Below are 60,948 nucleotides of genomic sequence, written 5' to 3'. Positions count from 1 at the left end.
TCATTCACCTAATTTCAGCGCTAAGAACAAAATAAAAAGGCACTTAATTTACAGCACATATGACCTATGCAGCTTCTGCTGATAAGCAGACCTCTAAGGAAGCATCCAGTTGTCAACATTTTTTCTATTCTATAGCATAATTCGGAATATCCTTTCTAAAAGTATCACAGGGAAGGTCTTCTCACCAAAAAAAAAAAAAAAAAGTATGTTGATCTGTCATTTCCCAATCGCTGCACAAGCATTTTCTTACAACTTCATAGTTGGTACAGCTCTCCTGAGTGAACAAGTATGTCAGAGCATGTGATTCTTTGAAGAACTGATAAAAACACCTCCTGATATTGAGGGTGACAGGGCACTGGCACAGCTGCACAGAGAGGTGGTGGAGTCTCCTTCTCTGGAGACGTTCCAGACCCGCCTGGATGCCTACCTGTGCAACCTGGGCTAGGGAGCTGCTCTGGCAGGGGGTTGGACTCAATCTCTGGAGGTCCTTCCAACCCCTACAATTGATTCTGTGATTTTTCAGTTATTCGAACACATTAACCAGGAGATCACTGGAAAACCTGCTGAATATTTCCATCTCAGAACCACCAGTTCCATGACTAATTGACAAAACCATACCAGCAAGGGAAATTTCAGCAGGAACGGGCAATACGAAGACTGTAATGAGCCACATCAAAATTCTTCTTAGAATAAGCATTTAACAGAATTTTGTCTGGCTTTGTAATCCTGCACAGACTTCTGCAGCCTCTAAAGAACTGGGGAAAAAAAAAATCCTTCATTTGAGGGTTTAGACCTGAAACTGAAATTCTAGTAACAAAAGAGGACACGCTACAAACATTCAGAAGATAACGAAAGCACAGGAAATTAGAACATGAAAATGCAATATCTAGAACAAACCATTCAGACACAGGGACAAAAGACTCTCATTTTAGCATTCATTTCAGCACTGTCCTTAAATTTCTGTGGAACACAAATTCTGTTTCAGAGGAAGGTCCTTTGAACCACAACCTATAAATTCAAAGCTGGTCAGACAGGCATGGGGAAAATTAATATACCGTAACTGAGTAAGCTTAAGAAATGCAGTTCTTAATTTTGGTGAAAGGTCCACTGAAACCAAAGCTATCAGTACGTACACATATAATTTCTTAATAACACATTTTTTATTTCTTAGCACAACCTTACAGATTTAAAAGGATGTACTACATGGAAAAGACTATCTGGCTACATATTTGAAGTAGTAAGAAATATTTTAACTCAGAATTTAACTTTTGTTGCAACGCTGTTCTTTAAATATAGAACTTTCTGGTCTATACGTTCAGATTAGACATGAAATTCTGCATACCAGTCTGACAAACGAGATCATTGCTCAGTTTTTAAAAAACTCTCATCAATTCAAAGTACAGAAGTCAGATTTTTACCTATAAATCAGATTTGAAAATAATTTAGCAAAATACAGGCAGAAGGACATTGAAAAATATACTTGTGCTTACTAAGCCTTTGGGATTCAGCATTCAGCTTCAGATGCCTGACCACGATGAGAAACTAAAATCAGTAGAGATGATGTGGTTTGAAGACTAATTCATGTGAATTTCTCTGCATTTTCAGTACATCCTGCTAATTGGATGAGGATGGTCAGCTCTTTTTCAGGTTAACCATCAACACAGTAAAGGAGAATTAAAGCAAATAATGTTTTAAGAGCAATTGTACTGTTTCTATAAAATAAAACTTATAAAAAGGCATCCTCAGTAAGTACACTGACAAATCTAAAGCTTTCAAAAATCTTAAAACTAATTTTTTTCCCTGCTTGTCCTCATACATACTTTATATTATTCTATTTCCATTTATTTTAAAATAAGTCTCTTTATTCTAACATCCAGCACATGATGCAGGGAACAGCCCATGAAAGTGCACAAACAGCATTTCCATTAGACAGCGGTCAGCTCTGCTCAACAGGCACTCTAAGAAACTTACCACGTGTTGTACTATCCTGAAAGCACCTAATATTTTCAGCCCTTGAAATCAATATAAAGCAATTATTATTAAGCAACACACACTGAGATCAAATCCTCCCTTATTTAGCTCTCTCCTTGTTTAAGAAGGGGTCTCCTCCTTTTTGTCTTCTTCCACTCTAAATTCCCCACGGGTTCCTTAAGATGTTAACAAAATCATCATCATCCGTGATTCCAATACTCAGTCCTTCATAGTAATCCTCAAACTCAGAATAGGACACCTCTTCAGGATTGCTGCAGGATTCTCCTAATGTTTCTAGAAATGATGATTTAATTTCTTCTTCTGTAGCTTTGCCTGTGAAAAGTGTATTTTTTCCATCAGATGCATTTCTAAGACCAGTGAATATATAGCTTTCAGTTTATTTTAGGAAACCAAACTCAGAATTTAGCTTGCAAATATTTTTCTTGAACAAATTAAATATTCTGACTTCGCAGGGGGCAATGAAGTAATTTGTTCACTTGGTATCAGCTGCAGTATTTCCCTTACTTCAATAGAAAATGATGGCATTAGATATCAGTGGAAACATGTGGCCAAAGTTTCAGTGGATTATGAGATCAGGAAGGTTTTTCCTCAGACAACTGGGAAAACAATGCATTCTGTAATTAAAATTTTGGTAATTCAGAGGTAAACTTGTAACAAAACATGCATTTAATGTAAAACAAGCTCAAAGCTCTAAGAACACAGTAAGATATAAGTATCACTTAAAAATGTTCTGGAATTGACAAGTGCTTTCTAGTGACTTAAAAAGGATTATACTCAGATAATTTTTACTGCATTGAGGAAAAACTTGGAGAAAATACAGCATTCTACTGGAGAAAAAAACCTGCACGTCCATCATTCTTAAACTACAATGTGTCCTCGTGTGTTATTGTCAATGTTGCTGGCAAAACAAAAAACATCCTCTTTACTATATGTAAAATAGAAGGGGTCAAGACACCAAGGAGACTTTCACAGTAATGAGTGTGATACATTGGAGATGTTATTTTAGAAACTGACCTACAAAGATTTAAACCCATTTTTTTTTAGCAGCAAGAGTCTTAACACATTGCCACCTTCATTATTTTTTCAGAATTCTCAAACATTTCCTTGGTAAAAAATAAGAACCATGAAGAGAAATGAATTATTTATTCAGAAGGAACTTCAAGTGATGAGAAAATCAAGTGTCATTTGGAAACCTTACGTGCATTAGAGAGTGTCCTTCTAATATAGAATTGCTAATATCAGTATCAGTGAAAACTTGCACGTAAAAGCCAAGATACGAGTTAAATGTAGACCTACACAGGTAAGGAAAGGAACCTAGTTTTCATGTCTGAAGTATTTGCAGAGTGATAAAAGAATTAGAGTTATGTAGATGAACTGCTATTTGTAGTTATGTTTCACTTTACAGGTAATCAGAGGAAAATAAGTTACTGTCAACAGCTGAAGTCTAGGCCAACACAAAAAGTCAACATTTACAGCAGTTTCTGCATCTGTTATCTCTGCTAACATGATGAACTAATTAATTACAGATATGTTCTTTTTGTTCATATTAATTACCTGCCAACACTAGAGGATGTTTCTTTGCACAGTAACATTTCCTGATGTCTACTATCGGAACGCTTCCAGTTTTGTTGAAATCTAGTTTCATATAAGCCTAAACAAGGTAAATTAAAAAAAATAAAAAGGAAAAAATTAAAGATCAAATATACTCACATACTTAGTACATACTTCTAGATCTGTTACAATTAATTATTCTGACGTAACCATTTTACATAAGTAAACTGAGTCTTCCATCACTGACACTTGGATGCCAGTAAAGGATTCTACGTTATGGAATTTCCCAACCATTTTATTTCAATAACTTCCACATTAAATGCTGTCCACTCACAAATTCAAAAAAAAATTGTCTTCTCTCCAAAATTTCTAGCACATCCTTGGCATCCAAGGTCAAGCTGCTTCCTTTCTGCCTCCTCCAATTAGTAAGATTCCAGTGTCATTCCAATAGAGGCCTCTTCAGCTCTGCTTACAGCAGTGCCATTCTCATTCCAAGTTTACTCTTAGTATACACACTCAATACGTAAGGCCAGGAGAGTCAGATCCGTCGTAATTAAAAGGATAAAAGCATGTGTTATTGTTCTTGATCTTTATGATTTTCCAGCTCTACAATACTGGCTGATTTGCAATCAGTGTTTCATACTAGAAATGATCCACTGGGACAATATTTTGTCTTTCCACTTTCTAGATACACGTTTGACACATGACATTTCAAATACAAAAAAACTCTCACTAACATCATGCCTCTAATTATATGTCTCAAAGAAGGCAAATATTATTGCCTCTTCCAGACACTGGGGTAAGAAATAAGCACAGAGTATATACAGAATGCAGACAGAGTGATCTGCCAAAATATAGAAAAAGACTTCTGGAAGAGATCACTTCACAGTGCCATATGCTATACACACTGGAGTGAACTGTAAGAAGAGTATGCATACACAACCTCAAAATTATAAAATATTTAATTCTGGGTGGCAGAGTTCAAAATTAAATTTCATTCAACAGTGGAACAGCATGTAATCTTCTAAGTTACATTAAATTTAATTCAATGATTTGGCAGTTTAAAAAGTCAATTACCAGAAGCAAAATGTAAGGAAGACTATTCAAATAAATAACCAAACCCATAGTTAGATTGCAAAATACCTACAATTAAAGTGCAGTGAAACATACTTTTCTTACAAATGCTTTCCGATATTCATTCATTTCTCCAGCTATAGCGTGAATAAATTCTCCATAGTCAACTTTATCACTCTTGCTATCATCAAGAATAACCCATAAGGATTCAAAGTCCTGTAATGGAAAAATATTGTGCCAAAGCTTTTCATGATATCCTAGAATAAAACAATTCCTGCAGTAAAATCTTCACAAAGAAAAATGTCCCAATCCAAACTGACTTGAATACTCATCAAAATAATTCAAGTCATCATCAGTCAGTCACTGGTGGCCATAATTCACATTATTTTCAGTTTTGAGAGCTGTGTATTGTTTTTGTAAAATAATATTTAAAATAGTATTAATATTAAATATATAAATAAAATATGAAAATATTATTTAAAAAAAATATTTAAAATGAAGACTCGTCATATATAATATCTTCAAAAGGTCCCCAAAGAAAAATAACTGCAATCCCACCCACTTCTCTTCACAATACTGTAAAACAGCTTTTTGGGGGGTTTGGTTTTTTTATTTCAGAGTTTTGCAGAAATGCCAATGTAGCACCAGAAAAGAAAAAAAAAGACTTGCAAAAAATAGCTATTAAACTACAGATTTAAGCAAAGAAAATAATCATTTCAGTAAAATAAAGTGAGATACTACCCATTATTATGATTTTGGTTAGGCTTACCTGTTCAGGCACTTCCAAATGGAATAGTTTTAGAGCTTCTTTGAAGTCTTCCTGAGAAAGAAAACCACTTCCACTCTTGTCTATGTGTCGGAAATACTTTCCTAAGCCTGTTACAACTCTGACTCCTCTTTTACTTAATGTCTCTCTGAGCATACCTGAGGATTCAGAGAAAAAGAAGTGTAATACTCACCCAAAGTTGACCACATTCTACATGCTGTCATAAAAGTAAACAAAACCAGAAAAGCCTGTGATGTTGCTGGTTAAAATGGCCCATCCATACATCCAGGCTCTCTTTAATGATCAAATATGAGTTCAAAATGTAACTCTAAAGTGGCAGAAACGTGTAACAAAATATTAAGAAGACTGCAGAAGGAAAGAAAGGGTGTCTATCACCTTACATGTGCTCATATGATAAAGCTGCTAACTTCCCCTGGGAATTGATTACATGCATAACATAATTCAACAAACAAAACAATTTATAAATGCTGTAATTTTGTAAAAGCAAACATTCCATTACGGAATACAGTGTCTCTGCTGTACGAACATGCCAATACTGGTACTTGTTGATGGTTCCACATGTAACTCTGCAAAATCATCCCAAAATTTATATGCTAACAATGACAGCATTATAAAAATCAGTTCTACTTCAGGGATGCCTGAATTTCTCAGCATACTCTATTAGCAGAAGTCATCCGTTATCTCACTACATTTTCACATTACTGCCACCAACTATTAAAAAGCAAAACAGAGGAGAGGGGAATGCATTTTTTCCAGCAAAGATCAAACTCAGATCTACATTAAAATACGTCTTGTAAACTTGAGATACATTCAGATAACTGAGAAAACAATTTGCCTATATTATGCTAGGGAAATAATAACAACAATAAAGGAAGAGTTAGAAGGGTTAAAACCCTCTCTAATCTATTATTCCTACCTTTATTCTAAAAGTAAATGTCCAAGAAGATTTGTAGTGACTGAGGAGCACCTACTGAAAGCAGGTTTAGCTCGTGAAAGTAACACTCAAGATTCTATGAACTTGGAGCTGTTCAATTCAACTGTTTTTGTTGACTATCACTTACACAGAAAGAGAACGGTAAGATGTTCATCTTGTCATAACTTTAAACACAAAGCTATGTGCTTGTCCAAAACATGATAGGTAGAAACCTGGTAAAATTCAATTGCATATTCTAGATACTAAATTGTATTCACATATTTAGTACGTGTACTGTTGAAGAGTATGAAAAAACAACTTACTTTAAAGAAATAACAGTCCAAGAACTACCTAGCACAGAATTAACTGATGAAATGAGAATATGTTTTTAAATTTCATCAGTGCTTTGTTAATTTAATGCCAGTTTAACAAAGGATTAGTGTTATACTGCAGCATATTTTAAAGATTTTGTCATCACAGAGAGTAATACCATATTGATTACACACACAATTATTCCATACTCTTTCAAAAATCTTTAAGCAGACCATTTATTTAAAGAAGGAAAAGGAGAGTAAAAAGCATTCTTATGATAGGTTTATTCCAATATCAGATTTCAGTAACATTCTGATAGTTATGTAACTATTGATTAATTTCATTTATTCAAATATAATCTTTGAACTGTCATCACTGTTTCTTGTGTTAAACTGTAAAGTTAGAAATACAGAAATTAAAACAAAGGAGGTTCTGGTAGACACAAACCTTGAATCTTCTTGAAAACTCTGCTGTCATCAATCATTTGCTCAGAATATTCTGGCTTGAACTCCAAAACAGAATCTCTATGATAATAAAAATTTAATGTCGACTGGTTAAAATCACATGTAATATTACTGAATGGAAAATAACTGTAGTAGAAAAAAGATTAACTTTACATTTGATTCTTAAACCACCCTTATCAGCATGATGACAAGCTGATAAAGTTTTACACAGAACTGTTGCAGATATACAGAAACTCCTGTCTGACAATGTTCCATTAGTTATCAACAGGAAAATAACATGAACTGGCTACAAATATCTCTTCAGAAGAGAAATTCTGAAACTATAGAACTTGTATCTTGAATCTTTCCTTTCCTGGCAACATGTCTAAGTGAGAAGAGTAGAAGTTAAAGGAAGACTAGTAACAATTTTTTGTACCTATTCTATGTCTTTACCTCCTCATTCACTATCAATGGGATAAAAGGATAAAAAAGCCAGCAGTGTTGTTAACTTGTCAGAAAAAGGGCAGATTATCTTTTATGATGAAGATTGAGAACATGATCACTTCACAGGGGCACTATGACCAACATACTCCATGAAAGAACGCCCTCAGCAGAAGAGCAGAATTATTTTAAAATGTCCATGTCATTATTCAGATATTTCACACACTATCAACAAGAGCGAGCTCCATGTGACTATACTTATTCCACTGACTGAGGTCTGACCTGAACCAAGGAGGACCCAGTCCATCAGACACCTCAGAGAAGCACGAGAGAATTCCAAACCTTGTAACTGCAGTGACTGTGCACTCTCTAGGCAACTTATAAGCAGCTCCAAAAAACAATGGTCAGGAATCCACTGAACAAGGAGATATGAAAACATTACAAGCTGAAGGAGAGATATTGTTTAGATGTTCAGAAAAGAAATGGCCATTGGATTGGCATAAGACTGAAGGACCTAAGGATTTTTCTGTCACAGAATCACAGAATCATAGGGGTTGGAAGGGACCTCAAAAGATCATTAAGTCCAAGACCTCAAGGAAAGCAAACATGCCTGTATGCTAATTACTGGTTAAAAATCTCCTTTCTTTCCTTGATCATCACAACACTACACAATGTAATATTTTTTTTAAAGGTTCTAATAAATGAGCAATGGATTTCTAAAAACATGCTAAAGAACAAAAGAGCTAATGAACACGACACTGTGAAAGATGGGGGTCACATCCAAAGAGTCTCATGAGATAGCTCAGAGAAATCTCAAGAGGTGAAAATTCCTGTATGTGCTTATAAAATATCCCACGTAATTTGTATTTTCCACATATGTTCTTAAGGAGCATGTTTTTTCCCCTCATAGTCTTTTTATTTAATGACTAGAAAAAACTAGTGGCAAGGTGATCTTCCAAGAAAAGAATTAACTACAAGGGTTCTACCCTCATGTGGCTTTATTGTTAGCAGTCCTGGGAGACACTGGGGACAGAAAGATCTGAATAGACCTATTATTTTAATAACCTTAATGTTACAAATAGACTGTCCAGATTCCAATTACTTTTAACATCTGATGACACTCAGAAAGATGAGGCACTGAGCATTAAAAGCATGAATAACAGGCTAACAAAATGTCATATACTTTCCTGCTTGTTCCAGTGTTAATCAGCCATCTTAAAGGAACTTCAGTGAATCTCCCAGGAAAAAATGTATACTTTAAAGCACTAGTAAAGAACAGAAATTTTCTCTTACACTGGAGATCAAATGGAGGGACTTCAGGTTTGTTTAGACCCTGACTGGGAAATGCATGAGCCTTCTCATTTCAAATAGAAGCCAACCACTAATAAACAGAAGAAAGACAAGCAATCTTCCATGAAAAAGAAAGCATCATTCCATGACATGTCAGTTTGCATCTTTTTTCTGTAGAAAGCAAAATTAGCTTTATATATATCTGACCTTGAATCTGATGCAACGAAGACTGAATTTCTGACCCCATTTGTTTATATTTCCATTCACACATGCTAACTGTATTTCTGACGAAACAAATGAATGCAAACTCAGTGTTTTGAGGAATTTCATTTTCTGAGTTCATCTGGTAAGGGTACAAACAATAGCAAGGGAATAGATCAAAAGCTGGATTTGTACATCGTAGGCATGAACTAGGAATTGTAGTGAAATTGTGTATTTTTTTTTCCTGGCAAGTGACTATGTTCTCAAAAGGGCCTCCCAGAATCTCCATCAGAAATCGTTACAAAGGATGATAGAAAAAATACGGTTGAATGATCTATACAAGAAAACAAATAAAACAAAAGAAAACCCGCTCCTACTCCTGTAGCTACTTTAATCAGAATAAGAAGGCAGATGCAGATTGGCACTACAACCAGTTTGGAACTGCTTGCTCACCAGTGCCTTGCCATGAAGGAGCACTTCTTCCTTCAGAGGATGACTTACTTCTCTCCTGTCTACTAAGAATTTACATCTCTCCAGTTTGTGTACCTTTCATAATGAAGTCCCTTGAACTTGTTCATATGAAACCACCTAAAATGTACGTTATCATCAACAGCCACCTACAGAGGATAACGTACTCTAAAATAAATATAAAACACGGAAGATTTATAACTCACGACAGCAGGGCAGAGCTGCTCTTGTAAATCTTCAATAGACCTCCAAGACCCTAAGTATAGCAATGAGAGTAAAAGAGTTCTCTGCCGGAGAAGAACAAGTTACACTTCAATACCATCCCCTTCAAACACAGTCTTCAGAAAAAAAAAAATAGTCTGATTTCACAATTAGAAATTCAGTCAACTATCTGAAAAAAAAAAGACAAAAAAAACCCAACCTACAACATTTCAGTTAGGCAGAACATAGAAGAAAGAAACAATTTGTTCCATCACAAGTAGCAGAAAATATGAAATTATAACCTGAAGAGTGAGCCCTCAGAAATAATGCTGGATCAGCTCCAAGTTTCACAGGTAGAAAATTAGCAACAAATATAAGAAGATATTAACCAAGATGATACGCTTCTGAGATGTAAAATATCCTACATAAGCTATCCCAAATTAAACTGTATTGTTTCATGAAAATCCACAGAGAGGGAGCAATTAGCAGTAAGTATCATACAGATACACCCTTCTTCAACCAATTAAATTTGAATTTACTGTTTTATGGACTGTTGGCTCGCTATGGCCCCTTTGCAAAGCTTTCTACACTGAAAAGAGATATTTAAGTGAATATTACTGTAACTGAGAACAAGTTTCACATAGCTAAACAGTTCCAGAAAGAAAAATAATTGTCAGTTAAATTGTTCTGATGAAAGTAGTCTTTACATACTGAATGTATTTGAGGCTTTGTTATTGTTGATCCAAGCCAAGAGGCTGAGAGATCTGACACTGTTTAGACTTGAGAAAGCAAGGCTCAGGAGTATCTTACCCATGTGTACAAATACCTGATGGGAGAGAGTAAAGAAGACAGAGCCAGGATCTGCTCAATGCAGCCCAGTGACACGACAAGAGGTAACAGGTATGAACTCCTCACCAAAATCTGAATAATCAAACTGATGGCATTTCAAACTCAATTAAGTAACTTCCATATTCAGGTAACTCAATAGGACAATAGATTTTCATACCACTATGTTTTTTGGGGGGTAGGAAACAGTGTATTCACAATAGAAACCAGAAACATCAGAGAAAGATGAATGCCTAACCAGTTTACTTCTGCATCCAGTATCAAACAATATCAAATTATTATGTGCTGATACTAGCTTGTGCTATCTGTTCTAAAATTGATGGACTGTATGATATATAGTAGCAGAGAGAATGCAATCAGGATTCATGTTCCTTAGCAGTAATTCAGAAGTGCTACTAAGAGGCAAGCACCACCTTCTGGTGCAGAACAGAACATTCCTCTCTACACCAAAAGGCTAAAGCAGATTCACAATATACACAATTGAAGAGTCTGAGGGAAAGAGCATGTGATAAAAGATTCTGTCAGAACATGAGGTTCATTACAGAAAATAAATGAGTTGCCTCAGTGCCTGCAAGCTACAATACTTGTAGCAATACCTGGAAGAAAGAAGAGATAGGAAAATGAAAAAGAAAAAAAGAGAAACCTTCTATACTTCCGTTGACTGCGTTCTAACACTTGTATCATTATGACTAATATAATCTTTTAATATAGGCTCCACAGAAGATTCTACTATAACATTAATCACAAAAAAGTATTTTTTTCTCCTGAACACAGTATATTATTAGTTTATTACCTTGAAAAATGTTCACAATGTTTTGTATTGAAAAAAAAAAAAAGTTAAAAGCAAATAACATAGCTTCATTTCTAATTTTATTTTTCACATTACTCCTTATCTTTCTATAAATGAATTACATAATATCCTCTCATGTTTATTACCAATTTCTCCTAAGTACAGATGTTTTTTTTTAAACAGTATAAATAAGACAGAAGTTGTTGTAAATAAAGATTTCTTCCTGAAGTAGGGAATACTACTTTGAAGAACAGTTAGCAGCACTTACTTTAGAAAATCCATAGCTGCTTCATCAATACTTATTACACGAAGGGTGAGAATAGGATTCTGCTGGACACTTTTTGGAAGATTATGATCGACACTTCGGAACGTTAGGTTAGCTCCCTGTTGAAAAAGTGTGTAATTACTTACAAGCAGGTCATGTAATTTGAGAAATGTGTTTTACAAGACTTTCAAGAAGTACGACTATCTACAATTAGGTATGTCGTGTCAAAAAAAAAAAAAAAACTGTAGCTGAGGCCAGTTAACCTTCTAAGTGTTTTTTCTGGTAGTAAATACAGCTACAGGCTTCAAGATGAAACATTATCTTCTGTGTAGAGGTATGTCTAGTAAGAGGGTCCACTGTGGCCTAATTCACAGTTTAAAAATGTGAGACTACAGATTGCTGTTCCCTCTGCCTGACTCTACTTTCCTGTTTTTTCTTCTTCTTTCATTCTTATGGAATCCAAAACTCAATGGACCATAGAAAAGGTCACAGAAACCACACAAAAAACCTCCATAGTTACACTTAATAAATTACAATCATAATTCAGATAAACAAACAATGAAAAGGTAGCCATCTCAAAGTTCAACTAAATCCTGCAAGGCTTAACTACAGTTTTTCTTTAGAATTACTAGATTTCCCTAATAAATATTGAATTAAAACACTAACATTAATAAAAACTTCTACTCAATACTTCTGAGTACGTTCTGAGTACTACCCATCTCTCTTCTCTCCATGCTGGGGACAGAGAACAAGCCTCATGTATTTTCCTAAGTTAAAGAATCTATTTGGACTGAGAGAAAAGGGAAGGGGATGGAAAGGGAAGTAGTAAAACAGAAGCAGGGAAAACTAAGAAAGCAGTAGCTCTAACTGCAATATTCATGCATTCTCCCAAACACATAAAATAGGACATAGAGATATTGTATTGTGCAAGTGTCAATCACTTGGACTTTGTGAGAGATTTGTGTATCTGAACACCAGCTCAGAAAATGAATTTAGAGATTGGAGATTCACACATCTGAAATTGTATCAAAGAGCTATCAAACGCAGAGGCAGTACATTTTGTGGATGGCTTTACGGCAGATCTTTTCTTAGAAGACATTTCCATCACTACATCTGAGGGTTGCAAAGATACAAATACCAATTAAAAGAAAAAAAAAAAAAAGCTTCATCCTTCATACCACAGTGAATCATAGAATCATAGAATGGTTAGGGTTGGAAGGGACCTTGAAGATGATCTAGTTCCATTCCCCTTACTATAGGCAGGGACACCTCTCCCCTCAACCTTTGGTTGCTCAAAGCCTCATCCAGCCTGGCCTTGAATGCTTCCAGGCAAAAATCCTCACTGAGCAACCTGTTCCAGTGTCTCACCATCCTCAAAGTGAAGAATTCCTTCTTGATATCTAGTCTAAATCTACCCTCTTCCAATTTAAAATCCTTTCCCCTCGTCACTACGTGCCCTTCTAAAGAGACCCTACCCAACTTTCCTGTAGGCCCCTTCAGGTACTGGAAGGCTGCTATAATGTCTCCTTGGAGTCTTCTGTTCCCCAGGCTGAAGAGCCCCAGCTTCCTTCGTCTGTCCTCATAGGAGAGGTGCTCCAGTCCTCTGGTGATCTTTGTGTCACTCCTCTGGACCTGCTCCAGCAACTCCATGTCCTTCTTGTGTTGGGAACTCCAGAACTGGACACAGTACTCTAGCTGAGGTCTCACGAGAGCAGAGTAGAGAGGTAGAATAACCTCCCTCAACCTGCTGCTCACGCTTCTCTCAGCACAACCCAGGATACATTTGGTGTTCTGGGCTGCAAGCACACACTGACAGCTCGTGTTGAATCTTCCATCAATCAACACTTCCAAATCCTTCTCCTCAGAGCAACTCTCAAGCCATTCTCCACCCAGCCTCTATCTGCGCTTGAGATTGCCCCAACCCAGATGCAGAATCTTGCACTTGGCCTTGTTGAATTTCATGAGGTTGGCACGGGCCCACCTCTCAAGCCTATTCAGCTCCCTTTTGTAGCATCCCTTCACTCTAGAGTGTCACCTCCACCACTTAGCTTGGTGCCAACTGTAAACTTGCTGATGGTTCACTCAATCCCACTATCCATGTCACCTACAAAGATGTTAAATAACACTGGTCCCAACACCAAAATCTAGGGAATGCCGCTCATCACTGTTCTCACTTGGACACTGAGCCACCAACAGCAACTCTGAGTGCAATCATCCAATCAATTCCATATCCAGCAAGTTGTCCATACATCAAATCCATTTTTCTCCTATTTGTTGGCCAGGACAATGTTAAATGCTCTGCACAACTCCAGGTGGATGACATTAGTTGCTCTTCACTTATCCACTGACACCATATCTCCAACATTAAAGGGCACCATATTTGTCAGAATGACTTAACCTTGGTGAAGCCATGTTGGCTACTACCAATCACTTAATCTTGATTTTTCCATGTGCCTTAGTAGGGCCTTCAGGAGGGTCTGCTTCATGATCTTTTCAGGCACAGAGGTGAGACTGACTGGCCTGTATTTCTCTGGATCTTCTTTTTTTTACCTTCTTGAAAACGGCAGTTATGTTTCCCCTTTTCCAAAGAGTGAGAACTTCACCAGACTTGCATGACCTTTCACATACGATGAATAGCAGCTTGGCAACTTCATCCACCAGTTCCCTCAGAACCTATGGATGGATCTCATTGGGTCCATGGATTTGTGCAACTTCAAGTTCTTTAGACAGTCTCAAACCTCACCATCACTTAGAGCAGGCAGATTTACTTTCTCCAAGTTCTTACTATTGCTATTTGCAATTTAGTTGGGGTGGCTAGGGCCTTTGCCAGTGAAGACTGAGGCAAAGAAGTCATTGAGCACCTCAGTTTTCTCCATATCCCTCATGACCAGGTCTCCAGTTTCCTTCCAGAGAGGGTCCACATCCTCCCTGAGTAATGTTTCAATACTTCACTCAAATATGTTGTTTCCTCTAAATTTAACATTTTCAGGAGGATACAGACAAGGCATACTATATTAAAAAAAGACATACTATATTTAAAAAAAATTTATTTAAATCACTATTTTAAATTCAAAAATTAAAATATTAATTCAAAATCATCAACATCATTGCATCGTGTTCAACAGAAAAATACTTACAATGTAGAAGTCACTAAGATCATAAGCTTTCCCCTTCTTTTTCCCTCGCTGATGTTGATAAAATCCTTTCTGAATGAAAGGCAAGGCATTTGTTCTGTGAAATAATTCAGAACCAACCTTAAAACAATTACATTTAGTTAAGTTTGATAAGTATAACTGAAGACATTTTCTAAAACCTTTTATAAAGAAACTTAACCTACCTATTTTTTCCAAACTGTCGGAATTCATACACAGTAAGGGATCTGTCACATGCAAAAAAGATTCCAATCAAGTCTCTACAAGCATCACGACCATTTCTATAAGGAAAATTGAAAAGCATATTTACATTTTTACATATATATACATTTAATTCAACCCAAACACAAATAATACCACTTCTTTGAAATATCTATTTTGTATCTACTCTTGCACATTGCACAACCTTTTTTCCCTCTCAAAAGTGATCTATTTTCTCTAAACGACTGTGGAATTCCTTTTCTGGATTTGTGAACAAATCTATATGTGACATTCTGTTCTTCATCCTGTTAGGAACATCTTTCAAAGCTTTCTTCTTTAGTAAATCAATGCAATTTTCATTAGCTGAAGAATTATCTAAACCTGGACTACTGTAATTATTATGGTATATGAAGCTGTTCTATCCTTAGGTATGCATACAGTTAACTGCTTTAGAGCTAAAGAATATCTTTATGCCACCCCCATCCTTTCCATTCACAGTGGTTGCCACATGCTAAGACAATACCATAGAATTTTCAGTTAACTGATGTGCAGTAGTTAAGAGCATTATTTTATATTTGTATGTCAATTGTCCTGCACAGACACCTCATTGTCCTATGAGGGACACAACTTATGCGTCTTAATTCTGTACAATGCCACTATGAGCCAGGTCAAATTTTGTACTGTGAGTCCACACACATGTATATCACTACACTGCACTTCCTTTTTTTTTTTTTTTTTCCTACGCATACAACAAAGAAAGGTAATTACAATCAATTTCAAAAGAATTATAATCATTATTCATACATTCACAGAATTGAAAAGCTTTAAAAAATTACCTAGATATAATTCTACTATCAAAGCATAGCTTTTTAGAGAGCATGTTTTCAGTTAATCCTGATTTGGTCCTTATTCTGTAAAATATAATGCAGTATATTAGTACTATCTATGTGGTCACAGCAATGTTATATGAAATTCACTTGTTTCAAAACAGGAAAAAAAAAGTGAAACACGGTATCTGTGGCAACTGGCTGAAAAGATGATCCTTGTAGCTGAATAAGGAAGCAGCTCCAAGCTGCGATGTGGAAGGCACTTTGTAATTACATCATATGAGAGTACATCTACAGAAAGCATAGATATGAATGGGATATTTTGTTTACGAACACTTGTCAAGAATTAAAACTCTACCACCCATCATTTTTGCCTGCATGCTGAGAAAGATTAACAGTAAAACCAGGAACTGCAGAATCACATCTCAACATGAAATGCTGAAAATCAGAATGTTTTCACAATTTTTCTTAAGCCATTGGAATTACGATTTTAATACTTTACAGACCAGGAATAAAATTTAAATGTCAATACAGTTAATTACTGCAAAAGAAATCAAAACATGGAAGAAAAGTATGATTACGCTGTGAAGATCCACATTAGCATTAATGGATGTATTTTTATGCAATTTTATCAACTTCAGGATGAGCATCTCTAAAAGGATATGACAGGATTTCAAGCATTCAAAAAAGACTGGCAAAACTGTGATGAACAATATCAATGTAAGATTAAGTTGGTTCTCTCACATTTTATAAATACTATGAATCAAACATTATACATAGAGAATCCACAAATAAGGTCCCACTAGGCAAATATACAAATGAGGAATCTAGAAAGAGATGAAGCCGTTGGTTCCAAGCCAGGAATAAAACACCTGGAAAGGCAAAGAGAGACTCTGTATATACCAAAATAAGAAAAGAAAATATTTCTAACAAATGACCACTAGAGAAAACTTACTTCGTTTCATGCAATGTTCTTTTTCTGAAACGCATAGGTGCAGTGCCAGGTCCCAAATGTCCATGAACTTCCTTGGAAACATCACCTCGTGTGGATTGTTCCGGGTCACTTATTACAGCTCTGATGAAAAAGAGCAGGAATAAGCCCTCTAACTTGTACTAAGTTGGAAATTCAGATCTTATATATTCTTACTTCAAAAATAAAAACCTCACAATAATGCAACAATAGCACACTGAGCTTAGCCATTATACTTGGCAAATCTGGGGAGGAGGATATTTATTATTATTTGGTTGGTGGGTTTTTTTTCGTTGTTGGTTTTTTTGTTTTGTTTTGTTTTTTGTTTGTTTTGTTTTTTGTTGTTTTTAGCTTAGGTGGTTGTTTTGCTTTGTTTTCACAAATTCTGAAATCTACTATTCTAAATCAAGTATATGAAATAACAATCTGGTAGTGAACAACTATACTTTGTGTATGGGAACTGCTGAGTCACAGCCTGAACAACTGAATGAGCACCTGAAGGAAAGATCTGATCAGCCCTGGGAGCACAGGTGAAGGTGATTCACCTGTGTGACCAAAAGGGATGGAGCCTGGCTCCACCCCTCTTAGACCTCATTGAAGGGCTGACTGCCCTTAAGCATAGAATGAACATTGGTGATCCAAGATGCAAAAAACTTAATCCAGCACTGCGGAACTGGAACACTTTAACAGAACCGGCACCTTTTAAGACAAGCGTGTCATCATTTGCCCTTCTTACATCTTTGTAAAGATCTGACAGATAACAAGTATTTGTTTTTACAGGCATTTGTTTGTTTTCTATGTTCTGGATTCTTAGTTGTGGTGGTGGTGGATGGCCATCTTGTTTCCATCATGCTGATCATGTTCTTCATATCTCAGCTTTTAAACTGTGTAAAAGCCCCAACAGATTTTTATACAATTCGGGTTGCTAAGCTGCAGCAGGAATTGATGCAAAGAAAAAGTAGAATGAAGTACAATATTTCAACCTCAAAGTCCCAAGACCTGATAGGCTATAATATCAGCACAGACAAACTGAGTCAGCACAGAATGCGACATATTGTAGAGATATATAAAGATAATTTTTAGCAAGCATAAAATTAAAGTGAAATTATGTTACACCAGTCCATACCATCTCATAATGCCATGAACAGACAGTTTAGGTAAAATTCTGAAATATTAAAACATGTATAGAAACAAGAACAAATTTACAAGAACAATAGTAAGAAAATTATTAGTCTTTACTATACTTATCTTCACAGGCAAGTCACTTTTTTCACCCTTAATCTATTATGAGATCTTTCTATATAGAACCAGTGATTTCTCAGAGCTGAAGGAATAATAGTGAAGTTAGAAGAGCTTCCCTGTACAAACTTGATCAATTAGTTTCACTTGTTCCCTTTTCTCCTGAATGCTTAACGTTGATATAATACTCTTTCAACTTCAGAGAAATATTATGTCAATATTAATAGAAGAATATTAAAACAGGTAACAGGAAATAAAATAAATAATAAATAATTGCAACAGGCATCCACATATTTTGCAGAGGTACGAGAGTTATTTATGAAAAGTACTGTTATTGTAAAAAACCTTAAAGCTGCAGGTATAAAATTAACAATTTTTCTTTGAGAAAAATGAACTTAAACATAGCACTTGAAATTGATTTTTTAATTCAGGAGTCTTTTAAATGAAATAATTTTCATTTAAAGGAATTTTACAAATAGTAGCGCCACATAATACCAGTTGCAGTGAGATGATCAAAACACCTTCTAGGCAAGAGAAGACACTCATAGACCTAAATTCTTCCGTAGGGAAAGCTGATGTTTTACATTAAAAATTCACTTACCTGGATAACTGATCCAGCATCACTTGTTCTACTACAGCCTGTTTCTTTCTCTCTGCAGCAACATCCTCCTGTAATGGAAAAACAACTGAAAGCAATTGAAATAAAACAACAACCACTTCAAAAATAAATTAACTTTTAAGGCAGTGTTCAGAGGTCTCAATCCTATGATTGTTACAACTAATTTGGAATTTTCAAGATTTTTTTTTTTATCTATTTGAATAGAATCCTGTTTGCGTAACTAAAAGACAATTTTCTCAACTATACACTCTAATTATCCATGCATTAGCTGACAGTTAAGTATGAGAATTCTGGTATTTCTGTTGTTTCTCTTTCTTAAGTACAATAGAGCCTGAGGAGACTGATGCTACTCTGGCTATCAAGGTTGACACAAATCCCCATTCAGAGAGAGGGACTTTATCTCAAGAAATGTTTAGCTAAAAAACCTTGGAAGATTTAGTCTCAACTCTCAGTTCTTATTTGTTGCATGCCAGAACAGTTTTCTGCTGAAACAGGCCAATCTAAAGAAACAATTTCTTGTAAAAGAAAGACTATCTGGAGGAGGAAGGCAATTTAGCAGGATCTCACAGCCATTTTTACAATAGGATAACACTCAATCACAATCTTGCACCCTTCACTGTAAGGTGTTATCAATCACAATTTGTTTTGTAGTAAGACAAACCAAAGGAACACGAGCATACGTAAGGTCACCATGGAGGCCACTGGCATCAACTAGGCTTGCTCTATTTATCTTCCAGACCTCTAAACTTTTTCACTTCACCACTATCTGCTTTTATTCCATCCATTTTACTTATGGAAAGAGATTCTAATTTCTGAGGGGCTTAGAAACTTCTTCAGTGAATTGTTATGCATTCTGAAGCTGTTGAAATACGATATTTTTATAATTGCTTTTTTTTCTATGTAGATTCTCAGCCACCAACCAAATTCTGGATACAGGAAGCCTTCCTACAACTGAATGACCAAAAGTTGATTCCCAGACAGTGAGTAACTGTAAAGGACAATTCATAAGTCCACAATGATAGAAGGGCTGCTCCAGGAGGAATGCCTCCTATTTTATTATGTTAGTCCATGATGTCAGAGGCAGATGGTGGTGGTAGAGCGGTATAAGTTGAACCTTCCCACCAATATCCCATTGACATCCATTGATACTTTCTGAACATTAATGGAGACCAAACAATGGATGTAAGCAGAGTGAGCTTGTGGGTGGTACATCTCAGCAGTGGTGACAGAGACAGCAGGTCACCTCTATTGGTACAGATTCCACTGCTGGCAAAAATAAAAACATCGCTAACCGTTTTGACTGTGTTGAAAAATACTGTTTCATAGATGAGAATTCAGTCTACCAAATAGTGGTATTGTGCTCTTAGAGTAGATGTTGTAGTTTCCATGGAAGTAAACAAGAGGCATTACTTTCAGAGCAACCTACATACTACAGGTATAATTCACAAATCTTCAGGTAAATATGGATTAACACTTGCCAAAAACATTCATTCATTTTTTAATGTAACAACAGACCAGCTGGTGAATTGACTTCAAAAAGATTTCTGCATTATAGCAAATTCTTTCGTATTCATTTTTGCATCTAACGATCACAACTTATGGTACTTTATTTCAGACTACTGAACTGCTGAATACTGAAAAACAATATGTAAAGGAGAACACTTATTACACAGAACAGTGTTTATTGAAATACAACACAGACTCACCTTACAGATCCAAACTATCTAACATGATGAGAAGAACCTGATTTTAAGAATTCAACTTTATTCTATGCATTTCAGTTGAATACTAGACAGACATTAAACGTACTCTTCCATTCAGGTCTTAGACAAAAAGTTTACTATGAATTTACAAAGTTGCTAAGGCTAACATTGAACTTATATAGAACTTAGAACAGCTCTGAATGGTTAAAAAGAAGCAACTCTTTTGTCCACAAAACAATTGTTGATAGAAAAACAACTTTCTTCCCACAAAATCCCAGATTTATGATATATATATAGTGTCCATTAGTAATCATACACTTACTGTAACTCATCTTAGATAATTCTTATTCCAAACCTCAAGAAATTTTAAAAGAAAATCTATTTTAACAGTAGAAGTTTTAGTAATTATACTTTTAAAGTTTGTCTTTATTATGGTGTATTCTTAAGCAAACTTTTAAATGAACTTTAAAAATCAAATGCCTACAGTGTAGGCAATAAACATCCAATTTAATTATTACATAAGCAGTAGTTACTTCTAATTTTTTCTATTATTTCCATTTTTATGAGAATCTTGAACACAAGAAAACCTGAGAGATGCCCCTAGAAAGAGATGGGCAGTCTGTATAACAATGAATGCTAATCAGTAACATGAGGGCTTCTGAAAATCCCTCAAACACCTGCTGGCTTCCTTTTAAAGTATGCCAGCTGCAGTGTACCTGCCATTTGGTTGTCCTGCATTGCTCCTTTTATCAGTCTCTTCAGTTTATTTGATTTAGCAGTAGTCAATCTAACAGTACTTCCCCTCCAGCCCACTGTACTCACAGTACTGTATAGATTTTTAAGTTTATTTTAGAAATAATGAACAGGAAATTCTTCATAAAAGGATTTTCTGAAAAGATTTTCTGATCATGAAAATGAATGGTGACATCAATAGTACAATATTCACATTCACTTTAGCAAGACTAGAAATCAAACATGTTTGCAATTGTGAGAACATTGCACAGTAAAAAAAACAATATGAATGAAAAAATAATTATTTTTATAGTCTCATAAAATTTATTACAGCTTATTATTCCATCAGGATGTTTGAACACTAACTCTGCTCAATGATACCTTCAGAATTCAGTTATGCAGAGTGATGGCCTTCATATGAAAATACTGAATCAAGCAGTACCAAAAATCTTAAGATTCTTCACCACTTCAAATAATCCCAAATCCAAAATTTAGACTTAAACAGACAATACTCCTGTTGAACAGTCCTAAAAAGAATTAAAACTCTGTCTATATAAGAAATAAAAGAAACGTACTAACTACTCTTACACTGATGAACTCAGTATTTCCTCTTGTGATAGCAAAGAGGCACCTATTTCCAGCTTGGGGGGCTGCCTTCTCCACAGATTTAATGAGAGGAATTTTATTATTCTCTGTTTTATTTATTCTCTGTTGGAAAAGATCCAACAGAGGATCTGAGCAGAAGGAACTGAAAAGAAAAACTATGGGAATCGGCCTTGTTTAGTCTGCAGAGGAAGCAGGTATGGGGTGTTCTAAAAGTATCCTACAACCAAGGGGCAAAGATTCCATAGCCAATTTATTTTTTAATTTGGGTAATGGCCAACCACCAAGAGACCAAAGTCACAAACTGGGCCTTGTGAGGCTTAGCAACAGCAATAGGAAGAAGGGGAATAGCGAAGTAGCACAGGAACGTGTTGCTAATAGATGCTGTAGAATTTCATCCACCCTCGGAGCTTGAAGAAATCTAAAGTCACAGCTGATCTGATCTAATGCCAACAGCAGAGTCCACACTGCTTACAAAGAGAGTTATCACATACTCCAATATTCTAATAGTCAATGAAAAAAAAATGATGCACATTTACTCTGGAAATTATTCAGAGTAAAAGCTGACAATCATGAAATCCATATATTATAGAATACAGGCTCATGTACAGGCTAGAGACCAGAAGACAAAGAACAGTGCAGTCTCGTTCATGCAGCTGTCTTTTCAGTTATACCTATTTATTTTTAATGTGCATTCTCATTTATTCACATTACTGCATTAAATAAAAAAAAAAAAGAAAAACATTTCAGAAGAGATTTTAAAATTGCTCACTGGATTACTCAGTTCAGCTCCTGTCAAAACAAACGTTTAAACCCCCATGACAACAATTACAGACTAGCACCAAATCAAGAGCCTAACTTCTACTGAACATTTACAAGTCATTCTACAAGCCTAGATAGTTAACAGTTCAACAACATCCAAAACACTTACAGCTGCAGATTTCCTCATACTGTGTTGCATATTGTAGGGCTTGCTTGTGTAGCATCGCTGCAGGAGAGCTTTCTCATCAAGAGCTGTAAGATCATAATTGTGCTTATCTTCAAACTGTGTACCCTAAGCAAAAATAAATTCTTTTCAGAAAGCAAATTGCTAAAACCAAAACGTTTTCCGTAATTTATTAAAAAATCATTTTTTAAAAGTTTCTTGTCGCACCTTTATGATAATTAAAAAAGCAAAGAAATTTTAAGCCTAGCTTTCTATGAAAACCAAACATAGATTTTGCTCACTAGTGTCACCTTCCAACTTTCCAAATCCTTACTAACTTTTAATCATATTGCAATAAGCAAACAAAACAAAATCTCAAAAAATACCATGGTTCTACAAGCTTTGCTAAAAACCAGCAGCAAGTCAGAGAGAAAGTGGACTGTAAGTACCCCTCTGAAGAATACAAGAGCTCTCTCTCTTCTTTTTAAGAACATTCAAGACAAAGCAGGAGATTTGCCATCAGGCGTATAAGATCTCAGTCACAGATACTGCTTTTTATCAGCAAAGAAGTTAAAATACAATCTGGATAGGAGAAAGAACTGAAGCATAATGATGAACTGGATCTAACTTGTAAATCAGTCTGAACAGATTACAGAAGTATTTCCCACATAGAGGGTATTTTTAAGAAAACTAACAAAGGAGGCAGTATTTACAGGACTTGGAAAAGAGGAAACATGGGAGATAAATCAGTAGGGACAAGTCACTATCTACGCTGCTCTAGAAGTAGCTTCTTTTCAGGGAAGAAAAGTTACTACAAGTTTCATTAATGGAATAAAATAATACCTTGAAATCTAAGGAGTGTTTGATTCATTATTAAATAAGATAGTAATAATATCTAATCAAGAAAATTGTTCTGCTAGACATCATATTGATATATGCCAATAGAATTCACAGACACAGCTTCTGGTGATTGGCATTCAACTGTCTGGAGCCCAAAAGCTCCAGACAAAACATCCAGAAAAAGGATGGGCCAGTCCTGCCTTTTCTCCCTGTGTTTAGGCCTGTCACCTATATCTTCAGTTTCAGACTAACTTGGCCACTCACATTTTGATGGGCTTGTCAATACCTACAAATTTTTTAATCTGAAAAGCAACGGGCATAACAATACAACAAAAGCAATAGTTCAACATCTGAATGTTTAGCCTGTCATTAATATTCTGAAAAGGTCAGCTACCCTCACAGCACAGTCTAACTTTGACCATTCCTTACAGAAGTTGCTCACTTCTGTTTCCTGTTCAGTGCTTTAGCTGCATATTTCTGTCCATTTTCAGTGTTAGATCTCAAAGGTTCAGACCACATATTTCACCATTTTCTAAGTCCTCAGTACAAACATAATTCAACAGAATATTCAGAGGGTAAAAAAAAAAAAAAGCTGAATGCATTTCCATATTTGGAAATAACATTTAACCAAGATCTTTCCCCTGTCACTTATCTTCTTAGGCTCCAGGCTCATCCCCATCAATCACATTAATCTCAATACCCAGGCAAGATGCACATTATGAGGACAAACATAATGTTTCTTAACAGAAAACAGAAGTATATTTACAAGCACCACAGTTTCTTGTTCTAAAGCAGCTGAATAAAACTTCCTATATTTTTATTCCCTGCTCAGTTTTAAATGCCAAAACCATACACGGAAATGTCTTTAAAATTAATACATGGGATAATTTTTCTTTTATACATATGTGCAAATCTCTCTATGGACCAAATGAAATACCAACAAGCATTTACTACTTAAAAATGTAATTACTACTTTGCCAGCACCTTTACTGAAGCTTCTGGACACTGGAGGTGGTTTCTTTTCTTTTCTGCATTTCTCTCAGAGTTCTGCTGATACTCTTCTTTCATATCTGCTTCATGCTGATGATGCTTCAATTTATATTTGCCTGCAGGAGTTGGCAGGTTTTCTGGTATTGTCTTCTGCTCCAGAACAGAATGCTAGAGCAAAAAGTAATCAATATAAATGTCTCTGGTTGGTACCTTAAAAGGGAACAGCATTTTCACTATTCACAATCACTATAACTCCTGAAACTATTTTTTCTTAATGTGAAGCATAGTTTCAAAAATGTGTGACTGCATATTCAGACTAAATTTTCATAGACTACTATGAATTATGAAATTTGCTTAGTTGGTTATGAAGCCAACTAAGTACCTTCCTAATTTCACATTCCTTTCAGTGCTCTATGCAATGGAGGCTGATCTAGGAATAGTTGCAATATGATAAGCTCAAGACTCCATCCTTCTTTCTCTTCCTGAATGGAAGGAATGGAACCAATGCCTTCAATGCTTAAGATGCTACCAGAAATAAGATGGCCATATCCATCTCTACTCGACACATCTCATCTTGAGACATCAGTAAACAGTCCTGCTCTAGAAAACTGTTTTTCAGAAAACTCAAAACCTCAGAATGTTCTTTAAAGGGCAACTTTCTCATTCGAAAGGGGATCCATGTTCTCTTTACTAGTTAATTCCTGAATGATAAGACCACATTCAAATTATTATTCCAAATGTGACCTAATTTGGAAAGATTTACTTACACAGTCTGTTACTGAGGAAGCTGGAATACATATTGCTACAGAAATACTCAGTCAGGGCCCCCGAAGCAAGTAATGCAGTAATAAAGGACACTCACTCAGAGGAATATGATTTTAATATTTCAGAACTGCTGGAAAAATCTTCTCAAAAGTCATTTAAAGAAAAAATAAAAAGAGAGAGAGAGATGGCAAAAAGAGGGTAAATGAACAGAAGATGCATCACTGTAAATTCACCACTACAGTATATAAGAGATAATCAAGGCAGAAAGGAAGCAGACAAGATAAAGGAAAACAGAGAAGAGAAGAAAAGAAGACCTTGAAACAAAGTCATACCAACCTTTTGTAGCATTTATGCAGCTAGATAGATTTTATGAACTTTATATTTAAAAAAAATAAAATAAAACGAAGTGAAACTATAGGCAGCCAGAGCTAAGAGTATAGCAACTGAAGTATATATGCACTGTGATTATAATGCCATTCAAAGGAAACTAGATTATTTGCAGTTAAAAGTAGAATTGTTTGAGTTGGAAAGGACTTTTAAAGGTCCTCTAGTCCATCTCTCCTGCAGTGAACAGGGACACCTACAGCTAGATTAGGTTGCTCAGAGCCCCATCCAGCCTGACCTTGAGTCTCTCCAGGGATAGGGCTTCCACCATATCTTTGGGCAACCTGTTCCAGTGCTTTGCTACTCTTGTCATAAAAACACTTTCCTCATACCCAATTAAATCTCCTGTTTTAGACTGAAATCTTTTACCTACGTCCCATCTCAAGAGATCCTGATAAAGAATCTGCCTCCCTCTTTTAGAGGCTAAAAAATCACTATCAGGTCTCCCCTGATCCTTCTCCAGGCTGAAGAGCCCCAGCTTTCTCAGCCTGTCCTCACAGAGAAGGTGTTCCATCCCTTGGATGATTTTTGTGACTCTCCTCTAGATGTGCTCCAATGTGGTCCATGTTTATCCTGCACTGAAGACTCCACATCAGGGCACAGTACTCCAGGTGAGATCACACCAGTAAAGCAGGTCACACAGGATCTGTGAGATCACACCAGGATCACCTCCCTCAACCTCCTGACCCCACTGTTTCTGATGTGGCCCAGGATATGGTTGTCTTTCTGAGGTGAGGGGCACATTGCTGGCATATGTCCAGCTTACCACCCACCCATACCCAATAGTTCTTTGTGGCAGGGCTGTGCTTTCCCCCCCAGCACTTACAGGTGCATTTTAAAATGTGCATAAATACCTTTGTTGGATACAGAGATATTCAGAGAGCTAAATCACTCCCAAACCAGTTATCTCAGTTTGTACAATCCATACATATTGCCTAAATTAATGAACATACTCATTAGCTGTGAACACTAAGAAACAACAAAAGCATTATGCTTCTGGGAAAAGTTTAAACAATAATTAAGAGTAGGTGAGAAGCGGCTGCAAATCTTTGTTATTTATATTCAGAACACATCTTCAGAAAAATACTTCTATTTGTTCTTGTGGTGGGCTTGTGATTTTCTATTTTTATTCACAATTTTACTAGATAACTTCAATAAGGGGATGAAGTAAAGGAGCCTCAAGGAATGGGTGCAGGGCAGAAAGGAGTCTGTGCCTCTTCTGGAGCAAATGACAGTATCAATCAGGAAAGAGACTCCTCAATGAAGTGTGGAGGACAGAAAGACACAGCCTGGAGCAGTGTACTTGCAGCCCAGGGGTTACAGCTTATATTGTGAAATAGCAAGGACCAAGCAGACTATGATTAGCAGGGGCAATCAAACTAAAACGCCACTAGAGACTGGTCTACAGCAATTGAAAGTGTTTGATTTTACAGCACCCATGAGTATATGCAAGAGACACAATGTTCAGGGATGAAGGAACATACAGACTTCTTAATTCTCTCCTCCTATACACTGCACTATATTTTCTTTATTAAAAAACAAGCCCACCAACAAACAAAACTACTAATATATTTTGTTTCAAGTTGAGAAACCACTTAGACAAACAGTGAAACATACAGTGATGATACTGGCAGATTCACCTTAAAGTGCAAGCCAATCTGGAGTCCTGCCATACAGGTCAATAAATTAGGAATGGAGATTATATGTAAATGTATTAATAATTGTTTTCTCTCTGGCAGCACTACTGCTCTGGATAGACATAGTCATTTAGTATTTCTTAGGTTAAATATTTCTGAAACAATAAATTTTTCAACAGCAGAAGGTAATTCCCAGTTCTTCTGGATAACACTGATAAGCTAGGGTATTTCCTGCACTCTAAAACAATCATAAAATATTACAAAGTTCATGTAAAGTGCATTACAGTGGCAGAAAAATATGTTGGTACTTCTTGAATTAGTTTAAAAGTTCCAGATGTCTGACCTGTCAAATATTTAGGGAACACTAACAGTGAAGTGTTGCATTCAGTGTCAGTATTTTCTCTCTAATTATCATTTTTGAAACATTTTCAAAATAGTATTTGAGGTAGAATGACAGATTAAGACGACTGTTAAAGCTACTTCCTCCAACACAAAAGATGCTGAAGCATACTATACTTTCAAACCATACACTTCTGTGCTCTATTATTCAGTTGCCAATTTTGTTGGTGTATATTTTTAAATCTATTTTACCACTGTTTTCATCTGACAAGACATTCTAGAAATCTGTTTAAACCGAAAGAGAAATTAAACAGTAATTAGCAAAATCTCAGATGTATGAATGGTCATATAAAAACCTGTCACATTCATTTTTTTCAAACTTCATTCAGACCAGTGTTCAAAGGAAAACCTTTTCTATATTCAGAGAACTATTGAAATATCTGAGTAATTAAACAAACTCTTACATTTATTAAGCTGGACGCTGATTCTGAACAGTGCTGTAATTTTTTAATCAGAATGTTTTTACAGAACCATCTGTACTACTGATATTCCATATAAAAAACACAAAAGATAAGCAGTGATTAAGTTTTAGTCAACCAAAAAAATATACTGGTATGTGATTGGGAAACGTTAATAATGAAAGTGCTCAGACCAATTGAGCATACTTACAAAATTATCACACAGTTAAATTTTAAAGATAAGAGACTAAGAAAAAGTCTAAAATACCTGTACTAATTCCAAAAGTTCCCTTTTCAAAAGCAACTGCTTGTAAGCTTAAGTAGTTTCTTTCAGTCATATGATTAATGAACACTACTGACCTTGCAATTTGTTCAGAAAGATAAATCAAAGTTACATGCAAACTCAAAGGCATTAAATTTTTTAGTTTCTTTGACAAATTGTTAACAAAGCTAGTTATTAAAATATCTCTTACAAGTGATTATGATAAGAAGAATAAATGCATCTACGAACAAAGATGAGCTAAGGTATTAAACAAAAATTGAATTTGTGAAACATGCTAGAGGCTTCTCAGTGAAAACTCCTTTGACAGAAGTTTTTTGGACCAATTTTTGTTTGAATATGAGAATTTAATTGAAGGAAAATAATAATAATAATAAACTTGCATGATGATACTAAATTATTTAACTGCTTTTTCCAAATTACTACTAAAGGGGCCCATTTTAAAGAGATTTGTAATGAGAGACTAACCTGTGGAGATGGTAGATGCTGCCCAGGTGGCATTTGTAACGATGATCTCCAATCCAAAGATGAATTTAGAGAGCATGTGTGAGGAAAACTTCTACTGTATGATACAGAAGAGTATCCATCCTAAAATACAAAAGAACGAGTGATCATTTATTTATTTATTTAATATTCAGAAGTGTATTTGCTAAGTTCCTGCAACACATGAATTCTAAAAACTATTCAAGACCAAATTAATTTACAATTACCTCATCATCAGAATCTCTCAGCCAACTGAGATCTAGACGTGGCACCCTGCAGGAAGTTAAAATGATTTTAGGAGCAATGCATTTTCTCATTTTTCCAGTTACTTTAAAAGCAAACTCCAATAGTTACTACTATTTGTTCCTCCACAAATGTTTCCTTACCACTGGAAACAGCCTACTTGAGGAATGTCTATTAGCCCCTCAGGAACCAAACACTGGGCACAAAAGGCCCCTGGCAAGGTCCTCCTTTCCTCCCAGTCTCAGATAGCCCCAGCAAAGCTTTACTCACCACTAGGAGCTGCTGCAACAAATCATAAATCAGGAATTCTTACTCCCATTTTCCAAAGCAGGTCTGCCAGTATTTCCAAACAATTATATTATTAACAAGATTGCTTCTACAATAAAAGAGCACATGAATTTCCAATTGCTTTTCACTACAAACTGACTGACAATATGCAAAAAGTTGGGAGCTCTTTGATGCAGACATGAACGACACAAGGCCACGCTGACACAGTTGTAAAATAATGTAGAAAGATTCAGAGACACTTCACCAGTATAAATAACACATTGAAAATTTTTTGCTTCAAATATGTCACAGAAAACAGCCTTAAGATGATAAATTTCATGCAACACTGATTTACATACCAATACAAATGCAAGTGTACGGTGTAAGTTATTAAAGAAATAAGATGAAAAACATGAGCAGACTTACTCTGGTGGGCGAAGATCCCAAGTAGCACGTGTATCTGGTCTCCACCCCTAGAAGGACATGTTATTACATGCTGACAGAGATCAGGAGTGAAACACGCAGTTCTTTCTTTCCACCTGCCTTGGTTTAGAACCAGTGCTTCCAAGTACCTACCATATATATTTGACTGAGGTAGAACTAACAAAAGGACAAACCAAAAACTTTTCACTGCAAGTTGATTCTTACAGATCTTAGATGAGAATACTCAATATTTGTCAATACATGAAGTTCTCTAGGCATTAAGAACACAGAGAACATCCACACCAGATACTAGTGCATTAAAAAAAAAATCCATACTCCTGGGATTTTGATCATACAACCACTGCTCACCAGGTTTCAGGTCACACAGTCCTTGGTGGCTGGAATGTTTCTGAGCCAAGCCTCAGCCAGCCCATAAACCAAAACTACAGCACAGATGGATAGCTGGTTCACATCACAACAGGAACGATTCCCCCAGCTGGCCTTCCAGTTGGGAACAAAAAAAAAAAAAATGTGCTTCACAGATGTTCTGCAGCATCGTGTTTTTTAACAGACCTTAACATACAGATGTCAGCATTGCAGCCTGAACTGTGCAGGCATCCTGCTTCCAGCTATGGCCTAATGCATACATGATTTGAAAGCCATCACGGAACTGTTAAATGCTTTCCTCCCCACGCACCCTGGCAGCACTCCCACGGAAAAGCGAGTTCACAACTGAGCACCGCCACCCTCTGGTGTCGTCAGAAAAGGGTATTCAAGTTTGGAGGAAAAAAAAAAGAGAAAGCGTCTCTTCCAGGGCGTTCGCACATAATGAACACCACCACCTTGTGGTGAAATACGTTAAAAGCTTTTAAGGGATAAAACGCAGTCTTAATCCTCAAACTAAGCCAAGTAAAGGAACATTGTCTTCTTTGAATTACACAGTGCACTGTCTCATGTGTTTTTGCAGTGCACTAAATCACAAGTTCTTCTGCAGCATTTCAACTGCCTTTGAGTAAAATGAACACAATAATTTAATGCCTCTTCTGAGAGTTGTCAAATCAGGAGTAAAGCAAAGTTGACCTGAAGACTATCCGTGCGTGTTAGATGAAGGACACACTCAACCTCATTTCAATCTAATTTCAATTTAATTTTTCAAGCCACAAAAAGCCATACCATGAGGAGTCTAAATTTGGAAACTGACTGTTTCTTTTACAACCTACAGGTGTAATGCCCAATTTTACTCAAAAAATACGGAAGGTAAATGGGTGCCTGCAAGATAAGAGAGCAATGAAGATGAAGTTTTCTTCATAGACATAAAGTATGCAGTATCTGTGAGAAAAATCAACTGTTACAAAATATATTTACTTCAGCTATAATGAAACCAATGGCTCTCACAATCCGAGATCATATTTACCCCATTCAAAAATTAACCTGGAAGTTTCTGCTGCAGTAGACTTGTGAGAGATGTCTACTTATCTTACCTCAAAAGGTTAGCCATCACCTAAAAAATAAGACTGCCTCTCATAACAAAAGCTGAGCAGGGAATTTATTTCATACGAAGGCAGTGTGGAATCATGCCTTTCGAATTTATGTTCATCTCTCTTTTGGAAAACAAAACTCAATCACACCTTTTACCAGTTTCAACAGGAGTCTGAAAAAGCACAGAGCACAGGTTTAAGTCTTTGGTGCAAATGTTAATTCATGAGTTCCCCAAGCAGATATCCAGCACACTGGTGTCCCTCTTTCTGAAATCCTTTCCTTTATTTGAGAATTATTCATACTGAATTGCCATATAAAACCATCATTTTCAGTCAGAATTAATTTCTTTAAAATTTTTCTTCTCTACTTGAATGTATTGAAGCCCTGAACTCGAAAACTTTGTGTATGGTTGAAGTTCTGTAAAAAAAAAAAAAAAAAATTCAAAGAAAGGACAGAAAACAACCACATGCCCCTGTTAACATACTTGATTACATTTCCTCCCTCTCAACGACAGCTGAGCCTGTCTTCGAGGGGATGCAGCAACTCCTCTCACTTCCAAATCCATGAAAATGCAAGGACAGCCTTCAGGATAAACTGAAAAACACAAAAAGCTATTAGGAAGCCACTCTGAACACGAATGTTTCTGCAAATAAATACTGTTGTTTTAGACAGAAGGCATCTGCCACTGGCAGTTTGGGTACCTCCTCTTAATCCCAGCTTTTCCTCACTGCTGCTTTCCCCTGCTCTGGTTTACCCCCTTTCCCTGCTGCCTCAGCCCCCATCCCACAGCTCACATTTCACCCATTTGCCAGACTGCGACTTTAAACTATTTGTATACTTTCCCAGAGAACAGACGCCATCCGCGTAGCAGCCCATTCCTACCTTCAGGACCTCCCACCCCCTTCACCACTCGCTGAGGAAACCTCCCAGACGCAATTCCTTTCTCGAGGCGTTCAACACAGATCGACACAAAGCGCCTGGCACGGCCACAGCACTCCCACCGAAGCTGCAGGTGTCGGGAAGGCCAAGGAGAGCCGGAGCAGGGCGGCAGCCCCAAGCGTCCCCGTGGTAACGGCGCCGCGCCCCGCCCCTCGCCGCCTCGTCAGCCATGAGGGGCCCCGGAGGAGCCAGGGCTGTGCTCCGCTTCTGAGGGAGCAAAAGCAGTAAAGGGGTCGGTGAGAGTAGCTGCAGGCCGAGTTGTGTGAGAAGGCGGGAGCTGTGCTCTTTAAAGACAAAACAAATCAACAGCAAACAGCGATTTCTGCCACTGAAGCAGCGTCTCAGGCATGCACATGAAGTGAACAAAAAAGTAAGAGAAAATAAGAGGAAAAGAATAAGGTCTGGATAGAAATAATTATAGTAAGGAGGAAGAAAAAAAAAAAAAGGAAAAAGCTTTTTAAAACATTGACCTAGAAAGCAACAAGCAAGCTGACACAATACACAACAAGAAACACCCAAGCCCTACAGTGCTGTTACAGTATCTGTTAATACTGACTTTAAATAACAGCACGTCGTAATGAATCAGAGATTATATAGTGTTACTATGAAGCAAGGACACTACTACAAAGGGGTAACAGTCAAAGATTACACAGCTGCCAAGTTTAACCACTGACAGCTTTGGAAAAAAAATGAAGTTACCCAGTCTAATGACTGCATTAAGGTTTACACTGACATTAAAACCATACACTATTCCAGAGGAGACAACAAATGAAAATTATTTCAGTGTTCGTGGCCAAATTTCTTTCTAAATCAAGAAACTTGTCTATGAATACATCTGTAAGGCCTAACCTGTACTGTACCTCATTTCCTCTCCATCCAAAGACTTCCACAAAGGGCTAAATTAATCACTACATGTTCTTTAATGAACTCAAGAAGTCACACCTCAGGTGTTACTGTGCCTACTAGTTACAAAACATGAAGAACCTATCCTTTACAGTCTAAATTACAAGGTACTCCAATATTTTAGTGAAGCATAAGATTACAGTGTATTATATACAGAGCACAGAAATATTTTTACAGGAAAAAATAAATAGATAAAATATGTAAACATCCCCCCAGTGAAACTTTGCTGCCATTGAAACCAATTGCAGAACGATCACAAATACAAGCAGTTTTAACCCCTCTTTTTAAAGCATACAGCAGTGCACGTAACTTCATTCAAAAGAGTTTAAAGTGCATACAACACTGTGAAAAAAAATCATAAGCTTTTTAAGTTTTACACATGCAGACCTCATTCATATTTATTACGCCTCCTCAATCCCATCTCTGGTTCTATTACATCCCTGTTTATCATTTCTTCGTCTTCTACTATATCTGTCTCAAACTGATGTACTTCACACTCATCACATAATTCATGCTCTTCTATTCTGTAATCATCATCAACATCTTCATGCAAATCTTCATTACTGTCATCTTCTCTGTCATTCATTTCTTTCTCTTGAGAATGTTCAGCAAACGACTGAAGGAGATCTTCAAGTTTCTCATTACAAACGTGGCTGACATCTTACAATTCACCAAAAATAAAAAAAGTTTAAATTACTGATCAGGTTCCAAGTTTAGAGGCAGTTCAGAAGTAGAATATTTACTTCTGTTTCTTTTCTTCTAATAACATTAGACTAATGTAGAAATTGCCAAACTCCTAATAAACTGTTCCTAACATTTAACGTTTCTCTTGGACTGCTGTTCACCTTTTGGAAGATTTCAGAGGAAACTAATATACAATTTGCAGTTCAGTATAAGTGTGCAAGTATTGCCCACAACCTCCAAGGTCCCCATTTGGATATCCTCAGACTAAAGTTAGATCAATACTAAAGGATTGCTCAAGGGCTCTCACTGAAGAAGCTTGCTCCTTGAACGTGTAACGTGACAGTTGATACCAGTTTCCTCCCAAACAGGAAGAACTGTCCAACTGCAGAATAAAATTAACTGTACACTCATTTCACCTAAAATGCAGGAGCTGAACATTTTCACAGAAAGAGTTGATTGTTTTAAAATGTAAACCAATTGGATAGCTATACCACTGAAAATTGAAATTACCTGTCATCTTGTTTTCTGATTTATCCAGTCCACTTTCTTTCATCAGTCGTCTAATTGATTGGATCTGTGTCATTATTTCATCCTTCTGCTCACAAGCTAAAGCATTAACACTAGAAAAGAGGTGTTATCAACAGCTGAAAAATCACCTCAGAAATGACTACCTGATAATAGTGCATGATAGCAGCATTTCTTTCTGTAGATCAATACAATAACTTAGTCTAGCAATAATTTTGTCGATTTTTTTCTTTGAGAACTTCTCCCATACAGAGATCTTGACAGATCAGAGGGCTGTACAATCACCAACTGTATGAAGTTTAAGAGCAAGTGTCAGATTCTATATATATACCTGGGATGGGGTAACCCTCGATACGTACAGGCTGGGGATGAGAGGCTGGAGCACAGCTCCACAAAAAGGGATCTGGTGATCAGTGATAAGGGCCAAGAGATAAGCACAGAGCTGCATCAGGTTCAGTATCAGGAAAAGGTTCTTCACCAGGTGGTGGCTGGGCATTGAATAGGCTGCCCAGGGCAGCAGTCACAGCACCACGCCTGATGAAGTTCAAGGTGCATTAAGACTTTGCTCTCAGACACACGGTTTGAATTGGAGTGCTCTAGTGTGCAGCCAGGAGCTGGACTTGGTGATCCTTGTGGGTCCCTTCCAACCTGGGATATTCTGTGATTCTATGACCACATACACCTACTGAATAACTTAGTTGTTGAATTCAAACAGTGGCAATTCAATTGCTCAGGTTGAGTAGTGACTACTTAAAGAAACAACAACCCAAGTAATTCTGGGTTTAGGGGAGCAACACCCCATACAGAAAATTTCAGTTTGGAGCATTTTCTCACTTCAGGTTTTATTCACTCTCCTACTCATGGCTACTAGAAAAATTAGCCAGTGAATTTATCATTTAATAGTTTCAGTACATATCAAGTTCAGAACTATACTTTAGGAACAACCATGAAATTCTGCATGTTTTAGACTAGGCTTTGTGAAAGCTGTTAGGTCTACACAAAATGTACAGCATGCATACTTTCATTTCTGCATGCATATGGCCATACCTTCTTAAAGGATATCTTATAAAAGTACAAAGAGGTAAAATTATTTATTTCCTTGTTTTTTTTACTACCACAGATTAGTTATGTTTTTCCTCAGAGCATACATTCAGTTTAAAGGTTTCTTTCAAAACACAGAAATAGGCAGCTATACCTTGATAACTGATTTCATTTTCTAATGACACCAAAATGAAGAAATTCATTTTGCTATCAGAAATGTAATTCCCACAAAGGTTTTCAAAGGCTGCTGAGCTGAAATATTTTTTTGGTATTATTCTCCTCAATTCACTTTACAATTTAACCTGTTAAGCCAAAGTAATCTGATCATTAAGTCTGAGCTTTAGCATTTACAAAAGAACAAAAGAAAGGAGCTGTCTGCAGAAAATGCCATAAATGAAAGAATAGATTTTGCCTGCAAAATGCTACATGTAATGGTACAGTACATGCTACGGTACATGCTACAGTAATTAAGGAAGGTTGCTAAACAATATTTTCTACCTGTATCTCAGAAACTTCTAGGGAATGTGTTATTAACATTTCGCAGAATTTCACTTAACAGAGATGGAGAGTAACTAAAATTTAATTTTTGAATCACTCACCAGTTTGACAGTGGATCCAACTGGGTCAACAAGGAATTTAACATTTTCTCTGTTTGTGCTAGGTGCTGCTCCAATTCTAATAGCTGATGTTCTAGCAAACAGAAAAAAATAAAAATAATAAAAATAAAAAAGAGGGAAGGAGGAGAGAGAAAGAGAGAATGCTACGTTAAGATAGTGTTTACAGTGCCAAAATTACACTGCTTTATAGTTTTGTTTGGACAGATTCAAAATTCATAGTTTTTTTTTCTCTATAATCTAGAATGTGAAAAGCAGATCGTTTGGTTAAGAACAGAAGCATTACAATGCACGTCCAGAAATCTCTCTCACCCAGTAACCTATCTCTAATTGTAACCAGTACAGGCATACCTTGGTAGAACCTGACTGCCACTTTCCCAACCTCTAAAACTATGCAGTTTTAAGACTACTTGAGTCAAAAGCAGTGTCTCCATGTTTCATACTGTCATTAAATCTTTTCAATCATGCCTTGCAAATACATTCAAGTAATTGCATTCAACTAGTGCTTAACGTACTAGCACTGAGAGAAGTAACTCCTAAAATATTGGGAACCTTTGGAGGAAAATACAGTACACAAAGATGGTGATTAAGCAGCATAACAAATCACTATCAAAACCAATTTACAGATTTGGTGTACAGGGACACCAAAAGTAGCTGCTAGTTGTTTGGTTAACTAGAAAACATGCCTATATAAGGGGCAAGAATTGATGTGCCTCAACTTCCTCTCCAAAGGAAAGTTCACTTCTTGGTCTGTGCAAAATACATTGAATCAAACAAAGGTACTTTTGCTTCATGAAGATGGCATCTCTTATTTTCCCTCCTCTATAAGCATACTGTGATTTTGACAGATATCTAACTAGCCCCCAAAATGCAGCAATCTGTATAACTTTTTAATGCATAATATTGTTATATTCTCCTTCAACATCCTATAAATTCTAAAGGGTATTATATCCTACTTTAACACTCTAATCTAATGAAATAATTCATCAGGCATCAAGTGACAAAAACATTACACGTTGCAAGGCAGAGAACCACTACACAATAAGAAAAGTGAAACCATTATATAATAGTACTCTGTCTTGTATTACTATGGCTGCTATAAAGAACAATGCCATCAGGAGTTTTCAAGCACATCTAACAAGTGTTTGAAATATATAGAATAACAAAATGTTTTTGTGCTTTTCTAACGGCACTCAAATAACTGAAAAGTATGTTCTTGTTAAGTAAGAATGTATTCATGAAAAATAAATAGCATTGTTTAAGCAGGAAATACACATAATTGGTGAATGTATGCATTCTGAATAGGAATCTTACCTGTCTCCTTTGCCTTCTCTTCTGTACGTTTTTCCTTTTCAGAGAGATTTTCTTCATATGCCTTCATCTTTAATAAACAAAATTGTGTTAAAAGATTACATAAATATATTTAAAATAAAAATACATTCAGAAATTCTCCAAAAGTAAACAGCAACTGTAAATTGTGTTCCATTAATGGAATTTTATTTCAGCTTTACCTTCTTGCAATATTAAAGTAACACTTCTCTTCAAAGCAATGACAGTAAGATAGAAAAGTTGTAAAATAAGTGTTTGCTTCTTCATCATCAGTTTTCAAAAATCTTACTTACAACCTAATTACTTTTAGTATTACATTTATTTTCAGACCCAATCTGTTCAACTTCTACCTTCATCTTGCTGAGTTGTATTCTTCTTATATAGAATATGATATGAAACTGACTAAAGACAGAAAGAGACCATGTATACTGCTGTTTAGATTTAAGTTTGACTTATTTTTTATTTTCTCTCCCTAAAGGCAAGCAGTAATATTCCAGGTGTGCTCTCAGCCTTGCAAATGTTATAACGTCTGACTATACACAATACCAAACAAGTGTGATGCTAAAACAAATGAAAACAAATCATGCATTCTCCTTTCTTAATTCACTAATGGTACAAAAGGTATTGCATTTCATGGTTAGCAGTCTTTGTTACAGCTGCCTGATCAAATGAGAGGGGTCAGGGTGGGGAGAAGTTCCAGACTACTCATTATTACTGCTCCCTATTCTACTCAGTTGCTAGCTTAAGGCTACTTATTTGGCAGGATTCGTCTCGTTCCTATACTCCAGCTCACTTGAAAGAATGAAAAATACTCATGAAACTTAAATTACAGCTTCAGGTAACAGCACTGTTCATATTCTCAGATTATTTTATGAGACTGGGAGAGAAAGCATAAGATTCTCATTTAAGTGTCTAAAAATGATAAGACCAAAGCCTTCACTGGGAAGAATCACATATGCTCCCATTTTAATTATTTATATTAGAAGTTTATTAGGAGTTTATATTAGAAGACAGGCCAAATGTCATTCAGACAACCACATACATGGGATCAGACCTGGGGAGAAAAAAAGTTTCCTCCCAATTTCAATAAAAGAATAATTTTCCTATGTCTCACCTTAAGGAATTTGTATGCTGCAAACACTCCCACTCCAAGAGCATACAAGGGCATGAGTGTGAATGCTAAGTCTCTGCCATTTCCTCTTGCCCTCTCGTTCTTTATCTCTTTTGCCATCGCATTTCTCATCTGCTGGATACTCTGGTAAACACTACCTTCAGGATTTCCTGGATTTGGGCGAACTTGATGAACTGCCTGAGGACTACCTTAAAAATTAAATTGAAAGAAATAAGACTAAATAAAAAATGAAATCAAGAGGTGCAGTTTCACAACCAGAAATAACTTCTTTTCTTCTTGTGATCTCCTTTACTCTTCACTCCAGCAGATGATGATGTCAGCTCTACATCCAATTAAAGTCACCAATAATCAACCTTTTGTAAGTAGAACAAAAAGTTAAATCTGAGTAGAAAAGATTCTCAAATTAAGTTTCCACACTTCTTTGAGATACAAGTTTTGTGTTTCTCCCTTCATAGACATGTTGCCTAAAGCAGGGGCAAACCACAGAAAAGATGTGCGCGCAAAAACATTTCAGTGCTGTATTACTGCTTTGGTTCTTCTAAGAGTAAGTAAAATCACAGCTTGCACCATGCTCATTCCTGCCCAATGAGTCCCCGCTGAGGCCACAGCAATTTCTGCAGCAAAGCAGCAGTTGTATTAAACGTGAGGAGTATTTGCGGCCCTCTCTTTCACAAAAGGCTCCCCATCCTCATCCCAGGAGAACAAGGTCAGAGACGCTTACGGCACAGAGAGACATTTACCCCAAAGCTGTCCCTGAGGGTCTGAGCCAGGACATACCCTGCCAGGTAAAGACAAACAGGGACCAGCAGGGCCATAAAGGAGCAGAAGCCTTAAAGCGCGCACGGACGCTGCTGCTGGGTCACCATGCTCTGCCGGCTCAGGTGGCCGCAGGCACTCCCAGCACCTCCCTCAGGGCCCTCTCCGCGCCCAGGGGCTCTCACCGGGCCCAGCCCTGCACGCACGGGCCCGTACCTCTGTGCTGCTGCGGCTCAAAGCGGCCAGGCCCGGCCCTGCCGCCCTGCGGAGCCCGCCCGGCCCTGCCGCCGCCTCCCCCGAACATCCTGGGCATGACGACGAGCAGGCACAGCACCAGCACCACCGACACCACCGCCTGCTGCGGCACCGACAGCACCATGGCCGCCGCCGGACCGACGCCCGCCCGGCGGCCGCGCAGCAGCGGCCCGGAGGAGGAGCGGCGGCCGCGCGGGGCGGTCCCTGTGCCGGCAGCACGCCGCCCACTCGCGGCTCCAGCACGGCACGGAGCGCTAAGCGACCCCACGGGCTGCGATCCTACAGGGGCTGCGTTAGCCCCGAAGTTGGGTGGATTCATAGAATCATTAAGGTTGGAATAGGTCTGTTCCAATCATCGCCCCATCACCGCCATGCCGTGAGCCGCGTCCCTCAGTGCTACACTTCCACGTTTATTCAACACTTCCAGGGACAATGATTGCTCCACTTCCCTGGGCAGCCTGTTCCCATGACTCCCACTTTCTGAGAATAAGTTCTTCCTAATACCCAATCTGAACCTCCCCTGGTGCAGCTTCAAGTCCTTATCTCGTTCTATCACTGTTCCCTGGGAGAAGAGGCTAACCTCTAACCTGCTACAACCTCCTTTCAGGGAGTTGTAGAGTGCCATGAGGTCTTCCCTGAGCCTTCTCCAGAAGAGGAGTGGTCCAGCGCCAGAAGTGACCCAGAAGATAATTCTGTTGTCTGTCAAAAGCAAGAGTATGAACTGGAATAGCTGGGCCAGAGATTTCTAAGGGAAAGTCTTTGTCTTTGGTACTGACACAAATTGCACTGGAAACTTCGGTGAAAATGGTAAAAGAAAACTATAGAATATGTTGTAAAAAAAAAAAAAAAAAGACCTGACAGCTAGGTATTCTGAAGAAGGCTTGAGAATAGTCACATGCTTAGAAGATGTGGGATCAGAATGGCTTTGTGTGCATGGGTTTGAACCCAGAATGGCAGATGGGGAGGATATAATCTTTGAACTGAAGCACCTTGTTAAAGAGCTGCACCTGGGTTTCATGTTAAGGAGTAGGAAAACGAGAAAAAAAGGAAATATCAATTTAAAGACTTATAAAAAAGCAACAGGCCTTAGTGGGAAAATGGTGTTGGCACCCAAGTAGAGACAAAAAGTGAACTAAAATGTCTGTTCAGTGGTAAGCCTAAGGCATTAAAATCTAGGATCTTTTCTATAGTACATTAAAACTAGGTAGTTTAAGATAGAAGAAACCTGCTTGAAAGCACTCGTGACTGTAACGCAAATACAGCATACATTCTGTCCCTGGAAAGGTGATGGAATAGTTCATTCTGGATGCCATCTCCAGGCAGTCGGAAGAGAAGAGAGCTATCAGGAGTAGTCAGCATGAGTGCACCAGAGGGGAGGTTGTGCTCAGCCAACCTGGTGGCCTTCTATGATGTCATTACTGGCTGGGTGGATGGGGGGAGAGTGGTGGATGTAGCCTAGCTTGATTTCAGCAAGGCATTTGACACTGTCTCCCACAGCATCCTTATAACAAAGCTGAGGAAGTGCGGAATAGATGAGTGGACAGTGAGGTGGGTTGAGAACTGTCTGACTGGCAGAGCTCAGCTGGTCATGACCAGTGGTGAGTCCAGTTGGAGGCATGTACTTAGTGGTGTTCCTCAGGGGTCAGTGCTGGGTCCAGTCCTGCTCAACATCTTCATCAGTGACCTTGATGAGGGGATAGAACTCACCCTCAGCAAGTTTGCTGATTATACAGAGCTGGGAGAAATGGCTGACATGCCAGAAGGCTGTGCTGCCATTCAGTGAGACCTGGACAGGCTGGAGAGTTGGGCAGAAAGGAATCAGATGAGGTTTAACAAGAGCAAGTGTAGAGTCTTGCATGTAGAGAGGAATAACCGCATGCACTGGTACAGGTTGGGGGATGAGCTGCTGGAGAGGAGCTCTGAGGAGAGGGACCTGGGTGTCCTGGTGGATGACAGGTTGACCATGAGCCAGCAGTGTGCCCTGGTGGCTAAGAAGGCCAATGGGATCCTCGGGCACGTTAAGAATAGTGTGGCCAGCAGGTTGAGGGAGGTGATCCTCCCCCTCTACTCTGCCCTGGTGAGGCCTCACCAGAAGTACTGTGTCCAGTTCTGGGTTCCCCGGTACAAAAAAGACAGGGATCTCCTTGAAAGAGCCTAGCAGAGGGCTACAAAGATAAGAAAGGGCATGGAACACCTCTCTTATGAGAGACCTGGGTCTGTTCAGCCTAGAGAAAAGAAGACTCAGAGGGGATCTGATCCATGTCTATAAATATCTAAGGAGTGGGAGGCAAAGGGATGAGGCCAGACTCTTCTCAGCAGTGTGTGGTGATAGGATAAGGGGATATGGCCACAAACTGAAGCGTAGGAAGTTCTGCACAAATGTGCGTGAGAACTCCTTCCCAGTGCAGTGACGGAGCAGTGGCACAGCTGCACAGAGAGGTGGTGGAGTCTCCTTCTCTGGAGACGTTCCAGACCCGCCTGGACGCCTACCTGTGCAACCTGGGCGAGCTGCTTTGGCAGGGGGTTGGACTCTGTGATCTCTGGAGGTCCCTTCCAACCCCTACAATTCTGTGATTCTGTGATTTGTTAAATAATCAGAAGTTATGTTACAGTGGTAGACTGCAGAGAAATAATAAACAGCAGAATAAATTATTCACTAAACAAACATTTTATGAAGCTGTGTTTATAAAATGCTCTTGTGTATTTAAAGCATTAGTGCAGGATGGATGAGTATGTGTTTGTGGAGAATCTCTTAAAATTCATAAAATATTTATACATCTCAATCTACAGAAGCTGTGTATCTTTTACTCTGAATTAATTTTTATTTGATGGAAATCCTTAACAGTCTGATCAATAAGAAAAAATCCCCAAGAAGTTTAATGATTAATTAATGACTAATTTATTTGAAGATAGAAGTGCATTCCAAACATTTTTTTCATTGCTAGTATGTGCTCTTACAAAGTTAGTTTTCAACAATGAAGGGGGGAAAATTCTCTTAAGTTCATATTTCTGTGTTGCCACTGGAAAAGTCAGAACATGAGCACTTGCTTTAAATGAGGAAAAACATTTTTTGTATAGTTCCAATATATAAAATATACTTGTTATTGATATATAATGATCTGTATCTGTCTATTTCATTGCCCATCTTGTTTTATCTGAATGTTGGAGACTCCTGTAACTTGACATTCCACAACTATTTCAACTTTAAAGTTTTGTAGACTTGGGATGCAGCTTTGGCAAGGACTGCCAGGGCATGGACAAATAAATGCATGTTTGAACATAACATGTATTTAAATGTGATATATCATTGCCATCCTCATTTTATAAGTGTTGGAGAGAATTTATAGATTGGAAGTCATGTATGAAAAAATGAGAATGAATGAATGAATCCAATGAGGAAATGAAAATCCATCCAAAATAAATTATATGCTTTACACATGTTGTAAGAAAAAATAGTCCTTAATCTGGGACTCAGGTAGTACCAAATTAAACATTCAAGTCCTTTTCAAAGCAAGGTTAGGTCAGCTGACATAACCGCTTCTAGCAGTTAAAATGGACAGGATGAACTTCAGGGGATGTTCAGATCATTTTATCAGTCTGAGGCATGTATTCTTCATGCTGGGGAGACAGTGAAAGCAATCTGTTTTGTCTTTGTTGTTCAGAAGTGGGATATATGAACATCCAGATGTTGTAGGTATATAGATGAAGTTCTTAACTGAATTTGGGACGGTTTGATTAATCATATGCAGAGGATGTAGAAAGAATATCCAAATAAAAAATCAGTTGGACACTCAAATTGTAAGTAATAGTAAGGCATCTTTGTTTAAGTGTGGCAGATAGCAGTGGTTAGTCTGAAATTGTACAGTGTTAAAGCTTTCAGGCTTTGGTTTGTTGTAGTTACCAGCCAGGCCATTTTTAGCATATATAAGAAGCTGTTTTCTGAAGTACTACTTATAGAAGCTGTCAGGTAGTTGCCATTAATTTCTCTTCTGTTCCTTGGAACCTGCCCAGCAACCATAAAGTCAATGATGTTTACTAAAGTTGTCCTGTAGAAGATTCTGGAAACTTGCAGCATATCTCCCTGAATCTTGAGGTGCAATTATTTAGAAGTGCATCTTGGAAAGCTTTCATACCAGCAGTTCTTTGATGAGTAAACAGATCAGATACTGCAAAATGAAACTAATATGTAGAGTCTCTTAAAATAACTTGGTATTTGCTGGATATTGGACTAGGTTACCACTGGGTGTCATTTTAATTTATTTTTTAAATGTTTTTTAGATTGTGTGGGATGATTCATATAAACTAGTCTGTGCTGTTGTTGATATCCTGTGCCATTCTGCAGGTTCTTGACAACTGATAGCTAAGCTCAATAGTGGTCTAGTTTGGAAGGACCTTCCAGTTTCAAGCACCACATCATGAGCAGGGATGCCTGCCGCTAGATCCGTCAGCCTAGGGCCCCATCCAGCCTGGCCTTGAATGCCTCCAGGGATGCAGCATCCCCAGCTTCTCTGGGAAACTTGTTCCAGCACCTCACTACCCTCATAGTGAAGAATTTGCCTTTTATTTTGTTTCTTCTCAAAATCAAGGATGCACCAATTAAAAGATCACCTTGCTAAAATTACCTTATTCAGCATAGTATTTATGCAGTGTAGCCATTTGATAGACATTTTTAAAGGAAATGAGACAGCATACTGCTGGTACCATCCATGTCTGAGGTGCCCATCGCCTCTGGTCAGCATTGTCACGCCCTAAGTTAGCTGCCTCATTTTGCTACAAGTGTGGAGTATTTTCCCCCCGATGGCCAACTAAACCATGCTGCTCTTCCCCCACCCCCCCACCCTTAGAAGTGGACTTTTTTTCCAGACCAGATGTTGATCTGTGCCTTCTTTCCCCATTCATTATTCCTTCTCAATGAGGTAGCACTCCACAACTTAGATGTTACTCAATCTGTAGCTATACAGATAGATTTATTTCTTTGTAATAGGAAACCAAGGAGTCTCTGGAAAGAGGCAGTGCCTTCCATCTCTCTGGATACATAGCTCAGAGTCTGTTTTCTCCAAGGGGATTTTACAGTGGATTTTGAACTCTGTGTGGTAATAATACAGTTGTTTGCAGTGGAAGCCTGGTTATGGCTTTACATTGCATTCCTGCAATTGAACCATTCACAATCACCTGGCTCTCCTTTCACACCTTTATCTGATATTATGCTTTGGCCAGAGCTTCTAGAAGCCATGCTTGTCTTTCAGTCTATCTCATTCTGGAATCTGAGACCCTTTCAGGTTAATTTTATGTTTGAAATCACCCATGCTGTGAGTGTATATATGGATGTTGACTCAAAAGTGATGCTGCTTAACCTGCAACTTTTGTATACAAATGTATGTATTTATTTATACATACATAGACCTCTCACCTGCTCTTCTGTATCAGGTTCAAAGCAATCTTTGATTTTTAGGACCAGAACAATTAAGAGGGTGAGCATTTTGCTTCCATTTTCTTACGGTCTGAACTTCAGGGCAGAGCATGTGGTGGAAATGAGCTGCCTTAGCTTCTGTGTTAAGAGTCAAGTCAACAGTGTGTGTGTGAATGCCTGTAAAGGCATGTCAAAGAAGGAAAGTTGCAACTAAGCTGCAGTTAATGTCTTTGGGGTTGTTCTCTGTGCGCCTTCTTCAGCAATGTTATACCAGCTCTTACATCTCCTATGTCAGATGGGTAACTCCTGTTTATAAATGCAGATAGTACAGAGCGTTTGTAGAAACCTGGAATCCTGAAAGAATTATTGTAGGTCTTGGCACAAGTGATCTCCTTTGAAGTGTATGCTATTGAAGTAAAGAGAACAGTAGCCCACAATCCTTTCAGGGAGCTAAATCTGTCTGTTCACAGGATTAGGGTGTGAGCATAGCATTGCTTCATCTTTTTGAACAGACCATACAACATAGCCAGGATACTGTACAGATGGTTACCTGGTGGCCAGAATGATGTATCTGTGTTGTCAGATCTTCCAGTTAAATGTATAAATGAATTTTATGAGAGAGTGCCACTAACAAGTCCTGCAGGCTGATCTTAATGCTTAAACAGTCAGACTCCACTTAGATGAGGTGTTTAAGCATGTAATAATCCCTCTGTCTTCATTAAGGATGCATTCTTACTGTTAGACATTTTCAGGTGTTTTGCTGGATGAAAGTTGTGTTTTTCAAGGTTATAATTCAACAGTAGGGAGCCCACAGAATATATTTTAGTTACATACATACTTTTTTTTTCTACTAAATGATTTGTTATGAACTGTTCGGGATTGTGTCAGCTTTAAACTTTTCTACTCTAAAAAGTCTTCTCATTTTATCTCAGTTAAAATGAAGTTCTGCCCAGAACATTCTGTTTTGAAGTCATTTATCTGCCAGTGTAAAATTTGAATAAAAAGACAGAGTACTTTCATGTAAGAAAAAAATAAAATAACTTTTTTGGAATCGTTTCTATCACATGGACAGAACCAAGAAAATGAAAAGAGGGATTATTTTTCCCTTACAGTGGTAATTATCTGAGAAGACCACATAAAGAGGGAGCACCATGCAGTAAATGTGCCAGGAGGGACTTCTGTGATAGGAAACTGTGTAGTAAGTAAAAGCAAATGTAAAATGTAATACATACAAGGAAAAAATACTACCAAGTACTTGATAAAAACTGCTGCAAACTGTGGTTTACTCCTTTTTGATGCTGTCTCAGGTCCAGTTTGGAAGTAATTGTAAACTATCTATAAGGCCATTTATATTTTGGAAACAAATGCCTTGTTCACATTACTGAATTGGGGTCTTAGTGATAACTGTGAAGTCTCCATTTGATTTGTTAATTCATGATTCTAGTTTTAAATGTATTATAGTTTCCACTGTACTCTGTAAAGGTTCAGAGCATTTGGTGTGACACCATTAGTCAGATAAAGAAATCATTATCTATCTATGTGCTTTAAAAAGTCTTATTTCAGTGTGCCTCTTCAGAAGGTCCCCAACATGCAGTTCCTACCTACTGGAAAGTCAAAAGCTGGAAGCTTCACATGCCTAAAGTTAGGGCATAACTTTTTAAGCTTCATTCAATAACTGCAAGTTATGCTTGTGGTTTAACAATTATTTGTCTTTGCTTAATGTATGCTAATATAGCTTTAACAGCAATAAGCAATTTTATGGGTCTTAATTTCTAAGTAGGAGACACCTCTGAAAAACAGATAGTTATACCTAATCCCAAATTTAGGTCCCACTTAGGAAAAAAATCTGTCTCCCATTATCAACCATAAAGCTGTACTTGGTGGCATGTACACACTGTGAATATTAAACAGTATTTATTATTTTGAGAAGCCAAAGAAGAGAGGGTTCAAACTGAAAATAAATGGTCATTGAGGCTTATCAGTCAAGGTTTTGGTTCATTTCTTGTGAGCCTTTTCCCCATCAGTTACTGTTATAAGAAATAATATTTTTTAGGGAGGCATCATAAAGTATTGCAGTTTAATTTTAATCAAAGCATTTTTACTTCTGTTGTATTTGTAATGTTTATCAGTTCAAGACCTCACATTCATCAGATTTTCTTGTTTGATCGTCAAGTTTCAGCTTACTATGAAAGATTTAAGGAAAGAGAAATACTGACTGCCTGGTAGAACGGTTTATTTATTTATTTTATCCTTTCTCCAGGAAATGCAGAAAGTGATAAAATTATCTGTAAGTATTATAATTTCACACTGTTGTTTATACTCCTTAGTTACTATAAATGTATGTATTCCCAACTAAACTTTTCATTATATGTTTATTTATAGATGGAATCCATTTTGGGAGTTCAGAATTATATGTGATGAGACATGTATTGCTATTATAGTTTTGAGAGCATCGCTGATATTTGTTGTTTTTTATCTATTTATTTTTTCAAAAAACACTTCACAAACATGTATATCCACATAACTGGATTTGAAATACATGCCATGTTCTGAACATAATCTCTGATGAATTAAGCAAAAAATCTGTATTGATATGATTTTAAAGTCAGCTTTCTTTTACACTAGTTTTGTTACTATTTTATGCTCCTTACAGAAAACTGACATGCTATAAAAATTAAAAAAGTAGTTGTGGGTAAAACCTGTGTTGAGAAAATAGTAAACTAAGGATGGCATCTGATAAGACTAGAAGCATTGTTTTTAATTGCCAGATTTATGTATTTAACTCTGTTTAGTTACCAATTTACTGTATTCTTGGAATTCAAGGAGAAAAACACCTACCAGTTTAAAAACCTGTGACAGTTCATGCTAAGCCAATATTTAAAGTGGCAAATGCTTAATTTTAATGCCAGGGGGAAGCTAGCATTGTGTTACATACAAAGTCCTTTTAGAGTGACAGAATGTTCTTAGTGAAATCTTTAAAGTAAGATGTTTCCTTAGAAAGGCAGTTCTTCAAAAGTACTGATGTTTGTGAAGTAGTACAACTTGGTGTTTATTCAGTTATGCATTTATTGTTCCTCATTCAAAATAAAATCCTTCAGATTATTATTTTGTTTCTAACTTCCTCTAAATCTTGGGTTTCATTTGTAAACTTTGTATCATATTCTTTACATTGTACTGCTACTGATGCACAGAATATTTCCTGTCTTCTAGGTGTTCTGAAGTTTTAATAATAAGTTTTCTTGTTTTGTAAACCTACAGAAGCCCTTTTATTCAACACAGATTTCACTCTTCTGTATCCAAGAGATCAAGTCTTTAATTAGGATGCTTTAATTTCACTTTCTCTGAAACACAAGTGTTATTTATACAATAATCTGAAGCTTCTTTTGTTACCAGTATAATAGAAGTAGATTTTCCTAATTGTGTAATTATCTTACCTAGTAGATACTAATATGGCTGTTTTAAAGTTTGTTACTGTTAGGTAATATTTTACTTTTATTGCAAAACAGACTGAAAAATTGTAAAAGAGACTGAAAAATATCCAAAATGCTGCTATTCTCTGAATATTCAGAACTCTATCTGAGCTTAAGGAAGCTTCCATGAGTTCATCTTTAAGAAATAATTTGCTTTATGCTTCCTTTTTCTGTGTGCGTGATGGACAATTTAGGTCTAAAACATTGCAGATTATTATATAGATCAGTACTTGTAATTTCACTAATTTTATATATACAAAGTATTTATTAGAAAACTGTCTTGAAGAAAATTAGCTAGACTTTTCTTGGAGATTAATTTATAATTAGATATAACAGCTATTTTTTTTTCCTGTATGTTCTCTTTTCTAAAATTACTAAAATATGGAACAGACTTTGCAAATTCAAAATTTATAGATTACATTCTCAAATCTAGGAGTCTAATACTGTATACCTATGACCATAAATAGGCAGCTCTTACACACACAGCTGTGCAGTATGAAAGTTCCTGAGAAGCTGTTCTTGCCATTGCTTTATTGAAAGCTGCGTCTCTGAAGATAAAATCTTTACTTAGATGGATTCTTATGGTGGGAAGGTTTTATTTCCTACTTGTGTAAGGAAGAAAGTTTCCTTAGTACTTGCAATACAAAATTTTGTAAGGGAATGACCAAGTTTTTGTCATCTTTTGCTCAGTATTGGGAGACACTGGAAGGAAATTTCTGCAAAATGATTAACTGTCAATTTGTCTCCATCATTACCATCCTCAGTGCTGGTTTGTCTGATGTTTGTTTGCCCCGTTCCCTAATTTGGTGTCGTTAGGAGAACAAATTAGTGGCCTCTTGTACTTCGGCCCTTACAACATCCCAATATATTGATCAGAGTAACCAGCAAGCAATGCATTACAGTTCTGCTCTGTTAGGCTACCAGGTAAAGCTAAAACAAGCAGTACTGTACAAATTCCCCTAACCAAAACAGCAGTAAAACTGTCAGAACTACCTGCGGTCCAACCATGTAGTGGTGGCATCCCTAGACAATACTAAGTCTGTTTATAGCTTCATTTTTACCCCCTAAATTAACAAATATATATTTTCTTTTAAATAAATAATTACAAAAGAATTAATTACAAAAGAATTAATTACAAAAGAATTCATGTGGAAATCCAATACCAACATGATCCTTCCATTTAATCTGTTGTCTACCCTGAGGTGAAATTGTGTAATACAAGTAGCAATGGATGTCAGAATGTTAGCTTATTCACACCCCTGGAAAGGCAAGTGATCGTGCATCTGCATATCCTGTGGGCAGACCAACACAGCCTAACAAATCCACACACTTATTTAGCTGACTAGCAGGTAAAGGTCTCTCTCTCCCCAGCACGAGTAACAGTGTTCACTGGGGAAGCTGATAATTTGAGGGAAAAGGTAAATACAATTTTACATTTTGGTCATTTTGGTCTTCTGTTAGTCTGTAGTCTCTCAGTCCTTACTTGTCTAACCACATGATATATTGGGGGGGTGGGTCTGGGAGGAAGGAAATGGAAACCTTGTTTGCATCCATTTTAGAATGAAAGCAGGAGGAGGTACAAAGTGAGAAAGGGGAATCTAAACATGGAATTTTCTTCCAAATAATTGGGCTGTACAGTTTCCTGCCCATGCCTCAGTGTGCTAAACCTGAGATTCATGCAAAGACAGGAAGCGTTTGTGTCATCCATACAAATACTACATGGATGTCCAAATCACAGGGCTTTATTTTCATCCAGATTATGAAAAAGGCTTATTAATGCTGGCAATTAATTTGCTTTCTGTGAAAATATCGCTTGTAGACACAGTGGGCAGACTGTACTTCTATTATAAGGGTACACTCACTAGATGGAGCCAGAGTCATCCCTGCAGGAAAGCATCTTACAACCTGGACTATGCTGGATAAGACAAGACTTCCTGCTTCACAGAAGTATCAGTTTTCAGTCTCCAAGCACAACATTTCAGCTACACAAATGTAAAACTGCTTGATCACCAGATTGCTAAATCAATGGTGCAATTTTAGTATGCTACTAGGATTGTATTTTTACAGTTTGTATGTGTGTGTAATATAGCCTACAAAGACAATTGTAGGCCCCCTGTTTGGTTGTTTTTTTTTGTTTTATTTTTGTCTCCCAGAAGATCCAAAACCCTAGAAAGTGCCCACCAGGCTGTTGCCTTCTGCAGCTGGCCCTACCTTCATTAAATCAGTCAACAAATCATGTCTTGGCTAAGAGGAGGGTGGGAAGAATTAGTAATGTTTGACATCCATACATGTACACACAGAGAACTGGCCTCCTATTAATAGCATAGATAGATATAAATGGGATGGAGGGTTACAGTTTAGAAAAAAAAGAAAATTAACCAGCTTGTGGAAGGATTGATGAGACAATACAAATCCCACCACCACACATCCTACTGACCCAGGAAGGTTGCAGACTTGGAATTTTACACCAGGAGTGCTAATCCCATAGTGCTCTCTTTCCAGGAGCACAGGAGGCTCTTTTGATAAAGTCAGCCTATCAGATAAATACAGGTGGCTACTGAACGAGAATCGACATGCATTCATGACTTGGATTTCTTGAGTCATACTTTTGCTACATACCAAAGCAGAAGGTCAGAAAGCTGTTCCAGCTGCTTAGGAACTTTTTTCCTTCTAGTGAGGTCAAAATTTAATGTATACAGTTTTCCTAATTCTGTTTATTCCTGGAATAACTCTGAGATGGAAGAAAGGTCCTGTAAAATAATGATGTAGGAAAATCAGATGAATAGCAGTTCTGTGTTTTATCATAGCTATAATTCTTGTGGTTGGCAAAGATTTTAGCAAACTCGTTACGCAGCATCTCTGTGGTTCACACCTACAGCCACAGGATGGCTTGGCAGTCAACCAGGATGGAGCACACTCACAGAAACGACAGAGCAACACCTTTAAAGTTGCCCCTTGGCAATATGCATGGCAGATGCCTGTTTCATGGACAGCCAGCAGTGTGATGTCAGATAGAGCTGTATCATAGGAAGCAATTTCACTTCCTGTTGCTTTGACAGACACTTTCAAGTGTTTCAACATGCAAAGCACTACTGAGGAAGTGCTTAGCAGTATTGACTCCATCTGAACAATTCTTCTTTTAAAAACTTAAGATAAATGCTAAGAACATTGAAGAAGTATGAAAATCACATTTTTCTTTGCCATGCTGCTCTTGCTTGATCCCTTTGTTTGCTGTCATACATATGACCAATATCCCTTGCCTGACATAGAAGATCCAAAGTTCATTGAAGACTGTGTGAGAACTCACAACACCTTCCGATCCAGAGTGAACCCACCAGCCAGCAATATGTTCCGCATGGTAAGGAGACTTTTGTGATCTATTTGAAATTCATATAGATGGCACTGCTGATTTAGACCATCTTTGTTTCCATTTGCTCTGTGCTTTTCTCTCCCTTTCTGTCAGTGAGTTGTGTACAATGTATGATCATTCTTTGTAGGAAATAGCAATTCATTTTCACATCTTAAACATTGGAAGGGGATTTCTTGTATAGGGACAATTGTTGCTCTAAATGTCAGCTGCAGCTAAGGACTGTATTACAAAAATAAACATAATGTTCAGTTCTCAGCATTTCATTTACCTCTTTCAGAGAGAGACAGTAACCGTCCTTATGTTAGACCAGGTTTCTTATGAGAAGGTTTCTTACATTGCCTTTCAGGAGTTTTTTATTACTAAACAGGTATTAAAAACTATACCAAACTCCTGGAAGGCAATCTGCAGCACAGGGCTTATTGGAAATCTAGCCTCTTGCCTTGTTTCTTCCTATCTAAAATATGTATTGAATGTATGGATGCCTCATCTTGATTTGCTGCAACAGGACTTGGATAGCAGGGGTGCTAGTATGTGGGCTGGAAAGCAGAGTTCCCCATAAATGTAATGGATATCAGAACAGGCTGTGGATCAGTCTTAGCTTGCTCAATGGAGTATATAAAGAGAAGGCAGACAGACAGAGAAGATAACCCCAGACAGCTTATGTCATTACTTTGAGCCCTCCGGCAGTGCTGCTTACCTGAAAAGGAAACTAAATGCATAATCACATAAATGCTATGAGTCATTTCTATGTAAGAAAGATCACAGCAAAGAAGGAACATTCAGACTACTTGTGGTTTTAATTTCTTGGAACTTTGTTAAGTATATATATATTTGAGAATGCAAGAGCAGCAGAGCAAACTTAGCTGCTCAGACCAAGGATCCAGCAATGCTGGAATAAGGTAAGTACAAATACAAAGAAACCTCCTGAATCAAAGGAGTTGCATTATGTTAGAAAGATCACAATGGACTTCTCTTTGTGATTTTTTCAGCCTCTGCAAGTTTTTATCATCCCTAACAACTTGTATCAAAGTGCTGCACAGTCTACCTACAAGCTGTGTGATGATATCTCCTGGCATCTGATTTGCTTTAGTTAACTGCTTTCTTCCTTTGATAGTCCTGGTGCCTATACTGGAAAGAGCAAGTGATCATTGCTTATTTGCATACTTAACACAGGATGAAAGCTGCTACATAGGATGTTGCTTTGTGAAAGCCTTCCATTCTTAGGATGATCATGCTCCCCTATGTTCTCTGCATCCCTTCCAGTTCTAGTGTATCTTTCTTTTAAGTGAAGTAATTTTATTTGTCCTTTATAGTACTACTCAGCATTGACGTATGGGTAGTAATAGTCAGTTCCAAACCTATAATTATGAGCACAAAGATAAAATTCTTTTTTTTTCTCTCTCACTTTCTAACTTATTTTAACTTAAGTGTTTTTCCATTTTTCCATTTTATTGCCTGGTGGCATAAATCCTTCTGCAAATCTCACAGACCAGTCTCCATGCAGACTTGGCAGCTTAAACACCTCAATCCAGCTCTAAGTATTGTAACAAGTTAGATACTACTGAACGGTGAGATATGCTACACTTCCAGTAATATTTGAGGGAGAAAGGAGAAAATTTCTTGCTTTGAGAGTAGAAATGACAAAGAAGCTGAATGCAAGGGAAAAATATTAATTCAATCTTCTCTTTAAGAATACTTGAATCCAATTAGCTCACTGCAGTTCAGGTTTCACCATATTTTTGTTCCTTCCTTCAGTCCTGGGACCCTGCTTTAGCTAAGTCTGCCAAAGCATGGGCAAAGAAGTGCATGTTTGAGCACAATATCTACCTTAAAATGCCACAGAAGATGCATCCCACCTTTACATCTATTGGAGAAAACATCTGGACTGGCACTGCCACCATCTTTTCTGTGCACGTAGCTCTGACTGACTGGTTTAATGAAGTCAGCAGCTACGATTTCAACACCCGCCACTGCACTGACATGTGTGGTCACTACACCCAGGTGAGTCTTACGTGCCTATGGTTTATTATGTTAGAAAAAGAAAAAAAAAAAAAAAAAAAAAAAAAAAAGATTAAAAAAAAAAGTGCAGGCTTGGACCAGATATCTTTGGGACACAAGTTATGGCAGGGATTTTATCCCATATACTAGTGCTGAATGAGATAAATTCTGATCTGCAGAACTGTCTAAGCTCTGTTTCAATAATGATTGGAAGGGATTATCTCCCTGGCAATGTTCTGTTTCTGAGGGAACCAAGTAATAGGTGCTAGACCACCTTTCAGCCATTGGTCTCCCATGCACTTTGGGTTGTCTGTGTTACCCATGTTGGCTGTCTTAAACTTTCACGAGATCCTTCCAGTCAGTCACCAATTCCTTCATCAGTACTGTGAATTCTTGTTCTGGTTGCTTTTATGGACCTTGAGCAGGTGCATCACATTTTTCACTTTTCCCTTCAGGTTGTTTGGGCAACAAGTTACAAAGTTGGCTGTGCAGTTCACTTCTGCCCTACAATTCACAATCTTCCAAGATTCAATAGAGTGGCACATTTTGTTTGTGACTATGGGCCAGCGTAAGTCAATTATGGCATTTGGGGTTTCATGTTTTTGTTTTTAAATATGCTTTCAATGCCTCAGTATCAGACGTTATCAGTGGCGGGAGCAGTTATAACAAATTTCAGAAGCTATGTCCACCAACCAGTGGTATCCCTGTCTGTCTAGAGCATTAGGTGCTGGGCAGCCTGAGCTGTAGAAAACCTCTCTCTAAAAAGCAGATGAGCAGATCTGGCAGGGGGCATGTGCTATTAGCGAGAGCTGTGGAATAAAATCTGTTAACTGGACGATATGAGACTCAGAGAAGACCTCATTATTCTCTACAGCTACCTGAAAGGAGGTTGCAGTGAGGGGGATGTCAGTCTCCTTTCTCAGGTGACAATTGAAAGGATGTGAAGAAATAGCTTCAAGTTGTGCCAGGGGAGGTCTAGATTAAGTATTTGGATTAATTTATTCATAGTAAGGGTGGTCAGGCATTGCTGATTAGGGAGGTAGTGTTGTCTCTGTCCCTGGAGGTATTTAAGAGATGTGTGAATAGGGCACTGAGGGACAAGGGTCAGTGCTGAATCTGGTAGTGTTAGTTGATAGTTGGACTTGATGATCTCAAGGGCCTTTTCCAACCTAAGTGATTCTGTGATTCTACTATAAAAAGAAGACAGTCCTCAAGTTTATCTCACACTTTTTGATTTCTAGACATACATTTTATAGATTTTTTTTTTAAATACAGGTGGGTAATGAGGGACTAAAAGCAGATTCCTGTATACTTGGATCGAATAGTGCGGCACTGAACAAGAAGCCTCCTCATGTAATTGAGGGCATTAGTCTGACTTAAGTGGAATTTTAAATAATGATAATGATCCTTTCTTGGATAAGGGTATTTTTGCCTGGTAATAACTTCCCAAGATATATTATTCTAGTAATATGATGAAACCATGTGTTTAAATTGCTTTTCCAAAGACTGAGCTAACAAAATACTGTTCTCCTCTGCAGGGGGAATTACCCAACAAAACCCTATAAAACGGGACCACCATGCAGCGGATGCAGTAATGACCAGTGTGTAGACAAACTCTGTGGTAAGACCGAAGTGATTCATTAAGGAGATTGCACAGAAGTAAAGGTGTCATAGTTATCAGTGGATCAATTTGGACTAAGCACATAGTGGGTCTGTAGCCCACCACAGGTCTAAACTCTGGTTAGAATAGTGTATGAAGTTATTAATTGGAATACTCTGTGATGTTAAGGTTCTTGGAGGTACAAACCAAAGTTACCAATCAAAAGTTGTATCAGTTAGATTACATCTTGCCTATTATCTGACAGGAAAGTCAAAACTAAAATATCCCCAATAAATATTCCCATCTGATTCTTTTTTTTTTTTTTTTCCCTGGGAGAAATAGTATATTTAACTTTCCTCTTCATGTGTCTTAACACATTTTCCAGAAAACTGTAGTTCTGAACCAAAAATAAGACTATACTGAGAACACCTTTGTTTTGACTGTTAGAATTTCCTGAAATAGTGAAATGAGAGCTTGTTTATCAACAGCAGTTTGCAGCTGTGGGCCTTAACTGTTACACCCAGTCTCAAATTAATTAGAAACAGTGTTTTAAATAGTCAGAGAGTAACAGGCGTGCAACAGTGAGTTAAATGTGACATTTGTGCAGAGTTTTACTGGAGATGCTCTCTACTAGCCAGGCTCAAGATAGCCTCTGCTGTAAAAATAATTGAGCATTTGCTATTCGTTTTCCTTCTGTGATGTTCTGACTGACTCATTCTGGAGTCACAGGCTGATGCACCACAGGAAGGTTAGCAGCATCACAAAAACTAGGGGGAGGGAAAGGAAAAAGTGAGCTTCTATGTGTTCTGTGCTAGATCCTACAACCAGTTTTGCCATATTCTCCTATAGGACAAATTCTGTTGCATTGACATCTTTTTTTCTGATCTCTCTACAGTAAATACAGAACGTGAGAAACTGATGAGTAAGTATTTGATTGCTTTTTATTGCTTTGCTATGAGTACAGCTAAGTTGAATAGGTTTTAACAGCCATTTCTTCACTGTTTTTTAGGTTATGCCAACTGGTATCCAGACTGGGACATTCAGCCCCAGACACCGCAGCCCCGTCCCCCCCAGCCTGCACCCCCACGGCCTGCACCCCCAAGGCCTGCACCTCCTCGGCCTCCAGCTCCTCGGCCTCCAGCCCACACACCCCCAACTAGGCAGCCTCATTCTTCCTGTGACAGCTACTGTGTTAGCATCTTGATTTTAAGGCCATTGTTTTTGGTACTGAGTGCTGGAGGTGTTCTTTTAGCACAGCAGTGGTTTCCACACATGTTTATATATGTGTAACGATCCTTTAAGATACCGATAGTGATTCTACCACTGCATCAGAGAATTGCAAGTTTGATAAAAAACACTCAGTCATCTCTGCTGTACCTTCGTGATGTTTATCCAGTGTAAAATGCTTCTGCATTCAGCTCGAGATTTAAATGGCTGTGTGTGGAGTTGCTGTAATTTATTAGTGTGGCTTCTATGTCTATAAGAACCTATTAGCTCAGCTTCAGGGGTTGTTTGCTGGAGGGACCACGTAGACAGTGTACTGCTGTATATGCTAACAAACCTTCTGGAAACCTGAAGCATCACAAAGATATATCTGAATCAGAAGCAGAGAATATCTCAAGTTGAAAGGGACCCCAATGATGAATGAGTCCAACTCCTGGCTCCATACAGGACCACTCAAAAATCAAATCCAGTGTTTGACAGCATTGTCCAAATGCTCCTTCAACTCTTAATTTGAACTTAACTCTGGATCTAAAAGAAGCAGTAACTTATTTTCATTGAATTTCAATTATCCCAGACATAATTTTCTTCCGATAGTGGAGATTTAACTGTGTATTACTTTTTAAGAACAGAAAGAATAAAGCTTGTCCCTTACTAAGCCTATGTGTGTTAGTCTCCATTTAAATTATTCTTTTGTCAGTTGTACCATTCTCAGAGCCAAACTTTATCCTCTGTAGCTCAAAAAATACAGGGGAAGATTAATAAAGCAAGGTTTAAAATGGAGTGCTAGTGGGAGAAACCTAAGAGTAGGATGTGTGAAGGTGACAAAACCTTATGTGCAGAGTAGGTAACATTCACCCTGAGCTGGCAGAGAAGGAAAGGGAGAAGTGGGGAAGAAAACCAGATGTGGCTCAGAATAGGTTCTAGTTCAGAAATGAAGATCTCAGCCTCATTCAAAAAGCCTGAACCACTGATGGCTTTTAGAGACTTTTGGCCCTCAACCACCTATTGTTCCTGTATACCTCCATTAGTAAAGGAGAACAAACCCTGTCTGAAAGCCATGCTTCAATTTAGGAGGTAATGGCTGAAATTAGCATGCATGACTGATATTAATATTTAAAACTGTTTCTCTTCCTTTGTTCATAAGTTCATAAGTTCATAAGTTCATAAGGTTGGAAAGGACCTATAAGATCATCTAGTCCAACCATCCTCCTATCACTATCTCTACCCAACTACTAAATTAAGTCCTTTAGCACCTCATCTAAACGCTTCTTGAACAGCGCTAGGGATGGTGCCTCAACCACCTCCCTAGGCAGGCCATTCCAGTGCCTGACCACTCTTTCAGAAAAGAAATGCTTCCTCAGGTCTAATCTAAATCTTCCCCGGCGCAACTTGTGGCCATTCCCTCTCGTCCTGTCGTTATTTATCAGGGAGAAGAGGCCCACCCCCTCCTCACCACAACCCCCCTTCAGGAAGTGGTAGAGTGCAATAAGGTCTCCTCTGAGCCTCCTCTTCTCCAGACTAAACAATCCCAGCTCCCTCAGCCGCTCCTCATAAGACTTGTGCTCCAGACCCCTCACCAGTTTTGTTGCCCTTCTCTGAACACGCTCCAGGGCCTCAATGTCCTTCTTGTAGTGAGGGGCCCAAAACTGAACACAGTACTCGAGGTGCGGCCATACCAGAGCTGAGTACAGGGGGATGATCACCTCCCTGCTCCTGCTGGCTACACTATTTCTAATACAGGCCAGGATGCTGTTGGCCTTCTTGGCCACCTGGGCACACTGCCGGCTCACGTTAAGCTGAGCATCAACCAACACCCCCAGGTCCTTTTCCTCTCTACATTCTTCAAGCCATTCTGCCCCAAGCCTATAGCATTGCATGGGGTTATTGTGGCCAAAGTAACCCCAATGGGGTTATTGTGGCCAAAGTGCAGGACCCGGCACTTGGTCTTATTGAACCTCATCCCATTGAGCTCAGCCCAGCTGTTCAGCCTATCCAAATCCCTCTGAAGGGCCTCCCTACCCTCAGGCAGTTTGACACATCCTCCCAACTTGGTGTCATCTGCAAACTTACTGAGGGTACACTCAATTCCCTCGTCTAGGTCATCAATAAAGATATTAAACAAGATGGGCCCCAAAACTGACCCTTGGGGGACACCACTCGTAACAGGACGCCAGCTGGACTAACTCCATTAACCACTACCCTCTGGGCACGGCCCTCCAGCCAGTTCTCCACCCAGAGAAGAGTGAACCTGTCCACACCATGGGCTGCCAGTTTCCTCAGGAGAATACTGTGGGAGACCGTGTCAAAGGCCTTGCTGAAGTCCAGGTAGACTACATCAACAGCCTTTCCCTCATCTACCTGTCTGGTCACCCAGTCATAGAAGGAGATGAGGTTGGACAAGCATGACCTGCCCCTGGTGAACCCGTGCTGGCTGGGTCTGATCCCTTTATTGTCATGCACGTGTCGTGTGATTTCCCTCAAGATCATCTGTTCCATAACTTTCCCTGATACCGAGGTCAGGCTGACAGGCCTGTAGTTCCCCGGGTCTTCCTTACAGCCTTTCTTGTAGATGGGAGTCACATCGGCAAGCCTCCAATCTTGTGGGACCTTTCCAGATAACCAGGAATGCTGATAGATGGCAGAAAGCGGCTTGGCAATCACCTCTGCCAGCTCCCTCAGCACCCTTGGGTGGATCCCATCTGGCCCCATTGACTTGTAGCAGTTCAGATGGAGGAGTAGATCTATGACCACCTCTGCTTGGATCACAGGGGGTGCATTATGCGCCCCGTCCCGGACTTCCAGGTCAGGGCAAGAACCCTGTGGACAACTGTTCTGTCTATTAAAGACAGATGTGAAGAAGGCATTGAGAACCTCAGCCTTTTCCTTATCATCTGTGGTTACACTGCCTGCCTCGTTGAGTAAAGGAGGGAAATTTTCCTTAGTTTTTCTCCTGTTGTTAATATATTTGTAAAAGGGTTTCCTGTTCTCCTTTACAGCAGTAGCCAGTCTAAGTTCAAGCTGGGCTTTAGCATTTCTAATTTTCTGCCTGCAGATCTTGGCCAGTTCTCTGTAGTCACCCCAAGTAGCCTGACCCATCTTCCAGAGGACATAAACTCTCTTTTTCTCTCGGAGTCTCAACAAAAGTTCCCGGTTCATCCACACTGGTCTTTTTCTCCTCCGGCTTGACTTACGGGACTCCAGGACTGCCTGCTCCTGTGCCTTTAAGATTTCCATCTTGAGGAGCATCCAGGCTTCCTGGACCCCTTTACCCCTCAGGAGCAAGTCCCAAGGGACCCTTGCAACAAGTGTCCTGAACAGGTCAAAGTCTGCCCTCCGGAAGTCCAAGGTAATAGTTTTGCTAGTCACCCTCTTGACGTCACCCAGAATAGCAAACTCCACCATTTCATGGTCACTCTGGCCAAGACAATCTCCAACCTTCACATCCCCTACTAGTCCTTCCCTGTTAGTGAAAAGTAGGTCTAGCAAGGCATCTCCCGTGGTAGGCTCTTGCACCAGCTGTGTCAGGAAGCAATCATCCACACATTCTAGAAATCTCAAGGACTGCTTCCTCTGCGCAGTATTGTATTTCCAGCATATATCAGGGAAGTTGAAGTCCCCCATGAGAACGAGTGCTGGCCATCGTGCAACATCTACGAGTTGTTTATAGAACACCTCGTCTATTTCTTCATCCTGACTAGGTGGTCTATAACAGACCCCCACCACAATGTCACTCCTAAAGACTATCCCCCTGATCCTTATCCATAGACACTCTACTTTGTCATTTCCAACCACTAGCTCTTCAACATCAAAACACTCTCTGATATAGAGAGCTATGCCACCACCCTTTCTTCCCTGTCTATCCCTTCTGAAGAGCTTGTAGCCATCAATCCCAGTATTCCAGTCATGGGAGAGGTCCCACCATGTTTCTGTAATAGCCACAAGGTCATAGTTAGCCTGCCTCACAATGGCTTCAAGCTCTTCTTGTTTATTGCCCATGCTGCGTGCATTGGTATAGATGCACTTCAGCTGAGATATCTGCCTCACCCCTTTCTCCAGCACAGCCTCCTTAGGCTCTTCACTGGTGAGCCCTGTTTTATCCCCTTCCCCCGTCACAGCTAGTTTAAAGCTCTCTCAATGAGTCCAGCTAGCTCCTGTACTAGGATTCGTTTCCCCCTTTGGGATAGATGCGTCCCATCAACAGATAACAGGCCAGGAGCCGAGTAAACTGTCCCATGGTCAAAAAACCCAAAGTGTCTATTTCTACACCAACCTCTCAGCCAATTATTCATCACCTGTGTTTTCCTAGCCCATTCTGTGTCCTTCACCGCCCCAGAAGGTATGGAAGCAAACACCACTTGTGCTCCCACCCCTTGAACTAATCGCCCTAATTCCCTGAAATCTCTTTTCATAGTTCGCAGACTTCTCTGAGATATTTCATTGCAGTCTGCCTGAACTACGAGTAACGGGTAGTAGTCAGTGGGGCGTATCAAGTCCGGGAGTCTTCTAGTAATGTCCCTGATCCGAGCCCCAGGGAGACAGCACACTTCCCTGCGGTTTGGGTCTGG

General features: G+C 38.2%; 4 protein-coding genes across 4 annotated transcripts; 2 read left to right on the top strand and 2 right to left on the bottom strand.

Annotated features, from left to right (window-relative positions):
* Positions 1-1,883: 1,883 nt before the first annotated feature.
* CAPS2 (calcyphosine 2) lies at positions 1,884-31,871 on the bottom strand. Its single transcript, XM_065743280.1, has 18 exons — positions 31,835-31,871; positions 31,618-31,727; positions 29,658-29,704; positions 28,949-28,994; positions 28,707-28,826; positions 24,370-24,543; positions 22,552-22,674; positions 18,565-18,632; positions 16,710-16,829; positions 15,764-15,838; positions 14,912-15,007; positions 14,712-14,805; positions 11,578-11,693; positions 7,077-7,153; positions 5,387-5,541; positions 4,714-4,833; positions 3,547-3,643; positions 1,884-2,304 (listed from the first exon to the last, which is right to left on the bottom strand). The coding sequence occupies exons 2-18, from the start codon at positions 31,696-31,698 to the stop codon at positions 2,129-2,131; spliced, it is 1,785 nt and encodes a 594-aa protein (XP_065599352.1). The 5' UTR covers positions 31,699-31,727; positions 31,835-31,871; the 3' UTR covers positions 1,884-2,128.
* A 1,416-nt stretch (positions 31,872-33,287) lies between these two features.
* Positions 33,288-39,454, bottom strand: CCDC107 (coiled-coil domain containing 107). Its single transcript, XM_065741351.1, has 6 exons — positions 39,273-39,454; positions 38,283-38,488; positions 37,154-37,220; positions 35,825-35,915; positions 34,170-34,279; positions 33,288-33,635 (listed from the first exon to the last, which is right to left on the bottom strand). Exons 1-6 carry the CDS (start codon positions 39,433-39,435, stop codon positions 33,364-33,366), a joined length of 909 nt encoding a protein of 302 aa, XP_065597423.1. The 5' UTR covers positions 39,436-39,454; the 3' UTR covers positions 33,288-33,363.
* Positions 39,455-41,187: 1,733 nt separating this feature from the next.
* LOC136052966 (GLIPR1-like protein 2) lies at positions 41,188-47,274 on the top strand. The gene is given in 6 exon segments (XM_065743466.1): positions 41,188-41,388; positions 42,530-42,670; positions 43,590-43,594; positions 45,834-45,923; positions 47,104-47,186; positions 47,189-47,274. Coding segments are annotated over 6 exon segments (606 nt in total).
* A 4,095-nt stretch (positions 47,275-51,369) lies between these two features.
* LOC136051771 (glioma pathogenesis-related protein 1-like) lies at positions 51,370-56,589 on the top strand. The gene is made up of 6 exons (XM_065741349.1): positions 51,370-51,549; positions 53,317-53,562; positions 54,015-54,127; positions 55,098-55,180; positions 56,055-56,081; positions 56,169-56,589. Exons 1-6 carry the CDS (start codon positions 51,370-51,372, stop codon positions 56,447-56,449), a joined length of 930 nt encoding a protein of 309 aa, XP_065597421.1. The 3' UTR covers positions 56,450-56,589.
* The last annotated feature ends 4,359 nt before the right edge of the window (positions 56,590-60,948 follow it).

This window comes from Cyrtonyx montezumae, unplaced genomic scaffold (genome assembly GCF_038088225.1).
Source record: "Cyrtonyx montezumae isolate F1298 unplaced genomic scaffold, pur_monq_1.0 scaffold_3, whole genome shotgun sequence".
In the NCBI taxonomy this organism is placed as follows: domain Eukaryota; kingdom Metazoa; phylum Chordata; class Aves; order Galliformes; family Odontophoridae; genus Cyrtonyx; species Cyrtonyx montezumae.
The sequence above is the reverse complement of the archived record's forward strand: the minus strand, read 5'-3'. Positions and strand labels throughout refer to the sequence as shown.

Coding starts and splice junctions, on each gene's coding strand:
- CCDC107 (XM_065741351.1), bottom strand. CDS start 39,435: ATGGTGCTGTCGGTGCCGCAGCAGGCGGTGGTGTCGGTGGTGCTGGTG. Junction 37,221..38,282: donor CAGCATACAAATTCCTTAAG/GTGAGACATAGG, acceptor TGTTTATTAAAG/ATGAAGGCATATGAAGAAAA. Junction 34,280..35,824: donor TTGGATCCACTGTCAAACTG/GTGAGTGATTCA, acceptor CCTCTTTTCTAG/TGTTAATGCTTTAGCTTGTG.
- LOC136051771 (XM_065741349.1), top strand. CDS start 51,370: ATGAAAATCACATTTTTCTTTGCCATGCTGCTCTTGCTTGATCCCTTT. Junction 51,550..53,316: donor CCAGCAATATGTTCCGCATG/GTAAGGAGACTT, acceptor TCCTTCCTTCAG/TCCTGGGACCCTGCTTTAGC. Junction 53,563..54,014: donor TGTGTGGTCACTACACCCAG/GTGAGTCTTACG, acceptor TTTTCCCTTCAG/GTTGTTTGGGCAACAAGTTA.
- CAPS2 (XM_065743280.1), bottom strand. CDS start 31,698: ATGGATTTGGAAGTGAGAGGAGTTGCTGCATCCCCTCGAAGACAGGCT. Junction 14,806..14,911: donor CGACAGTTTGGAAAAAATAG/GTAGGTTAAGTT, acceptor ATTATTTCACAG/AACAAATGCCTTGCCTTTCA. Junction 7,154..11,577: donor GCAGCTATGGATTTTCTAAA/GTAAGTGCTGCT, acceptor TTATTATCATAG/AGATTCTGTTTTGGAGTTCA.